The sequence below is a fragment of the Notothenia rossii genome, assembly GCF_949606895.1.
Source record: "Notothenia rossii genome assembly, chromosome: 4".
Classification (NCBI taxonomy): Eukaryota; Metazoa; Chordata; class Actinopteri; order Perciformes; family Nototheniidae; genus Notothenia; species Notothenia rossii.
This window is the reverse complement of record NC_136902.1, coordinates 66,207,379-66,279,467: the sequence shown is the minus strand read 5'-3', so window position 1 is coordinate 66,279,467 and position 72,089 is coordinate 66,207,379. Positions and strand designations below refer to the sequence as shown.

At 39.6% G+C, this 72,089-nt stretch overlaps 3 protein-coding genes across 4 annotated transcripts in view; 2 read left to right on the top strand and 1 right to left on the bottom strand.

The window, feature by feature from the left end:
• The first annotated feature begins 24,123 nt into the window (after positions 1-24,123).
• atf5b (activating transcription factor 5b) lies at positions 24,124-28,848 on the top strand. Its single transcript, XM_079673670.1, has 4 exons — positions 24,124-24,656; positions 25,385-25,606; positions 25,952-27,140; positions 27,566-28,848. The coding sequence occupies exons 2-4, from the start codon at positions 25,468-25,470 to the stop codon at positions 27,750-27,752; spliced, it is 1,515 nt and encodes a 504-aa protein (XP_079529796.1). The 5' UTR covers positions 24,124-24,656; positions 25,385-25,467; the 3' UTR covers positions 27,753-28,848.
• A 16,199-nt stretch (positions 28,849-45,047) lies between these two features.
• On the top strand, positions 45,048-59,953 carry LOC307034782 (zinc finger protein 862-like). The gene is made up of 16 exons (XM_079673669.1): positions 45,048-45,185; positions 48,062-52,173; positions 52,338-52,500; positions 52,589-52,672; positions 52,753-52,923; positions 53,014-53,189; positions 53,267-53,442; positions 53,548-53,717; positions 53,828-54,066; positions 54,154-54,411; positions 54,495-54,704; positions 54,781-55,011; positions 55,128-55,280; positions 55,348-58,750; positions 58,826-58,935; positions 59,042-59,953. The coding sequence occupies exons 2-14, from the start codon at positions 52,096-52,098 to the stop codon at positions 55,522-55,524; spliced, it is 2,286 nt and encodes a 761-aa protein (XP_079529795.1). The 5' UTR covers positions 45,048-45,185; positions 48,062-52,095; the 3' UTR covers positions 55,525-58,750; positions 58,826-58,935; positions 59,042-59,953.
• A 5,351-nt stretch (positions 59,954-65,304) lies between these two features.
• Positions 65,305-72,089, bottom strand: part of LOC307036613 (uncharacterized protein) — a 15,738-nt gene continuing 8,953 nt past the window's right edge. For both annotated transcript variants that reach the window (XM_079677084.1, XM_079677085.1), the window contains exons 11-12: positions 71,679-71,842; positions 65,305-67,257 (exon numbers count right to left, since the gene is read on the bottom strand). In XM_079677084.1, coding sequence (XP_079533210.1) covers positions 67,225-67,257; positions 71,679-71,842 — 197 coding nt within the window. In that variant the 3' untranslated portion in view covers positions 65,305-67,224. The remainder of the gene's footprint in view (positions 67,258-71,678; positions 71,843-72,089) is intronic.

The window sequence follows — 72,089 nt, the reverse complement described above, 5'->3', positions numbered from 1 at the left end:
ACCGGACTGGAATTACTCAAAGAGGCCGTTTAGGTGGAGATGGTTCTGAAGCTGGGCGGCAACTACATGTCTAACTGTCTACCAGCATGTCATGCACTCACTGGCTGTGGCACAACAAGTAGTTTGTACAGAATAGGAAAGACAACAGCATTCACCAAACCCAAGACCCATCTCGGCGAGCTCAAAGATCTGGCCCATTGTGGACTCTCTGCCAGCTTGGAAGAGTCTTTGCCAGTCGCAAGAGAATTGGCGCTTCTGCTATACGGTATGGAAAAAAGGAAATTGGACTGATGTGCACAAACTTGGCTGAACTGAGGTTCATAATTGCATCAACAACAGATGCAGCCTCGGAAAATCTGCCGACAACAGAGAATGCATTTCAATAAAGAGCAATGTTTCAGACAGCGATGGTGTCACAGCCCGAACCCTTGTTATGGAGTCCTGTTGGCAAGGGGTGGACTGTCAGAGATGGGGCCATTAAACCAGTGCTATTTACAAAACCCACAGCACCTACAGAAGTGAGAGACATTACTCACTTGTATTGCAAAGATGCAAAGTGTGGAGAGAGTGGAAAGTGCCAGTGCCTCTCTGTTGACCTTCCCTGTACGGAGTTCTGCACCTGCTGTGCAGAATGTCAACATGTGTCCCCTAACGTTTCTGAGGAACCTGACATTTAACATTATATTCTAGTATCTATATACTTGACCTCTCACTGAATTATTTGATGAATTGTATACTTTACTTTGAATTAAGGTTCCAGTTTCAATAAAACCAGTACTATGTATACCTATGTTTTAGAGGCTTGCAATTTAGAACTAATACACTATATTGTATTGGGTTACTCTTATTCTGACTATTTGGTGATGTAGTTCAGCCACCTGGTATTTCCCTCTCCAAATATAATGACCATCAGAGTGAGCATTATTAACTTATAGGCTATTGTGCCACTTATCCCCCATTCGGAATGTGACTGTATCAGAGAAGAGGTAGGCCTATGTCTAAAGAAATCTCATTTGCAATAGAACTGTACCAGATATTTCCATACAACTACTGGTTAGTTTTCAATAGCACCCTAGACAATTCAGTAATGGCATATGTTTGAGGGATTTCTGTTTTTCTGATAATTGAGAGAAAAGTGATTGAGTCCTATATGTTCCTATCACCAAAAAGTACAATTTCCGTCTAAACTAAAGCTAAATTTACAGGACTATAATTCAGTATTTATTTAGTTAAATAATTGTCTGACTATTTAGTGATGTAGGACAGCCACCTGGTTCATACCTCAGCAAATCTGAAGAGGAAAAGAGTGATCATTCTCAAGTTATGGGCTTTTTAGTCACCATTCCCACATTCGGCCTGGTCTAATTTGGCTCTTTTTCAGGGATTGGGGTCGTTCTAAAGAACAACCCAAAACACATTTTTTCCCCCAAAATAAAATTTTACAACAATCAATTTCATTAATGGGAGACCCTAAAGATAAGAAAAATCATTGTTGTCATTCGTTCTACATCGGGTAGGGGCATCTCGAAAACTAAAGCCTTTTTTGAGGACTTGCTGTCCCTTGCTGCTGTCCCTTAAAAAAAAAAACGTATTTGTCAACCAGGTCGGCAGAGGACAATTGGCCAGCTATTTGTTCTCCTCCTGCAGGAGTAGGTTGCAACAACCTATCAAAAACATAAAACAAGACAATTTGAATAAATGATTCCAAGCATTTTCTCTCATGATGCAAATATTATTTATTTTATAGGAAAATGCTCATTTGAAGTAACTAATGGCACCTACCTTATCAAGGTTGTCGACACCTCCTTTGCATCGGTTGTAGTCTTTGATTATGGCTTTCTCTTCATTTTGTCGCTTATGTCTGGACTGCAGTGTTTTGTGCTTAGAAGCAGCACATTCCTGACCCGTCGAGGGATGTAAGAGACCAGTGTGTGGGTCTTCATAAAGGCAAAGGTGGAGGAGAGGACCGCTCTCGCTCTTGCCTGGAGCAAATTAGGGGGAAGCTCAGGCTTGTTTCGGCGAATTGTGCAAACCAGGGCCAGTTTTCTCCTGAGCAGCACCTCAGCCAGTGCGAAGGACGTGAACAAATTGTCACAGGTAATGATGTGACCCTGGAGCCCCTCTGTCATCTCCAGGATCACCCTCATCCCCTGGTTGACTACAGAAGGTCTGCCAGCTGCTTTGCCTGTATACACCTGCAGTCTCCAGGGCTAGGGCGACTTTACATCACAGTTTGCCCAAATCTTTATACTTTTCTGGCATGTACTGCTTGAAGCTGCACCTGCCTCTGAATGGGACGAGCTGTTCATCCATGCACGCAGACGTCGCTGAATGGGCTGAACAGCATCGGCAGGCGGTGCGTCCACATATCCCAGACTTTGCGGAAGGCAGCAGTGTTTCCTACAAATAGTCGCGGCGCCCCCGCTGCTAGGGGGCGCCAGCCAGGTACCCAAAAAAAAAAACTACTACTACTTTTTTTGTTTTTATTAAAATAATAATAAGTGGAGACCCTTTTTCATTTTTGATTGTTTGTTATGTGGATTTATAGTATTTGTGTTACTGTATGTTCAATAAAGGTGTATTTTTGCTAAATCTTGAGACATCGCCACTGTATGTACTAGGCAGGGCCGATTTTTGGCATAGGCGGTCGCCTAGGGCGCCAGATCTGGGGGTCGCTGCGCTGGTAGCTCTAGGAGGGGAAAAAACATTTTTGACCGTTGGCGCTCATTCTAATTTTCGGCCTTGATGTAACAACATTCATAATTAAGTAAATGTAACACCCTTTTCACCCCGGTTACACTTTGCATTTGCCCTGTACGATGTGCGCTGTAAGTGATGAAATTGGGGGATGTTGGCTTATCAGGCGCCCGCAGCTCACAGCCAAAGTGCGAGCGTGGGAGCGAGAGAGCGAGAGAGAGGGTGCACCGGTACCCGCGCTGTTGTTATTAGAATCTGGTGCTAGCTGCGCTAAAGGATATAAGAAGTAGATGTTTCTACAACCAGGGTGGAGGAGAGCTCTCCTGTCAGACTGAGAGGCTCAGTCAGGTAAAGGACTCTCTGAGTGTTTAGATAAGTTAATTTTAGTCTAAGTTATCTCAGTGGGTCTCAAACAAATATGTGTTTACAAATTATGTAAACACATATTTCCAAGGCACTCCTTTATAATTATTAGGATACATAAAAACAGGTTTGAAATCATTCCAATGTATACTATGGGACAGTAAACCAAAAATATTGTTTAAAGTTGGAGAGATACAAAAATATGCATAAATAAATAAATGTCAACTAGGTCAAATAAGATATGAATGAACAACAAAAATAAAATTAGTTACATTAATTTGTTATTGGCTATGGTAGGTTATTGGTTATGTTCATATACTTATTTGATTACATCCAGTTGTCTATGATGACAACAGAGACTTTCGACCCAAAACCAGCTATTGACTTGTGGATTTGATTATTAAAATGTAAACCGATCTTTTTCATATGTGTGTTTTACAGTTGTACCCCCTAGATCAGGGGCCTCATGTATAACGCCGTGCGTAGGATTGACGTGGGAAGGTTGCTTACGTAGTAGAAATCCGAAAAATAGGTCCATACATTTTCCGCAACTTTACGATTCACCAAACATTGCGTACCGGCGAGGAAAGTGCGTATGGCACTTCCTACGCCTGTTTCCCTTTATAAATCACAACCGACTCGAAATGCGGTGCAGCTTTTGCGGGCTTCACGTAACGCCCATGTTTGCCTATAAATAGTCAAAGAAACACCCTTTCATTCATTCATTTTGACTGACTGCATGGAGAAGATCGCAGGAAATGACGACAGAAGAGCTAAAAAAAACATCTCACACCTTGTCAGATTTTGGTTATTTTGGGGAGGTCGAGATAAATCATATTGTTTGGTGGATGCAGTTTGAACCAGAGTAGCAGCATGGAGGTCGGATCGCCACCAAAATAAATAAATAAGTGGTCCGAAAAAGGTTAATGACAAAAAATATATAGCCTTCCTCAGGCAGTGTGTTGTACCGGGGACAGGAGACCCCCCCCTGATGAGAAACTGTAAGAAATAATCGGGGAATCCCTCCGGAGTGGAGTCATGCCGACTGGATCTGAATTATGTTTTTGTATTTGGCGGTTTGTGTCCCAGCTGTCGATCAGCTGTGCGCAGCGTCTCCACTGCAGCCTGTGCATCTCATCTCATCTGCAGTTCGGTGGACTAAGGATTGCACCACTGCTTTTTGCAGATGATGTGGTTCTAATAGCTTCATCGGTCTGCGAGCTTCAGCACTCACTGGATCGGTTCGCAACCGAGTGTGAAGTGGCTAGGATGAGGATACCCCAAGTGAAGGAGTTCAAGTATCTCGGGGTCTTGTTCTCGAGTGAGGGAACAATGGAGCGTGAGATGGGCCGGAGAATCCGAGCAACGGGAGCGGTACTGCAGTCGCTTTACCACACCGTTGTGACGGAAGGCAAAGCTCTCTGTCTACCGGGCCATTTTCGTTCCTACCCTCACCTATGGTCATGAAGGATGGGTCATGACCGAAAGAACGAGATTGCGGATACAAGCGGCCGAGATGGGTTTTCTCCGCAGGGTGGCTGGTGTCTACCTTAGGGATAAGGTGAGAAGTTCGGTCATCCGGGAGGGACTCAGAGTTGAACTGCTCCTCCTTCGCGTCGAAAGGAGCCAGTTGAGGTGGTTCAGGCACGTCCAGCTGGGGAGAGACCGAGGGGCAGACCTAGGACCAGGGGGAGGGATTATATCTCTTCGCTGGCCTGGGAGCGCCTTGGGATCCCCCATTCAGAGCTGGATGATGTGGCCAGGGAAAGGAAAGTTTGGGGCTCTCTGCTTGAACTGCTACCTCCGCGAACCGACCACGGATAAGCGGGAGAAGATGGATGGATGGATGGCTCGAAATAAGGTCTGTGGTTGACACAAATTTAAGAAACGGATCACGTTGCTCTGTCTCGTCAAATGTGTTAGTTGTGTTTATGTATTTTATCTGTCATTCCCTGTTTTATTTTGTATTTACCTCTTGTCTTTCATTTCAGGCCCTGTTTCTTCCTCCCCTTGTGTGTTTTTCCCGCCATCATCAGTGTCAGCCACGCCCCGATTGTTTCCACCTGTTCCCACTCACCTCATGTTTAAATAGTCCTGTCTCTCCCCTGTCCTTTGTCAGTTCGTCTTGTTTATTTCTCCAAATTGTTGTGCCAAGCCTCAGCTCGGAAAGGATCGCTTTCACTCATGTCAGGTTTTGTTTCTTTCGTTAATTTTGTAGGCTTAAGTTTTTCTTAAATTCTCTTTTTGTTATGCCTAGTTTTGTTCCTCCTTGTGAGCGCCTTTTGTTATTTCCAGTACCTACTCTGTTAAGAGGGATTACCTGATCTGTGAAATCAAAATACATTTTTTTAACATTCAAGACTCTGTCTCTGGGTCGTGCATTTGGGTTCATCAGTTTGTGTCGAGATTCTGACACACGTTTTGTGTGTCAGACATTAAATACATCAGCAGTGACTGACCCCACTGGGGATTTTTGAAAAGTTTACAGTACGTCTGAAAAACGATGGTTGTTAACAAGTGGCTGAATAGGACTACAGAAGTTGTCGAGGACGTTGTACGTCATTACGCCGAACACGTAACATGATGATGTTGAAATTGTGCGACCATGCTGTACTCGGCTGTAGTTAGTTTATAGCATAACGTTAGGCTTTTGTTTCTGGCGATTAGATTTATGATTCGAAAATTATAAAAGTAGGGTAGACAATGTTCTTTTTTGGACGGAAACTACAATTCATTTTTTTTTACTATGTTCAATCTGAATTTACTTTAAAATAAAAACATCTATATTGATTCTGACTTTTCTACAACCAATTCACATGCTTATCATTGCTTTGAGGAAAAAGATTATTAATTTACCCCTTTTAAAAGTGAAGAGTCATTTGTTCTGGGAATGTCATTTTCAAGCCTGAGACCTGAAAAATAGGCTTGGGGTTTAACAGATTAAGCGAGCTGCCACAGCAATTACAGTTTAACATGCTAACCTTTGGTAGAGTGAGCTACAGTTAGCTAAACACAAAACCTCTAACGTGCATTACATTGACGATTTTAAACAAAACTTAACTCTCTCAACTTTTAAGAAAACATTAAGTTAACTTAAATAACTACATCACGTTTTTCAGGGGAAACACAAACTGCAGAAAACGTTAGCTGCTAACTGTTGTTAGCTAAGACAGCTAGCTCTTGTTAAAGGGCCCATTTCATTGCAATTTCTACTGATCATAATTCTATTGTTGAGGTCTACTAGAATAGATTTACATTGTTCAATGTTCCAAAATCACGTTGGTTTTCTCATACAGCATCTCTGTATTAGTAGACTATGTATTCACTCTCTGTCCTACACGCCTTGTTGGAGCTCCTGCCCCCCCCCCCCCCCCCCCCCTTCCTATGAGCCCACTTTGCTCTGATGTGTGTTTATGTGTTACAATGAAGTGTGTTAGCAACCAGAAAAGGACACCAGTACTGACAAACAGATGAGAATGCTGCGTGGGGTCTGGGTGCCGCGTTGGCGGGACGTTGCAGGGCTTGCTGCTCCGCCCTTTGAGGCTCAAGGAGCGGACAGTGTGAGCTGGATTACTGGTGTCGTTTCCTGGTTGCTGCGTGGGGTCTGCGAGACAGCGAGGCACCGCGGAACTCAGCCTGAGCATACACACGTGAGTTTGTGGCAAACTTTGAGTGGAGATCCACAGAGCCGCGGCTGAGAAAAGATAAGGCTGAGTGAGAGTATGTGCCGGCGAAACTCCGTGGAGTACCGCGGCTGAGAAAAGATAAGGCTGAGTGAGTTTGTGTGTGAGGAGTTCCACGGATTGGTCCATTTGGACATTGGTATGGTTACGTCACTATACTCAGGAAGAAAAAAATGGAAAAAGAAAAATCTTCAACGAGGTGTTCTGGGGCAGCATAGACAGGTCTTTTCTGTGTTAGAGTTTTACTCGCTACAGGGTGTACTTTGAGGGTTTGTGACTTTGCAGACCGTTTACATGCAGAAAAAGATACATAACACACAAGGGGACAAAAGCCTGACATGGAAGGGAAGTACCAATGTAGCCTCCTAGCAAACTTAAGTTTAAGTTAACATTAATGTAACGTTGTAAGAAAGCAAAACGAACCTTCGAGAAAGCTTTTACTCTCAGACTGGGTGAAATTGTGTAGCGTTGCTTACCTCCAGAAGGACTTTTAGCGCGCTGTCAGAGCGGTTCCTCTCAGAAGAGCAGCTGCTGGGCGGAGTCACAGAAACGCTCAACAGAGTCAGTCAAAACCATGTTTTATACTGCTTTGTTTCAACCACTGCCGTTCTCCTGTGTCCCGCCCTCTCTGTCTGTCTGTGTCTGTTTCAGTTTCACCAGCCAGACTGCTGGTAGACCAGCATAAATACCAGCTTTCATCCTGCAAGATTGTCCAGCCTGGTGAACCAACTAAACCAGCCTAACACCAGCTAAAACCAGCTAAAACCAGCAACCATCTTAAGCTGGCGTATGCTGGTTTTTTCAGGGCAGATGTACATTTTATGTTAGTGGGGCCCCCTGGAGCCTGTGTATGTACCCTGCATGGCAAACAATACTGGAGTAGTACCAGGTCACAGTTTTTTTGACAGATAGTTTGCCGTAATGTCATTACATTTATCTGAAATTAAAAAAGTAGGTCATGTACGCGCACAAATATTAGCAGAAAGATAATAAAATAAATTTTGGATTTTGGGAACTGCATTTGTACAGTACCTCCTGGAACTTGGTACTGTTAGCAATTATAACATAATGTTTTAAATGAGTCTGATTTAGCTTTTGTGGATTATATCGTGTTTTTATTCAAATGAATGTGTGTGAATGTGTGACTGTGTGTGTGTGTGTACGTGTGTGTTCACAGCAGCAGGCAGGAGAGGGCAGCAGACATTCAGGCTGAGAGCACACTGTTTGTTTCATGTCTCTCGTCTCCAATCCAGGGAGGGGCTTATTAAATCTGGCTTCCCATCTCTGGCTGATGAATTCTTTATTAATACAATTTGTTCATCCTGCGCCCCTACAAAGATATCATATTAAAGTTCAATTAACTGGGGCTTGATGATCTCAATGAGATGATCTTTTACAGTTAAAAGCTCCCTCTACACAGTCTGCTGGAGCCTTTCCATAGCGATAGTACACACGGAAAAACAGTGAAGGAACATCCACCAGCGAATAACAAAGGGAAGTCAGACGCTGCATGGGGATTTAGATGTTCAAAGGAGCAGCTTACGCCTCTGGGCCATGCGAGACCCTCTTGAGTCAGAGAATGAAATCTGTTGTTTAACAAGCCTTTATTGGAATCCACACTTCTACCAAAATGTTGAAGATCAGGGACAAACAGAAGTGCACAGCGGTGGTACATGAGCCAGCGATGAGCACAATCCCAGAGAATTTTTGTCAGTGAGGCCATCTCGAGCCATATGATTCCCATATTGGCATAACAAAATCCACGGGTTGTGTCTGTTTGTCTGTGTGTGTACAGAGCTTGAACAGGGATATGTTTTGAGCCTCAGGTGGTGGATTTAGCAGAGAGCTGGCTACCTTTGGTTCCCTCAGTTATTTTAGCCGTATAGTTTCTAGAGGTGTATTAAGCGCAGTCGGTTGGTTGGATTCCCATGAGTGTTCAAGAGACCTGGACACTGCCTTAAAGCTTATGCTTTGTGTGGCTTACAATTAAAAGGAATCGTCCCACTCTGATAAGGTTGGTAGAAATGTCCATTTTGTAAAATCCAAAAGACTCACTAAGTTTTTGATAAGTTATTTGTTAAATGTGAAATGTTTTTGAAATGTGAAATGATCTACCACCATCTTATCTATTACAGATTCTTTTTTTTCTGTGTTTTTACAAAGCACTGTATCAATTCTTACAATAATTAATTCTTAAAGAAACTAATTTAGATATCTTTGTTACAATTCACTGTAGTAGCCATATAGGCTAGCTAGCCAGCATATCGTTCGCAGTATTGAGTCATTACAGAGCATTAATTAAGCTAATACTGATGGCTTCAATTTAACAGCAATTGTTTGGTCAAAAACAGCCCATATGTATAACTTATATTTGTAAACTGCGGTGTTCACCATGGGCGAAGTTTGAACTTTAAGGTTGGGGGTGCCAAAAATAACTACAAATGTAATGTATAGCTATAGGCTGCAACACAAGGATTCATACATGAAAATTGATCAGGATAGCCTACAGGCTACTGCAGGTATGTTTTCATAACTAATATGCCCAATAGATGAAATTACTATGGCAGCGGAACTCGCCGCAAAATAAAACGGCTGCTGCGGCACATACTGCTGCTATAATTAGGCTATAACACAGAGGTCTGTAGGATCAATGTTCCCCAATGCTCACACACTTTTTAATGAACTCCTGTATAGGCATACTAACTAATAACTGTAGGATATAAGCACAGCAGTTTTATCACATTTTGACCTAATTTCAGCGATGAAAACAAAGCCAACCAACAAAGTAATGACTTTTGTTCACCGTCATCTAGTGATTATGATCTCCATGCATTCAGCGTCTCTGCCCCACAACTGTCAGCAGCGGCCGCTAGCAGGACCGAAGCATGTGAGCACAACGCAAACGGGAGGATTTGGAGGATTTTGGTTTGAGCGTGGAGCGTCTGCTGCTTACTGCAGCTGGCTATCCCCGGATGCAGATGCTGCGCAATTACGCATTTAAGCTCAACAAAACGAAATAATTTGAATGAATGGCTTACCTAGTGCAGCATCAGGCGCCTCTTTTTCCGGCTGGCATAGATGTCCACTATCTTCTCAACTGACAGTTTTGCAGTCAAATCTCCCTCAATGTGCAGCAGGGCCAGATCAGAAAATCTCTCCTGGATCATTGTAGTTCTCAGCCAGTTTCTGATCCTCCTCATTGCTGAGAAACTTCTCTCTGATGTCGCTGATCCAATGGGCAGTGTCAGTGCAAGCTGGAGTAATGGGAAGAAGTTTGGATAGCTCTCCTTGCTCACTTCGTTTTGCAGGTCCTTCAGGTTAATGGGAGATTGGACAGCACATTTTATCAGGTCCATTTCTGCTGTCACCAGCTGTGGATGGACGATCTTTCAGTTTCCTTGTAGCCCTCCCACAGTCTCATGCAGGCCTTGTGTTTTTCACAAGAGCTATGCTTTATCAGCCTCTCAGTTAGCTTACTCCAATATCGCCCGCCTTGTTTAGCTAGTGTGTCTTCCTCCTCTCCAATCTCCTTGGAAAAGTGGCGGCAACAAAAACAAAACACTGCGTCCCTTGAAACCGAGTACTCCAGCCACGGATGCTTGTTATAAAAGAATGCAGAAAAGCAACGATTTCTATCTCCAATTTTGTGTCTTGGGAAAACGGGAAGCACTGGCTGTTTGGGGCCCACACTTTTATCTCCTAGGTCACTGGGAAGTTGACCGCCATCAGAGGCTGTCTCACAGGGATTGCAAGCGGCGGGAGCTGCGGTGCCGACCGGCGCCAAGATGTGGTGGCTGGTCGACGGGCGAGGCGGGACTGGCGGGTCCGGAGCAGGTGCAGCTTGGGTGGCAGCAACGGTGGCGCTGGAACTTGAATCCGAAACTGGAGTTGTTTTGGTTGCGAAGAACCTGCGTATATCCATTTTTTTAGTCTTCTCCTGTCAGGTTTTGGCGGCTGGCAGACTCGACTTGTCTGAATTTGAGTGCTCAAAGTGCGCATGTGCGTGCAGCGTGTGAGGGCGCAGCAGCTGCACAGATCGTCTGTGTAGACTCATTTTTGAGTAATGTTCTGTCTCTGACAGCAGTACACACTGAGACAATATGTTTGTGGATTTAAATGTATTATGTTTATTGAGTTTGCATTTATTGATATAGCGTTCCAGAGTTATATTTATCTAGGCCACCTACTATCTGTACATCATAACTAAAAAAAAAGACTCCGGCCACCAGGGGGTGCCGGGCACCCCGGGAACCCCCCCAAACTTCGCCTATGGTGTTCACTGTAGGAGCCACACATTTGCTACCCCCTCTCCCTCTGCTACGAAGCCAATGTGGTGACAATTGAGTGTCCACTGTTCCACTTTTAACTTCTTTACAGTTATGAGTACACTAAGTGGGTAAATGGAATTGCACTTCATTTTGCCATATTTATCACTGCTAAGCGACACCTAAAATACTAAACAAAAGTAATTAAAAACGCACACTAAGACACAGCATCAGTCTATTAAAGCTCTGTGATGCTGCACTATCGAGCAATATGCTAATGTCAGCAATCTGGCATTTCTGATAATGAAGTGAGTATGCTAACGTGCCGTTTTAGCAGCTTACACAACCCAGTCTCACGGCATTTCGTGTTATAGTCACAACATTTAATCTATTGATTCGTGCTCACCAACACGATTTCCCCCTTTTTTTCGTGTCGCACAGAACGATTTTAAAAGCAATGTATTTCTATTGGTAGTATGTTTCGTGCCTGCAACATGTCTTTTTGTCCGCTCGGGTCTTGGAAGACCGGAAGCTGTGGGGTTCATAACCCCCCCCCCCCCCCCCCCCCCCCCAGAACTACACATGCTGGCTATTGTGTTTCGCAAAACGTTCCATGGGACGTCTCTACTGAACGTTTTAGTTTTTCCCACAATTAGAAGTTGCCAGTATTAAACACATTGGTGTTATCAAATGTAAAACATATAATTAATAAATGGGTGAAAATAGCTTGTGTCCATAATGGGCAGCATTAATATATACCCACATGACAGCTCATTGTTACTTTGTAATTCTACTCCACTACAATTCAGAGGTTAACCTGGTATTTTTACTCCACTACATTTACTTTAGTTACTTTGCAGATTCTGATTAATGATGTGAAATATAAACAACCCTTTAAGCAGACTTTAGTTACACCTGAGTAAAATTCAGGGAAGGTGATTGTCAAGTGCCAACAATCAGGAGAGATATTTGATAGTTGGTGCTTGAGAAGACTAAACATTTATCTGCAGATCTCTATAAAGTATATTAATTACTCGTTATTCTCTACTAATAGTTAATTAAAGACTGCATATAATTGCTATTTTGCACATCCCTTTCAAGATTTTAAGATTTTCCAAGGTTTATTGACATATCATACACAACTATGGTGTGCAATGAATGAAAAACTTGGGTCACAGGTTCCTCAATAGTGCATTACAAGACATCTATCAATACGTGTGTATACCTCCACCATCAAACTGTTATATTCTGCACATTTCTTATTCTATCTACATACATAAGAGCATAATTAATATGTATAATATCAGTTAAAATAAGTGCTTCAACATAGTTAACATTGCAGGAAAGCAATATATTAGGCGTTAAGTACTTTGTCAGGCTTAATATTTATCTGTTGATACCCCCAAAGCTTTTTTCTTATTTAAAAGAAGACCTTAACCTAAAGTATTCTTTAATGTTTAAATGAAGGTTAGTTCATGTTTCTGTTTTGCACCTCCTCATATTAATATCTTTGTACATCCTGCACTAAACTGTTTTATTGTAGAGATCACTTACAATATCTTCTTGATTTTTTATATTCTATATTTCTATCATTGACCTTCTACTTTCCCCCTATTTCTGGCTATTTTATTTTGAAATTCAGTTCCTGACGGACGCCAAATAAGCCCGATATTATAGAATCAAACAAATAAATAAAAACAAGGATAATTGTGTGTTATTGTTGAGTAAATACAAGTGTGTTATTTAGAAAAGAATAGCAAATTAGAAGGAAAAAATATAACAAAAATACAGATTTCAGTATTCTGAGGCTCTGAGCCCCATTTCTTATTTTTGCCGTCCGCGAACGGCAAAAAAAGTCCGACATTATATGATTTAAAATAAAAAACAATAATCGTGGCTTGATATTGATTAAGAACATGTTTTTATGAATCACACAGCTTCTGGTCTTCCAAGACCCGACCGGACAAAAAGACGTGTTACAGGCACGAAACACACTACCAATAGAAATACATTGCTTTTAAAATCGTTTTGTGTATTGAAAAAATCAATAGATTAAACGTTGTGACTATAACACGAAATGCGGTGAGACTGGGTTGGCTTACAAGCTCACAAAGAAGTGGTGCCTTATGAAAGCTAATGTCTTCATGCTAACATTCTCACTATGAAAAGCTTAACATGTTTAACCTGTTTCTAAGCAGGTAAGATCGTTTTAGATGTGCACTTAGCACAACAAAGCTTAAGAATGAGCAACAGACAGAAAATAAATTAATCTGAAAATTAATCTATCTTGAAATAACAATGTATAAGTCATTGCAAGTGACTCAAGGAAAATAAAAAAAATAAAAATATAACGAGTTTAGTGTTAGATGTAAATGACGTAACAAAGTTGCCTTAATCAAAAAAAACAACACAATTGGTTTCATAGTTGAATTAAATAAATGGGTACTTTATTTCATGTAATATTATAATCGTTAAATATGGCATGATTTAATACAGTTTGTTTTATATGTTAAACCAATAAGCATAAGTGTTTGTTGTTTCTTGTGCCTAGGAACTAATGTTTGTTCATGTACTGATACTGCGTGTTTTGTTGATACACTGGACAACTCAACGTGGGTTGACGTCTTTATTTGAAGCTCTGCTGAAGTCTGTGACAAAGTTATAATTTTGACAAGGTTATTCGGAAAAGGAACTTTTAAGATTAATATATCCTTTCACGACAAGCGGCCAACGAGGTATTTGTTTTATGTTTTCATGTGTCCTATTTTCCTTTATATATTTTCATTCATATAGCACACTATGCCAGAGGTGGGGACTCGAGTCACATGACTTGACTCGAGTCAGACTCGACTCGCATATTTTTGGACTTGAGACTTGCTTGACTAACATTGATAAAAGACTTGACTTGACTTTGACTTGGTATTCATGACTTGAGACTTGACTTAAGCTTGAGACAGATGACTTGAAAGGACTTGACTGTTTAAAATTAAATATTTGCGTTTGTTTTTGTAGTGGGATATTACGTTTAGTTCTTTCGAAAAACGTGATTATAACGCCATGCGCGCAAACCTGGCAACCCACTAGACGGCAGGACTGTCGGTTAACATGGAAGCGGCTAGCTTTACTCCAAAAATAGTTAAGTTTGGATTCAAGGATTATTTTGTCGATGACGCTAATAAGAAGAGAACAGCGGTATGCAGGGTCTGCAGCATAAAGATCAGTGACAGGACCACCACAACATCCCACTTCATTCGTCACTACAAAAAAAACCCACAGAGAAAGTTAGGCTACGTGACTGTGTTGTGTTAACTAGAAAGCTAACGTTAAGTTTAAGCTACATTAGACTTGGTTTCAAATCGATTAAGCAAAGAGAAGACAAAACGGGGTAAATGAACACTAGAACCGCCAAGGGATTCATTTTGACTAACCCTGATACTGACGGGCTGTCAGGAGAGAGAGAGAGGAAAAGAGATGCCTCGTTTATTTCCCCTGTGTTATTATCAGAAGTTACTGTAAACTTTTGAATAATGTAGTTCATCTACTTTTAGTAGTTTGTTTAAATGTTTTAAATTATGTTGTTTTTGTTTGTAGAAGTGCATCATTCCTTGATTTATTGTAAAATGAATCTGAACTTGTTGATGTGTTATGATGATAAACTGAAGCCATTTCTAAATTAACCCGAATAAGAGAGTTTTAAATCGTCATGCTTAGTTTATAAGGAAATTATGAAGAGGAACAAATTAAATGATTTGAAAATTATATTTATGTAGGTGCTGACGCTGTTGGCGGTTCTAGTGTTAACAGAAATTTGAATTAAATATGTGTAATGGCAAATGCCATATACGATTTTCTTACCTGGAATTCTGCCTTTTTGAACAGACTTTTTGAGTCCTAGCTATTCTCTACAGTTCTGGGGTTAATATGAATCTAATATGATTGTCATCGGTCTAAATTAGATTTCAAATGATTAACTGTGTATGTAATGAAGATCATAGTGTGGGTTGAATCCATTTTCATAACCACTGTCTTTTAACTGATTTAAATGCGGAAACTGGGCTTATTCATCAGAATTTCGTATGACTTGACTTGACTTGCTTGACCTGAGCAAAGACTTGACTTGCTTGACTCTCACCACAGTGACTTGGGACTTGCTTGATACTTGTAGGTCAAGACTTGAGACTTGCTCATGACTTGCACATGTAGGACTTACTCCCACCTCTGCACTATGCTAATGTGTTTGGCTATGTACTGTATATGTGTAATTTGTTGTTGTAGTTCTCACGGCGTAACTGAAGAGGGGAGGCTACAAGATTAAAACTCCAATAAATAAATGCCCGTTTCCCGACCTGTGTCTGTGTCGTGAACAGAGCTACACTAGGTAAAATAGGAAATAAAAACTATTGTCATTCAATGCAGAAATATTACAATTCGTGCAACAAGAAAAACAATGTAACATTCATGTTGCAATTGTTGTTTATCGTTGCAACTGCTATTTCCTGATTGGTTGTTTTCTCTGGGATGATGACATAAGCATCCATGGGGAAAGCCCAGTGGAGCAATGAAGAATAGAAACACCCCAATGCCTCAAAGAGCTCTTTAGGGAATTGATGCGCAGTTTTTTTTCCAACTCACTTCATAAAGTTATAAAAATTAGGTTCAGGAATAAACCATGAAGCCACTGGTTGCTTTAATCCCTGTAGAAACACAAATACCATGTTCTGCATGTAATACAGTGTATGCTGCGAGGTGGATTTTTTTAACCTTTGGGGAAAAGCCAGGCTAGCGGTTTCCCCCTGTTTCCTGGCTTTATATTAACTTTGAACTTCTATTTTCTCAAAGAACATGATCTGATAAAAAAAAAGATAAAAGGGCCACAGTTTGTTTTAAAGATGATATTTTTTACCTTTACTGTACCTGATCATGTTTTAAGCCTCTAGCCCCATCTGTCACTCAGAGAACATGCTCAGCAGCTGCATTGCATTATGGTCAAATAAGGCTACTATAAACTATGAAATATCTGCCTGATCTGTGATGGATTCCTCCCAGTGTGTAGTTTTGACTCTTTGGATGCCTTCAAATGCTATCAATAAGGCCAACAAACAGCAAAATACTTTGTGATGGGATTTCCTGCATAGTTTCAGAATTCAAAGATGATGTCAGTGTGATGTGATTGTCTTTTGGTGTAGGCAAAAAACATTTGGGGACTTTTTTATTGAAAGTATGATCACCTTTCCACTTTTGATAGTTTGCATCCCTTACAGTGATCGTAGAACTGAATGTTATTTAATAGCGGCCTCTTTAAAAAGAAAAAAATGTTTGTTGTTTTTTTTTCAGCCATCCTTCAAAATATTCCTGAGTCTTTTACGCAAAAATAGCAATACAAGAAGAAAGACATATTTTACTCTAGGAGCAACCCATGTGTCCTAAAAACTACTTCATCACACAACCATCTGCATTATCAATTACATTTCGAGAGAGACTTGTTGTCTTCCAGACTACGTTTAACTTAAATTGAAAAACAACTTCTTCTTTAGGTTTAGTATAATATCATAACTTGCGTTTGAAGTGGCACTATTTCTGGGGTTTCCCTTTCCCTGTAGTGTGTTGTATAGGTTTTAGTGCATGTAAATGGTCTGCAAAGTCTAAAATCCCGAAGTTCCCCCCAGAGGGAGTTTCTCTCCCACACACTCCCCCCCTGTCTGAAATGCTTCGACTGGACTCCTGTGTTTACTTTCGTAACATAGTGACATCACTTTGTAACACTCAAGCCTGTATTGGCTAGCGCTTCAACACATTGTACATGATAGGCTTTGAGGCAGTATTTCACTAAAACGTTGACCAATCACAACAGAGCTGGCCAGCAAACCAATCAGAGAAGACTGGGCTCTGGTTTCAGACAGAGCTTGAAAAGAGGTGCTGCAGCACAGGCAGTATGAGAACAATACAGAGCTTTTTGAACATTAAAACATGTAAACATGTTATAGTAGAAGGACGAAATACAAATATGAAACGTGAAAATTAGCGTAAGAGGGCCCCTTTAATTAGTTGCGTTGCGTATGAAGTAAAAATATGTTACGTATATGACATTGGTTAAGTACATAAGTAAGTAAATAGGTCATCTACGTTTTAAGAACACTGGTTGCATTGGGTGATCAGGAACATCATTTAAAAAAGACCTTATAAATAAACGTTAAATTCAAACCAGATATATAAACAAATAAATGCACTTTTTGTGATTATAAAGCTGTTGTTCCATCTCTTGTTTTCTTCATGGGTTCTTGTGTATGAATGATAATCTGTGCTCTTGTTATTTGTGGCCCGCCTGTCTTGAATCCTCCCTTAAGGCATAAATAAAGTATTCTGAATTGAATATATTGAAAGCAGGCTTCATCTGAGCCCATTGTTTTGCCGCCCCCCCAACGGAATGATTCTCCTTCTGGTTAATCTCAGATTCGCCCCCAACAATGCTCCATCTGTGTAAATGTCTCACCTTTATTTAGCTGAAAAACAAACCCCCCCCCCCACAATTTGCTCATATTGTGGGGCTGTGGCTGCTCCGCCACCACAGGGCTCCTGGTGGAGGTGCTGAGGGAGCAGGCAGAACATTGTTTAAACTACAGTAAAACACAGCTCCCTTCAGCTCCCACATCAAAGGCAGAGGATTACCAACAGCCTGCTGTAATGAGACCACGATGACTTGAAATCGCTGGGATGGCTCGGTACACCCCCCCCCCCCCCCCCCCCAAACCACAGCATCGTTACAGCGGTGGAACACCCTGCAAGACAACAGTAATCTAGTAATGTGGGTTTCTCTGGATGTAAACTGCTCTGCTCTGCTGGATTCTCCATGTGTGTGTGTCGGTGTGTGTGATCCTGCTTGTAGAGCGGTTTAATATCTGAGCTTTAATAAATACCCAGCGTTTTGAGGATATAATCAGTTTTCCTGAAAGAATAGATCACAGAAATAATTATATTTAGCACTCACTCCTTTTTTTCTCTCAGTTCACTGACACTGAACTAATAAACCTCCAATAATGTAAATACACCTTTTGTGTGTGTGTTCATGTTTCCATCATCAATTCAGGTCTATGTAAGTAGGTCTTGCAAAGAGATTAGTTTAGATATGTCTTTCTTAACAGTGTGTTTTAGGCATTTTGCCTTTTTTTTGTAGATAGTTACAGTATAGAGGTGCATAAAGAAAATGCAGTGAGACAGAGCAAATGGTACGACATGCAAGAAAAGCAATCTGATGGAATGAAACCACTAAGCTACAGGATGACTTCAAGTACTGATAATTATTAAACGCTATGATTTACAAATGGTTTACTTCACTCTCAGTAAAGTGCTCCTTTAGGTGGAATATTATTAAAATCTTGCCTCGGAATATTATTGTTTTGGGATTTGGTAAACAACAGCAAACCCCTGATCCGTTCCACCCTCATCTGTAAAATAAATTCCTAATAAAACCAAATATTAGTCATAGGGGAAAAAGATCCCATTGCATCATTAAAACAGTGTTTTTTTTGCATTGCTTGTCATCATAGAACAGGGATCCCTGCTCTTTTGCTCTTCAATTTCTATCCGGAAGTAATTTCTTTTTTGCCACATATATAAATCTAATCAATTTCACTGTGCTGTTTGTGAATCTTCTTGCACCCTTTCATTAAAGGCTTCATGTTTCTGAGCGGTGACCAGCTCAAATTGTTTCATTTTTAAGGCACGAGTACATAAACCGTTGCAGTATTTCAAGACAAAAGCTAAGATTCTGAAAAGAGGTAAACAAGAAAAAAAACTGGGGGGAACTGCAAAAGAAAGAATTGACAGAATACAATGGGTTGAATATTATTGTTTTTGTTGTCGAGGCCTTATCCTTTTGTCTGAATATTTACATTTGTTGCCAAATAGCTTGCACTTTCATCTGTGACATTACCTGCAATTTGTCTGTTCATGTTAATAAAAACTTGTTTGCAGTCTAAAAATCTGTAAATTAGGTCGAAACGTAATTTCATAACCATTCCATCATATAAAAGACATTCATGGCCACAATAATGGGTTAATGAACTCATCTTTATTCATGCTGCTTTCATTTGCATTCACTTCTACACAATTAATTAACGCTTCAGCTCCATTGTAAACAAATACAGAAACACACAGTGTATTTGACATTGGTTTTTGTCTCCGAACATACTATTGCAGTAGCTAATAAAACCACAACGAGCATGTGTGTATCAGGGGGATTTAATTAAATTGTCTACATTTGATATTCCTCCTTGCTCCCTGTGCACCAGTATTATCACCATAATCATCTCAGGGACTATAACATGTTCATTTAGCTGCATGTTTTATTCTAAATTTGCATGTGTGTATGTGAGGCATGAATGCTGTAATTACGGCAGTTTTTTTGATGTTCTCTCGGTGCCCCTTTTTTTTGTGTGGAGATGAGAGGAGAAAGTGACACGCTCCCTCACATGCTCTCCTCAGGGAACACTTATCAAAACAATACGCCAGCCATCATTCACACACAGCCCTGCATACTTTGCCACTTTGAAGTCTCCCCCGTCCTCTTGTTTTTTTAATCCCCCATTCTCCTTTTTTCTCTCAATGTAATCCTACTGTAACTGCAGGGATTCTTCACCGCCATTTGTCCGTACAAATACAACAATTAATCAACAAATAACAATACGTCGGGAGCCACTGTTTAAAATCCTAAAATGGGTTCAAGTGCTGGCACTGCCATGCTTCCCTGCGTCTGTGTTGCCAATCCCTGTAAAAAGTTAATGTAAGCGGGATTCACAGGGAGCTGCTGGTGATGAAATTATGGTGTAACTGATACCAACGTGCCATGGTAGAGGAGTGCATGGCCGCCTTTCGTCTTTGAAGGAGGCTCTTCCCATCCCACGATGCACTGTTGGAGAGGGCTCCTGTATGTGCTTGTACAGTACAAACGGACAGATGGAGGGCAATACTGCACGAAAAGCAAGCAATCGTTTTGCCGCAATACAGAAAAACGGCTGCGAGTTCAGGAATTCATTGTGGATTGCACACAACACTGTAATATATGTGGACGCTACTGTAAATATGTATTTACAGTTTGGGGGGTTCATTTCATCAGGATATGTCAGTTTATGCCAAGGTCACTGAGATTTTACATTTGTGAGATGCAGTGATTTCTTTTATTTCTACAAATCAGCATTTTATAATCAGGTTGTTGGCCTTTTGAGTCAATGAAATAGCAATTACATTAAACATAATAACAAATATGTTAATCATTTGAATTTTTTTGCATTCACTAAATACAGTTGGACATTGGTTTTCCTAGCTTTAGGAAAGATATTTATTCAATTGTATTTATATTTATTGTATTTTATGTATTTATTATATTTATTTATTATATTTTATTTAGATGTATTATTTATTGGTCTTGTGAATGCCTGTATATTATTACAGTTATTTATTTATTTTTGTTTCTTGAAAATCTAAGGAATAAAGAGTGTTTTTCTATATCCTAGTGTAATAACTACAACATTTGAATATTAAAAACAAAATGCGTTCACGACTGATTCGAATAGGTGATTTGTTAGAGGTTAGAAACAGATGAAATATTAAATTGTTGCACGGTTATTGCACACATCACCCCAACTTTCTCCTGATCCCTGCGACCTCGCTTAATTACGATTTAATGCGGTGCATGATGCATAATAAAAAATGCACCGTCTGCAAAAATAGCAAGAGGAAGAGTGTAAACAATGGGGGTGTAAGAGCTTCCGAGGGGGAGGCCATATTAAACCCACGGCTACAGGGGTGCCAAAAAACATGTTTTGATTTGGAGAGGGGTGAGCCAGTGTTGCCTATTACTATAGCAACAAGAAGACCTGGCTGCTTCAATCAGCTCTGGTATGTCGGAGGCAGAGGATAGGCAGAGCAGCTCCAGCCGGGCAGACATGCAGAGTCCTCCTGGTTTTACTAATGAGGCCTCCACACATCCCATAGTGCGCCTGTCACCGGCCGACACGCTGCCTGTCTGCAGAGGTCAGCGAGCAGCGGCTAAAAAAGAGCGACAGCAAAACTTGGACTAACATCTGGCATCACATTACAGAGGGATTTTCAGAAGAACACACACATTTTATTTTGTTTAAATCGCTGTCACCAGAGTGTTGTGTTTCCACTGTCTGTAAACTTCTCTTCCTCTGTCAATAACTTCTACGTCTTTTGCATTAACTTACATGTCTTTACTTGTTTTATTCTTGCAATCATTGCAGCTCTAGCATATCTTTTTCTATGGTTTATTAGAAATGTGTATTTTGTATTTCTTTATTTAAGAAGGGACAATGCACATTAATGAACTTGAGTGCCTAGTCCATCATGTAAATGTGCCAGATCTAGCCATAGAGGCTCATTTGGATTTTGAAAGTGCAGTTTGATGGCGTTAAAATAAAACATACAAGAGCACATAAGCACAGGTAAATGCACATGAACAGGATAAAACACAAAAGCACATACATAAGCAAAGATACAAGCAGAATGGATGAAAAACAATGATATAAACCTCACTCCAGTTTGTGACAGCGAGTTGGATTGTCCAGTAACCACTGTTTTATACATTTGGAAAAAGATTTGAGAGGTAATTTTCCTTAGTTCTGTGGGTACAGTGTTCCGGGTATGTGCTGCCCGAGAAGAAGAGGCTAAAAAAGGTCAAATCAGAATCAGAAATCCTTCACTCGTCCTACATGGACATTGTAACCGCAACGGGGCACAGTATAGATCGAAAACCGAAATAAAACAGTATTAAATAAAGAGGCAAGCACATGTCATAAAATAAATCATATGAGAACACGTTACACACATTAAACATTAATAAAGATCATGTTTTGTGAAGCCTGTTGAATGATAATGAAGTGACGGAGACGAGGATTTCATCACCATAGAAGAGTAGAGAGCCGGGTGATGGTGTACCAAAAGCATGTTTTATATGACACACATACAATTTGAACTATTGGCAGACCACTTGAAGCAATTTGATTGATATGTATATATTTTTTTAAACACGGACAGTGCACATTAATCAACATTACAGTTTCCATCTTCAATATAAATAGGCCAGAGGTAACTTAAGAGCTGTTTTGATAAATATATATATTTCTTCTTATTTTTCCAATTTTTGAATTATGATAATACACTTTAATGTAGTTGTTATTAAATATAATTATATGTATTAAGAGTTTATAAGAAAACAGTATTTGTTGTTGTACTTAATTGTTATTATTACAAGTGTTTTTTTTTCATTTATTTTCATATATTACCTATTACTTAGGCACCTCCACTTATGGTTGTCCATAGCAGCAAAAAAGAAAAAGTATTATTACTATATTTCACATCTATATCTTACTGACTGTGCCTACCATTTTGTAATACAATTAGAATAAACAGTGGTGAGGTGAACACAGTGTACTGTAGTGCAGTGTTGACATCTTCACACATTCCACTTTTATTTTTAATTAAAGATGGTATTTTTCTTGAAAGCTGTGTGTTTCAACATGTGTGTGTGTGTGTGTGTGTGTGTGTGTGTGTGTGTGTGTGTGTGTGTGTGTGTGTGTGTGTGTGTGTGTGTGTGTGTGTGTGTGTGTGTGTGTGTGTGTGTGTGTGTGTGTGTGTGTGTGTGTGTGTGTGTGTGTGACCCCAGTGATTTGTTACGTGTAAAGAACGATGTGTTAATGCATTTTTACTCAGATACACCTTTCAGTATACATGCACAGTGGGAAGGGATATACAGGGTTTTGTACTGCACTAATATTGTCAAATGAGGAGCTGTATTACTCCTATGTATACTCTAAATATAAACTGATCAGTCTTTCTCTTTAAATATCAACGAGCTGGCTGACTCTTATGAGTGGCAGAGTGACCTGTGAGCATCTATCTTGTTTTGGATTCAGATCATAGAAGTTACTTTTGAATCTAACCTCACTGCTCTTTTGAGTCCTTGCGGATTCAAATAAAGCATTTGAATCGGTGTCTGTAAGGACTACTTTATGTGTGGAGGTTGCTTGAGTTTCTTCTACGAGCTTCTTCTACTGTACATCTACCAAAAAGGAATATAAGTTAGATACAACTAGGTTAAAAAAAAATGAGGATGGGTGAACACTGTGGGGGATTAACAATAAAGTATATCCTTAACTTCAATTGAACTTAATGTCCTTCAATACGTATATCAGGAAGAAATATATTGTGTTAGTCATTACACTTAATAAAACCATTTAAAAAAACAGTCCAACCATCAACACAGTGACATAATATCTATTTTTCTTGCAATTTCACACAATGTTTTTTTTTAATTTCCCACAAGATACAACAAAGTAAAGTGTTTAATATGATAAAACATTTAAATAGAAGCCGTAGAAATAGCCGGTAACTTAATTACTAAAATAAAAAGTTTAATAAAGTGACTTTACTTGGGATTGTACTCAGTGTTTATGTTAGCAGGCTAAATGTTTTAATTCAATTGAGAATCTTTTAAAGTTAATCGAGCAATAAAGCAATGTAGCATACACTGAGATTAAAGTGGGAACCATTCAGAAAAGCAACATATCTGGAGTTGTTATAGATTTTAAGTAGCTGTCTGTCAGGTTATGATCCTAGTTGTAGCTTATGCTTTATTAACTGGTGATAATTTACAACAAAGCAGTCCCAGGCTGGTGTTAATGTGTAATGATTAGCAATCAGTGGAAGACCGATGGCAGGCCAATAGAAATAAAAAAGTTCCCCTACATAAACCAATGGTGAGGCCACATTGTTACAGCGCTTAGCGAATCCCCTGCGGATCTGATGCAACAGGGCTGCAACTAAAGTTACACCTTCGAACTGCAACATGATGTCCTTCCGCTGTGGCGCTATGAAAACTAGTACCGGTTTCACCGTCTGCTTAATTCTCCCTGAATGCTCTCCACACTGTCTCTGGTCAACTCTTTAAGGATGTTTTGGGTTTTAATAATATATTCTACGTGTTTTTATTATGTTTTTTTTTGTTGCGTGACAGGACTTTTAGGTAAGATAGAGTTCATGCCCATGTTTTTCGGTCAAAAACCTTTTACCGGCAGGCAACCTGCTATGTTTTAGTTACGATATACATTTTTTTTGCAATGCTTTCAGCATCTAGATACATCCTTAATAATGTTAAAGTGAAATTGTAGTCAGTATGTCATTTTAAATGCATCTTATTTGTACTTTATGTCAATAATACCATGAAAAGGCAACTTGAATAACATACAACTAGTCAAATGAAAGGAGAAAATTCAGATGAGATACAATAACAGTGTGTTTATACAGTGAGGGAATGAGGAGATGTTATTTGAGCTTGTCTCTGGGTAATGGGAAAGTCCCCAGGTTCATGACGTAACGGCCAGCTGAACTCTGTAAACTGCGGATGAATCTCGTCTGCTGTGATCCGGTCCGGAGCAATAGGAGTTTGCAGAAGTAGCGGATTTAAAAACTTTCTGTCTGCATTTCTGTTCGTCGAAATAGCACTTGATGAAGACTCCCTGACTATGAAAATGGATAATATGGCTTTTTAAACCTCGACCGTCTTCCTCCTCACCATAAAGCTCCGCGTGCTTTGCTCTCGCGACGCACTCCAAGACTATTCTGAAACTATGGGGTGAGTAAGAAGTGCTTTCTGGCTTTGGGGGAAAGTTAGGTGAATAAAGTCTTACTAAAGCTAACAAACCACTTTAGACACTCTTTAAAATAACATTTAATTTAATCCTGAATTTCTTTTTGTATATTTCTTTTTGTATTAACATCTTTTACAGGACTTTATTAGCCTTTATTAGTATTTTAAAAATAACTATGTTAAAGTAATTGTGACGTTTTAAAATGTGAATTTATTTATTTTTTGTTACTTAATACTGTTTTTAAGTTGACAACTACTACTTACATTCTGAAAAATAACTTTCTATCTATGTATGTTTTAGTCTATAATTAGGTTATGAAGGTAGTGCTTAAGACTATATCATGTTTACAAAAATTGCAATGTTTTTTTATTATCTTTTCATGTTTATTGTTTGTTCAAAGTATTTCAACTTTCAACTGTATTTAGTTTTTTGGGGAAATTGTTATGTTTTGACATTAATCAGTAATGGCTTCACAGCATGAGGTTACAGGTGCTCACAAATGTTAAGGGTTAAGTTGAACAGAATACACTTTTATAATTATTTTTATTTTGTTGTTTTAGGTTTCAAATATTTATATACATTTACTTTTTAACTTTTTGGGGAAATATTTAACGCTTTATTAGATGGAATTTGAAATGTACCTTAATATATATATATATATATATATATTTTTTTTTGACATTTGTTTATTTCCCTAATTTCTTTCCCACAGGTCTTCAGGTGTTTCCACAATTATTTCATCCACCCATTGCATGGTTTTCGCTTTTGAACAATTTAATCGAGGCAGAAGACACAATGGCGGCATCGATCCTTCGCAGGAATATTCCTCCCATTTCCACAAGCGAGCTTGGCGCTCCCCCTCTCCGACAGGCTAGCCATAGCCAATCACGGCCAAGGAAGGGGGCGGAGCCAGCGGAGAGGCAGAACTTAATTGGTGAGTTTTGCCAAGATGCTTTTTTATTTTTCCACATCCCGAGGTCGGAGCCGCAGTGCAGCACGGGGCTAATGTCGTACAGTGAGTACAGCTAAATGGATATTTATCGAACGCAGACGATGCTGTTCAATCATTTTCAGATGATCGGTTAGTTGTTCACTTGGATTTCTCGGATGTATTCTTTCATTTTGGGCTTATTTTTAATTTGATTTATCCTCTTTACGTGATTTAAGATTTTTTTCCTAAATTTGTAGTTTTTATTTCAGCTATTTTACACAATCAGCTGAAATAAAATAAATTGATTGCTTTACTGATTCTATGATTCTTTTTTGATTTTTTTCATAGGTGATGGCCACTCAGATTGGATGACGGAAAAAGTTGATTTGTCTTCATTTGTGTCGACGACCGAGTCTTCTCCCAGCTCATCCCTTCCACCCTCGCCGTTAGAACAAGATGTCAAGGTGCCCTCGGATCTGGAGGTCATGACCTCTCTACTGCAGGAGGAGCTGGCTCAGCTGGAGGACTACTTCCGCTCCGAGACCACAACCACAACAAACAAGTTGGAGAAATCCTCAAAATGTGACAAGGGTGCTCAAGCCATGGGCTCCCAGTCTTATTATCAGTTACCCTACAGCTCTTATGGGACCAGCCAATCAGAAACCAGCCCTGTGGTTGTTACCTTGGCAACAGGGGAACTGGACCTGGCCAGCTTCTGTGGCGGTCCAATCGCCAGAACCAAAATTGCACGACCTGCTCCGTACAACTACCACCACCGCTACCACCACAATAACGGGCGGAGGATCATCAGCGAGGCAGTGAAGGTCGGGGAGGAAGTAGGACTCGATACGTGGGGCTCAAGGGGAAGTTACTCAGGAAGCGCGGAGTTGTCTGTGAACCACTACTCCACGCTGAAGACAGTGAGCAAGAACAGCTTCAGCAGCGTCAAGAAGGTGAGAGAATGTGCTTTATCGTTGAAGGAAGAGGAAAGTTATTGTTTTTCCGAGGGAATGTTTTGCAGCGAGGAGATCGCTCGAGGGTTTTGTCTGGGCGGCTCGTACGACAGCCACCACAAGCGCGAAGGACAGTTGATGCACAATGTGAAGGTCAATGTAAGTTACGACAGCACGGGGCTGGAGGTCTTGCACTGCGGTAAAGATGGAGGACTTTCCGGGGGGATTCCCCAAGAGACAATGGTGGCTGGAGACGGATACTTCCACCAGTCCATGGCCAGCACGGAGCCTTACCATAGCTTTATAGGGGACCTCGACCAGCCGTCACAGCCTCAGGCTGTGGAGCCCCAACATGGCCACTACCTCTATCCAGAATGCCTTGCAGACCAAAGCTACGAATGTCTGTCCAGAGGGGAGGGCGAGGGGACGCTGATGGGTGCCCCCATCCACCGCCCCACCCAGAGGCTAAAGGATGAGCACTGCTCCATGAAGCCGGCTCTGGTGATGGGCAGCGTTCCTGTGGAAGGCGTCCCCGGAGAGAGGAAGCAGAAGAAGAGAGACCAGAACAAAACTGCTGCTCACAGGTAAGCTTTTCTTTTCTTCTCCTCCTCGTTTTGAAAGCATGCCTCAAAAACATATACAAATTAGACTTGTGGTCAGAAGTGAAAGTTTGTCAATAGAAACTGAACATGGCAGGAGTGTTACATAAAGCTTTAAATGTCCTGCAGTGTGTAGGAGGGGAATGGAAAGTCCCTCACTGCCTGCCAAATTCAGCCCCACCTAACCATTTATTTAAGTCTGCTCTGTCTGTGTATAAGATGTGAAAAGCTAAATATACAGGAAAAGTCTTAAAAATGATAGTAAAAAGTTGGAAGAAAAAGAAACTGATCAGAGTTTTCTCAGAGGAGAGATGTCTGTGTGATGTAGCTCTGGGGGCACGCTCACAAGGATCATTAACAAAGATGCAAGGCAGCAGAAATGTGGAACTAAGCGGTCCCTTGTGTTGCAGGTACAGGCTGCGTAAGAGGGCGGAGCTGGACTGTCTGGAGGAGGAGCTGCACGGCCTCGAGGGGCAGAATCGGGAGCTTCGTGACAAGGCGGAGTCGGTGGAGAGAGAAATCCAGTACGTCAAAGATTTACTCATCGAGGTCTACAAGGCTCGCAGTCAGCGGCTCAAAACAGACGGCAGTGCCTGAAAAAAATGAATAAAATAAATGCCCACACTGACCTCCGCTTCCAGAACTCCCCAAGAACCAGCACCAAGAGAAAAATCAAGTCAAGACTGGCTTTTTCGTCTCACAGGAATGAAATGGTAGTTGCATGATTTTGATAGATCTTTTCTAAACAACAACATAAAAAATATGTTTGAAGAGGATGACCCAAAAAAAAAAGGAGAAAGAAATGGGGAAGTTTCCAAACGAGTGACTATTTCTAAGAAGCCTTAGTGAGGTGGAGGAGATGCTGGACTTGTCCGTGACCACTGTGATCCGAACTGCACTCACAGCCTTGCGATGACTGACTCTGTGCTTGCGATGATTTTACAAACTGAATTAGTTAGTAGTGACGGAATATGCTTGTGTTTTTTTTGTGACACACACATCGAGGCAGATCCACGCTAAATATATATTTTATTTTATATTTTTACTTAATAATGTTCATTTATCATTTGCTTTCAACAATCAAATGACTGAAATAAAAGGGATTGCTGGAAATGAAAAAGAGTGTGCTCAACAAATCGGAAACATTTATAGAATTTGCATTGCTAAAATGTTGAGTATTTACAGTCTTTTTACCCATCCCGCCCCCTCCACACCCAACACCCTCCGCCCCCACTGAAATACCCAATGCATGTTGGATTTTGGAAAAAAAAGCATGTGCGAGTGTTATTTGAAGGCAATATTCTGTTAACTGCATGGCTTCAAGATCTCCAATTTCAACTGATTTCTCATCAGCTGGCAACTTTCCCCTGAGCCCCCCGCCCGCAGCCCCCCGCCAGTGTGATTCATGCTCAGGCCTTTTTTTTTTCTTTCTTTCCCCGCTATGTGAAACATTCACTGGCTTTATTTCCTTTTTTTTCTTCTTCTCTTGTCTCTTTCGGCTGTATTTCGCGGACAAACAATCACCTGTTGACGCAACAATAAATCGTTGTTGGGTAACTTCATGGAAATGTTCCTTTCAATCGATCAATTTGTCTGAAATTCAGGTCCTTTTACTAATAACCGATGTCAATGTCAGGATATTATACATCAGGAAAATGACAGCCAAATAAACCAAGTTATGTAGTATCATTGATCTCTGCCTTTTGGACTGTTTTTCACTGCATGCTGCTCATTCATTCCGCAGACATTACAACACAACTGTCCATACACTGAAACAACTGAAACGTTGACTTTAATCAAATGTATTATGTCAGATTCCATATAACTGTATTAGGTAAATTGACAGCCAGAGTATAAAGTTTAAATAGGTTCAACTTAATAGTATTGCTTTCAACTAACCTAATACTGTTATGTTGAATCTGTTGACATAATAACTGAAATTGAAGTCAACGTTTGAGTTTTTTCAGTGTATCTCACACCCAAAACAGCACACACAGAATAAGAGGGGTGGGATTAAGAGATAGAGAGGGGCACTCCCATTACCCTGCCCATAATAACTGCTGCCCTCTTTCTGGGCTGCAATGCAGTTAAAGTTATTTCCCAGGATTCACCGCTGGACGGCAGCACAGCAAGACAGCACTGAAAAAACTCAAATGTTCACTTTACCTAAACTGTATGAAAAGAATTTCCCAATTTGGGAATAATAAAGTATATATCTATCTATCATCTATCTATTAGGTTAGTTGAAAGCAATCATATTAAGTTGAACCTATTTAGACTTAATAGTATTGCTTTCAACTAACATTATACAGTTATGTGAAATCTGTTGACATAATTCATTCAAGTCAACGTTTCAGTTTCTTCCGTGAGGTTTTGATTGACATCTGAGCATCAAAACAACATGTTCCCTCTAGACGCAGGAGCTTGGATCGAGGCAACTTCTCCAAACAGAGGGAAATGTTCAAATGAAAACACTAATAAGTATCTTTAATGTTTTTGTTACCAATATTTCAGCATTATGATTGAGCCTAAGGGCAGGAGTGATATCAAAACTCCGGCAGTCAACAGACAACATAATTTGCCTATCTCATCTCCCAGCTCGTTGAGTGTGTGTGTGTGTGTGTGTGTGTGTGTGTGTGTGTGTGTGTGTGTGTGTGTGTGTGTGTGTGTGTGTGTGTGTGTGTGTGTGTGTGTGTGTGTGTGTGTGTGTGTGTGTGTGTGTGTGTGTGTGTGTGTGTGTGTGTGTGTGTGTGTGAAATCTCTTGGTATCTCTCCTAGCAGTCGTAGGCCTTTCAAGTGCATGAGGCAATATCACACAATACTTGCAGGAGGAGGAGAGATGCGAGTGAACTATCAGAATAAGAAAGTAGAGGGTTGACAGAGAATTCCGTTAAATCTATTGATTCTCTCTGTTTGTTTGTTTGATAAAGATGCAATGTGAAAACGGATTGTAATGCCGACACACGATTTATAATGGGATGTTGCAGCCCGTTCAATAATGATCTCCGCCATTGCATATTACTCATGTCAGATGAGTTCCATTGATTTGTTAAATAGATGATACAATAACATGAATATAAGGCAGAGAAGTGGGCTAAATGAAAATCTAAAAAAGCATATAAATATAGTGAATACACTTAAAATACATGTTGAGGGAAAATGTATCATTTAAAGTTGGATTTATTTAACATTTTAATCCACTAACATTAATACGGAGCCTACTTAATAATATTTACGTCTTGTTGAAACACTAATAACGAGTTATATATTGTTTAAATCATCATAGCTCGTAATATCTAAGATGATAAGCTTAATCGAAGGATAAAAGCACATGTAAAAACAAGAGAATATGTGGGGAAATACATTTTAATGAACAATTTACTATATATACATTATTTAAATAACATATTTTCTGCCAATTCTTTCTGTCATACGTAAAGATACCTTAAACCAGAGCATAAAATAACTATACAAAATGATAAAATAACAATTTACCCATCCTGGTCTTTTTTCCCCAAGCTTTAAAAAAAAAGGCCTACATTGAAATAAGCATACCATTTTGTCATTGACAGATCACTAACACATTACTGGATTTTTAACAGACAGTTATTAAAGAATCAGAATTAAGTTTATTGTCAAGTATGGTGCAAAGTTAAATAACTATTTATATATACAAATATATAAAAAAAGATGTATCATTTAAAAATAAAGAGAAATACTTAAATGGAATATATAAATACGAAAAAGTGAAAATATGACAAAGTACAGTATATTAAAAGTGGAGGGCTGTGTAGATTTTAAAAGAGGTTGTGTTAAACCGAAATGTGCAAAATATTCGCTGGGATGTGCAGGGTTCGCAGTATTAAACAAAAAAAGATGTTGCTCACATGATGTGCATTCATGGGGTGAGTCAGTGTCAATAGATATTGTTAACTCATTATAACAAGGACAAAACTGAAGAAAATGTGACCTGCTGTCTTCCTGTTGATGTTTTTAAAGTCTTGCTACTTCAAGGGTCAGGGGAAGGGTTCCTTTACAAATAAACACAATTGATATCCCTTGATGCATTTGCTTTAAGATTGATTCAGAGCCATAATTTTGCTTCATTACAAATGTTTTCATTTTGAATTGAGCAATATATGTTCAATCTATCAGTAGAATGAAGCTGTGTAGCCTGTATGTATTCTGACATACTAAGCAAACAATATAGTATTGCCAAGAATCAAATCCATATCACCCAACACATACGAGTAGGATACAATACAAATAATCATATAAAATATTGTTTAAAACTGACTGGATATGCACATTTGAACACATTTCAAATGGATGGTTCTAGTGAGAGTGGTGGAAATACCGTGTCTACAGGGAGAAGTGAATCCAGTTTTAGTGAGCGCACATCTTTCCATTCAGATTTACTGTACAGAGATCTCTCTCACCACCAGGTGTCCCTCTAAACTCAGAAAAAGCCAAGCACAGCTGTTTCTACAGTAGTCTTGCAACAAGAAATAGTGTGAAAATACCACATTCCAGTACAGATGTTTAGCTTTGTACAGTTTTCTTTCTAAAAAGGTCCAATTCAATCAAAACTAATTAGAGAAGAAGAGGCATAGAAGCAAACAAGGAAGAAAAAGTAGTAGAACACCAGTAATGGAAGAATATAAAAAGCTGTTGAAATGTTACAAATACTCCATTAACTTTTTGTAGGAGGGATGTCCAATAAAGTGTTTCCACTAAAAGATAACGCATGCAAGAATATAGTTTCATCTATAATATGTATTCCATAAACCAAGACATTTGTTTTATATCTAAGATCTTATACAACAGGGCAACTACACTAAGCAACTAATAAAAGGAACTGCATTAAAATGGTTTAAATACTATTTATCTGAACGGTCTCAGTTTGTTAATGTTAAGGACAATTTCTCAATGAAATCCCAGTTAGTTACCACAGGTTTCTGTACTACTGTATGACCTATTCTGTTCACCTTATATATGCTTACATAAGCCAAAATCTTAATGAATCACTTTCATTGTTATGCAACTGAAACCCAATTATATACCGATCAAGCCAGAGGAAACCAATCACATAAAAACAATTAAATATGCCTCAACTCAGATGACCTAAAGCTTTTTCAATGTTAAAAACTGAAATATTGACTCTAAATAAGAAGTGGACGTAGTGCGTTGATGTCTCCACATTGATTTGTGGACTCCGGTTTTGAAACCGTAAATTGGCATTTTGGCTAAGGTCATACAGAACATCTTTCTTCAAACACTCTCACACCAGGCAGGTACATGTATGTGTCAAGCTGTGAGGTCAGGAATCTAAAAGTTATTATTAATTATCCTAAGTAAACCACCAGTTATTTTAGTTATATCAAGGAAAACCTAAATTGTCAATTGGATCGTGATGCACAGGTGAAAGACAATTCCTTACAATACATAATCTTGGCACGTTTCATTTCTGTCCCAAACTTGGTGACAATTTATTCTTAATATAGAGGTTTTTTTTTACTGAGGAACTTAAACCTTTGACATACTGGTGGCATTTGAGAAAATACCACTAAAATCACTGGAAAACATCCTTAAGGGACGTGGAAATCCTCAGACATCTCACAAAAAACACAAATGTCAACCTTATTGTGGCACCACTGGAAATGTTAAAGGATCACCAAAGTGTGTAGAATTTAATATCTGGGGACCATATTTTAGTCTTGACCACAATTGTTGACCATCATTTCAACCCCTAGAATAATATAAAAAACATGTAATCATTTGGATCAAACCGTCTCACTTTGCCAATGTTTATTGTTTTGTCCTTAAGTCATTGAGTGTTCAAAACAACCCTGTCTCCTAAAAAATACGTTCCCACAGAACTAAACTGCATTCTGAATTACGTTTAGCAAGAAACGCATTTTCTCCCACGTTACGTTTGTTATGAACGTATCTCAAATACGTTTATTTTCTACATGCCTTCTAGAAATGTTCTCCCACGTTAAGTTAGTTATTAACGCTCTAATTATTTAATTATCTTAAATAAGTTTATTTTCTACATATCTTTGCCATTTATTGTCTTGCTTATAATAATGATGATAGTCATTTATAAATATCATTTTAGAGCACACCTTTGAAATCGACAATCGGGCTCGATAAATGGTTAAATTAAAATCAGTAGGCGAGGCTGTAATTTCGCCAGCTGTTACTCTCATGAGCGAGGCAGAAAATAATAGTTTTAACATGCCAAAAAGCTGCTGTGTCGTTTATTGCTTTATCCTCAAACATTAAAACAAATCCAGAGTTACGTGTTTCTGTACTTCCTCTAAGAACAAAGGACAGTAAAAGAAGATCTTTGTGGCTTCAGGCTTGATCGCCATTCAAATGACAGCGTTGGTTTCCCCAAAAGTGGGCGGGGCTGTAAAGTGACGTAGATTTTACTCTCATATATTATTCAAAACCATTATATTTATTCTAACGTAAATTACATGCCTGTGTTTTATCTTTTTTTTTTTTTTTTTTAATTTTAATTCGTATAGTGTCAGAATTTTTTTCCCGTCTGTGAGGGAAATAAATGGGGCTTAGAGCCTCAAAATACTGAAATCTGTATTTTTTAAAATCTTTTTTTCCATCTAATTTATTATTCTTTTCTAAATAACACAGTGTTATTTACTCAACAATAACACACAATTATCCTTGTTTTTATTTATTCGTTTAATTCTATAATCTTGGGCTTTTTAGCATGATTTTTAGCCGTAAATAAAGTCACCGGAAACAGACGGGACATTTCGAGCGATACACACCACAAACCCACCGAACTGATTACCCAAGATCCTCAGCTTGAAGCTCGTTGATTGGATGTTTTAGCCGCAATGCACGCTGGGATATGGTGTTAATAAGATATGATATACGAAAACATTTAAAAAAAGTAAAAATAATACTTTATCCGAGTGTTCTTGCTTTTCTCTTTGGAGATCATCACATAATGGCATTGTAATACACGGTTCGGCTACATTAAATATTGATCAGAAGACTTCTGGACAAACTTGAAGAACTGCCGCCGAAACTGAATATGTGACATGGATCATAAATATATCAACAATTAAACAACATCTTACATTTCTTTTCACAAAATACATCTCCTCGCAGTATCAATACTAATTCGGCTGACTTTTATATTTGATCCAATTGGTAGATAGGTTATATTTACACCATAAAGGTGCACAGCTGATAGAAAAGGACTTGTAGTTTTTAAAGATATACTGATTGTCTTTGAATATAAGAATGTAAATACTGAGTTGAGAGAATAGTCAGGGGTTTTGGGTGATGGGAGACACATCTTTGGAATCACAATTTCAATAGCTTACCATTAAATGACGGATATACCTTTCTGTCTGTGATGTTTTACAAATCAGATATTAATGTGTAGAAGTAAAACATGAGAAATAGTATAGCAATATCCTGTAAAATTATATAAAAACATGAATAAAACTAAATATCTTCAGATGTTATACATACATAAGTGTCCTACACTAATAATACAAAGTTATTATTAGGATGCTGTGTGTACCTTGTGTGCACATCCTAGTGGTTAAAGCACGTTATTGAATTATTTTTGTTGAATAATGTTATTTTTGTTGAATAATGTTATTTGATGAAAAAGATATTAAGAGTACATACTTTCATAGGGGGAAAGTAGAAGGTCAATGATAGAAATACAGAATATAAAAAATCAAGAAGATACTGTAAGTGATCTCTAAAATAAAACAGTTTAGTGCACGATGTACAAAGATATTAATATGAGGATGTGCAAAACAGAAAAACTAATTAACCTTTATTAACACATTAAAGAATACTTTAGGTTAAGGTCTTCTTTCAAATAAGAAAAAAGCTTTGGGGGTATCTATCTACAGATAAATATTAAGCCTGACAAAGTACTTAACATCTAATATATTGCTTATATTTCACATCATTAATCAGCATCTACAAAGTAACTAAAATAAATGTAGTGGAGTAAAAATATCAGGTTAACCTCTGAATTGTAGTGGAGTAGAATTACAAAGTAACAATGAGCTGTCATGTGGGTATATATTAATGCTGCCCATTATGGATACAAGCGATTTTCACCCATTTAGTAATTACATGTTTTAAATGTGTACACACCAATGTGTTTCCTATCGCCTCAACCTCCAGGGCTGTAAACAGTTTAATACTGTCAACTTCTAATTTGGGGGAAAACGCCTTTCAAAACTACAATTCCCAGTAGAGACGTGCCATAGAGAACATGTTGCGAAACACAATAGCCAGCATGTGTAGTTCTTGGGGGGCGTTCGAGTCCAGCTTTGAATAGTCTGCCGTGGTTTCGTTCCATTTCAAAGAGCTTGATGCTCGGCGTAACCTTGGCGCACTGCCACTCCAACATCACGGGGTTTGTCAACGGGACTGTAGTCCCAAACGATAGCTGGGGATTATGGGTAGTGTAGTGTCTTCCAATATGGTTTAGCTGCGGCCGCGGACACTACATGACACTACACGACACGCCCACCTGACACAACACTACGGTGGCTGAGAGGCACAACCGTTAAAAGCGAATTGACGACACTACACGACAGGAGGAGAGGTTTTGGGGTTTAGGTTTGGGAGGGAGGAAGGAAGATTAGGATTAGGTAAAAAGGTAGGGAGTGGTTAGGGTTAGGATGGGGGGAAGGGAAGGGTTGGATTGAAGGGAGGGAAGAGAACTGTTACCCGGGAAACAGGATGCAACGCGTCACCTGTGAATCTCCGCCCACGTTGAGCTCCCGCCCACATCGAGCTCATTGAGGCACTACGCACTGCAGGGAGGGGCTTTTCGTCCGCGGCCGCAGCTAGACCCTTCTCAGCTACCGTAGTGTTGTGTCAGGTGGGCGTGTCATGTAGTGTCGTGTAGTGTACTGTACTGTCCGCGGCCGCAGCTAGACCCTTCTCGTGTCTTCGGCCATCCTAAATCTCGAAATGTCCCGTCTGTTTTCGGTGACTTTATTTACGGCTAAAAAGCATGCTAAAAAGCCCAAGATTATATAATTAAACGAATAAATATAAAAAAAGGATAATTGTGTGTTATAGATGAGAGTAACAAATGCGTCACTTCCGGGCAAAAAATAACGGCTCCGCCCACTTTTGGGGGAAAACAATGCTGTCAGTTGAACGGCAGTCAATACAAATTCTGAAGTTTTTGCCAATCCGATCAAAAATGTAAGAAAACCAGAGATTTTTGGATCTTCAAAGAGCCCGATTCCAATGGCCAGACAGGCAAAAAATTGCATTAAGCCATTAGAAATAGACGATCAGGCTCGATATATGGTTTAATATAGCAGTAGGCTATCGATTTTCATAGATGAGAGTAACATCTACGTCACTTCACGGCCCCGCCCACTTTCGGGAGAAACAACGGCTTTCATTTGAATGGCGATCGAGCCTGAAGCCACAGAGATCTTCTGTTACTCTCCTTTCTTCTTAGAGGAAGTACAGAAACACGTAACTCTGGATTTGTTTTAATGTTTGAGGTGCAATAAATGACACAGCTGCTTTTTGGCATGATAAAACTATTATGTTTTCCGCCTCACTCATGAGAGTAACAGCTGGAGAAATTACAGCCTCGCCTACTGATTTTAATTTAACCATATATCAAGATCGATTGTCAATTACCAATGATCGAATGTAATTGTTTGCCTGACTGGCCATCGTAATCGAGCTCTTTGAAGATCCAAAAATCCACGGTTTTCAAAAAGAATTGATCGGATGGGCAAAAACTTCAGAATTCGTATTGACCGCCATTCAAATGACAGCGTTGTTTTCCCCCAAAAGTAGGTGTTACTCTCAAAAGAATACTAAATTAGAAGGAAAATATTTTTTTAAAAATACAGATTTCAGTATTTTGAGGCTCAAAGCCCCATTTCGGCAAAAAAAAGTCAGACATTATACGATTTAAAATAAAAACAAATAAATAAAAAGATAAAACACTGGCAAGTAATTTACGTTGAATAAATAGGATGGTTTTGAATAATAGATGATAGTAAAATCTACATCACTTTACAGCCCCGCCCTCAGAATAGTCTCATAATACACACATGCACACAGAAGGATTCACACTTGTATTTCATGATGTGCAAAAGGATTCACACTTGTATTTCCGGATCCACACTTGTGTTTTTCAATGCACACACAAATGTGTTCCGTTTCATATACATGTAAATAAAATCCAAACACAGAAAAAAGTTTTACATTACACGCAATAAATCTACCCTCGTGGGGGCGCGCTCATGTGATTGGCTTATAATTGAGGAGACATCTGATTGGCTATAGAAAGAAACAATTACAAGTATGAATCGGCTGACCGTCAGGGGAGTCTCAAAAAACCCACACACGAATGCACAGCGATCCATGCACAGAAAGCGGTTTGTGTTTGCAGGTTCAGAGGTTTTAAATGGAAAACAAATATGTGTGGATCAAAAATACATATGTAAAACGTTTTTCCGTGTTTGGATTTTATTTACATGTATATGAAACGGAACACATTTGTGTGTGCATTGAAAAACACAAGTGGATCCGGAAATACAAGTGTGAATCATTTTGCGGATCATGAAATACAAGTTTGAATCCTTTTTGCGCATCATGAAATACAAGTTTGAATCCTTCTGTATGCATGTGTGTATTATGAGACTGTTCTGAGCCCATACACTTTTGGGGAAACCAACGCTGTCATTTGAACGGCGGTCAAGCCTGAAGCCACAGAGATCTTCTGTTACTGTCCTTTCTAGAGGAAGTACAGAAACACGTAACTCTGGATTTGTTTTAATGTTTGAGGTGCAATAAACGACACAGCAGCATGATAAAACTATTATTTTCTGCCTCGCTCATGAGCTGGCGAAATTACAGCCTCGCCTACTGATTTTAATTTAACCATAATAATAATAATAATAAATGGGATTTATATAGCGCTTTTCTAGACCCAAAGACGCTTTACATTACGAGTAAGGTCGACAAACAAAACAAGAACAAAAACACAAACAAAAAAAAACAAAAAACAGAAAAGCAGTCAGCAGGATGTTGGTTCAGAGGGGGGAGGGGCGGGTTTAAGGATAAGCAGAGTTGAAGAGGTGGGTTTTGAGACGGGACTGGAACAGGGTGAGGGAATCAGACTCACGGAGGTCTTGGGGGAGGGGAGTTCCATATATCGAGCCCGATTCTCGATTTCAAAGGTGTGCTCTAAAATGATATTTATAAATGACTATTATCATTATTATAATCAAGACAATAAATGGCAAAGATATGTAGAAAATAAACGTATTTAAGATACGTTAATAACTAACGTAAAGTGGGAGAAAATATGTTTCTAGAAGATATGTAGAAAATAAACGTATTTGAGATACGTTCATAACAAACGTAACGTGGGAGAAAATAAGTCTCTTGCTAAACGTAATTCAGAACCCAGATAGCAAAAGATGTTAAATCAACGTTGAATTATGGCCAAAAATGTTGATTTTTGGTTAAGGTTGAAGATTGATGGTGGATCAACCTTAAATGTTGAAAAGATGTCATTGAATCAACGTTGTATTGTGGTCGAATGTAATGATTGAAATGCCAACATTGAATCAATGTTGAATCTATGCTGTTTGCCTTTTCTTTTTTCTTGATGGGGGAGGGAGGGGGGTACTCTGTAGGGGGGGGGGGGGTGTATTCTGTGTGTGTTGGTGGGGGGTGTGAGGGGGGGGAGAAATATCCCACATAAATCCGAAAAATTGTGTTGAGGCCAAAATTGGGAGCACGTTTCAGGCAATTTGGATTCGATTGGTAGTACTTTGTAGTGGCACTATTTTGGGTCCCTAACATTACAAACTAACGACAGGGAGGAAAAACACAGAGAGAGGGACCAGACAATACACAAGGAGGAAAACATGACAGGGAGAACCGAACAGCAAAATACACCCAAACCTAGACATACAAAACTAAAAACGTGACATTCGGATCTCCGCAAATCTCCTCCGAATCTCGCATGTCATGTGTTAGCCCTGGAAAATAACTAATGAAGTGGGTTTATCACATTCTCTAGCTGTATGGGGGAGACCGGTGAATCATGTTCCTATATATATATACACGTCATAAAAATGCCTGGGAATAACTTGTGGAATGATGTGCATCTAGAAACAGATGTTTGAAATGTTACCTAAGACTGCATCAGTTATTAATATTCCTAATATTTGCAACATATACAATATCTCTGTCACCCCTCTTTTTTTTAAGAAATGGTACCTTCCAATGGGAACCGCGAAAAGGCGCCGTTAAGGCCGTGTGTTAGGTCAGCTTCAGGGTTACTGGCTAGCTTTCCTTCAGGCAGAAGACTGAACCTCCGTGATTTCACATTTAACTACGCCATGCATGAAAATGGAAGAGATATCACATATCCGGGCATGGATGCTATAGCAACTGCAGCATTAAAAGGTAATGTAATTGTGTATTTTATGCTGCACCTCTCCAGCAAGCTTTACATTATTTGAATCGGTTGGACAACAAGTTAACATGCAAAGTAAGCTAGCTAGCTGGCTACATATCTAGTGTTAACATAGCTAATATGTACTGTAAGCTGTTAATAACTGCACAAATGACAAATCGTGGTTAACATTTTAATTTATACTGTATTATTGCCAGAAATAATGTCAAGAAGCAAATGAGCCTTTCACAACTGACAGTAAAGTATTTAGCATAGCCATCTTTGGCGCCCTTTTTTGTTGTAGACAGCATTTCACAATGCGTTGTTGTTTGATAGTGCGGGCTATTGTAACAGCAATTTTTTAAATTTAAATTATAAGTAAGTGCAATACATGTTTTAATGTTAAATAAAATCTTCTGAAGCCAGCCAGAAATGTACATTACTCTTTCATTTTATGTATTTAGATAAATATGTTATTAGTTGCTTTTTACCTTATTATTAACTGTGTGGTTAAATCTGTTTTCAGCTGCTAATATAAGCAGAGACATGCTGCCCAGCCTATCTAAGGAGGACTTGCGTGATCTCCTTCCCGGGCCTGAGCCAGGGCTCTCGACTAACTTTTTTCACCATCCTCCCAGAACCGTCCCGAAATACAATCTAAGCCGTCCCGAAATTAATGTGGACCGTCCAGAATTAAAAATATTAGTTTTTCTATTACTTATCATTAGTTAAAATCATTAAAAGTGACCTTTAACATAAATAAAACATCATACAAATCATTAGATGATAATTCATCAACCTTTTTATTTGAGTAAATCAGTCAATCACATGACAAAGGCCAAATATATTTAAACAAACACACAAACGAGAAAATTACTAATATTGAATCAAATCAAGTCCCATCCAATTAACAAAAAAAATCCAACACTCTGTCCTGAAGACAGAACCCAGAGTAACCACTAACCAGGAGGACAGTCTGTAACACAGTCAGGAGACCTTTACAAACTGCCCCGCCCCCTCGCACACAGACGGGAGAGAGAGATCTCGTCTGGATTGGAAAGCTCGAAAATACATCATAGACGCATGTTGTAGTCTTATTGCATATTAGAAACGGAGTTGGATAAACTAAAACTGCGATATAATGTTTATGTAGCAATACTACATATGACATATATTTTTTAAATGTCTCCAGTACCGATAAAAAGTCAGATAACGTCGGAGCTTAACGTTACCACTGTCTTTAATAATTCCGGCCCGGGCGGAGCCCGTTTAATACCGGGGCTCGGTACCCATCCATACATGGGGAGAGGCGCAGCATATTGCTAAGGACTAAATACGATGGAGGGTTCTCATCTCAGCCTTATTACCCATAGGGGATGAAGAGGAGTAAGTAAATAAAGAGGCCGGCGCTCCAGGGTCTGGTTCTGCTGTGCGTTTTTGTGATGTAACTAGGGCTGCAACAAACGACTAATTTGATAATCGATTAATCTATCGATTAATGAAACGATTAATCGATTATTTGGATCGTTAAGGTTTTAACTGTACTACTACTTTTATCAATACTGCTTATCGATCCGGTCCTTTTAACGATAGTATTAACGGTTCTTTTGACAAGAAATAAGGTAAACTAACTCAACAAATTGTGAACAAAACTAACATTGCTTTTTATTTTAATTAAATGCATAATATTTCACATCAAAAGAAACAACAATGTTTTAACAAATCATATTAAATAATCTGATGACAGAACTGTAAACAGAATAGCTGAAACTTTAACAAAATAACTAATTCAGTTACCTCTAATCATTAACCTATGTTTTTATAACTGAGTTAACTCTGTGTTGCTGCTAGCATACATAACACCTGACGTGGAAAGGTTACTCTTGGAAGGGGCTACAGAGCTACTAGAAAGACAGCCGAACCCGGTGCATTCCTCCGTCTGAATGTGGTGCACTTTTGCTAAATGTTTAGACAAATTGCTCGTTTTACCGCCTTTATATGATAAACTGTTATTGCAATTTTGGTAACGAGCATTGTCCACATCGAGACGGATAAAGTTTAACCACACCTCGGAGCGCGTTCTCTCCGCCATCTCCTGCGTGTGTGTGTAAACTGCCCCGCCCCCTCGCAAGCAGGCGGGGGAGAGATCGCTCGTCTGAATTCGGAAGATCGAAAATACATTATAGACGCATTTTGTAGTCATATTGCATATTAGAAACTGAGTTGGCGACACTAAGACTGCGATATAATGTTTATGTAGCAATAATACATAACATATGTTTTTAAATGTCTCCTGTACCGATAAAAAAGAGCGATAACGTTGGAGCTTAACGGGGTGTAGAACACATGTGATGACGTCACCAACGAATCGACGACTGAATTAGTTGCCAACTAATTTGGTAATCGATTTTAATCGATTAAGTCGATTAGTTGTTGCACCCCTAGATGTAACGGTAAAACATTTCAGAATTCCTCCATGGGATACCATTGTCATTTTACATCACTCAACCCGCGAAATACACACACTCAGTACATAGCCTACTGTAGATAGACCCGCAAATTTGCGGGCCAGGAATTCGTGGGCACAGCCAGCTGTGCGGCTGGCTGACAGCACATGAGCACAGCTTACGTATGTGTGTGTGTGTGTGTGTGTGTGTGTGTGTGTGTGTTTCGCGGGTTGCTAAATGTTTTGTGTGTTTATGTTGACAAGGAGGTCTAATAATTGTGTGCTACCCACAACGTGCAGTCGATTTCATTGTCATCGCCGTTTGTAGTAGAGTTAGCAGGGTATTTTTATTTTAACTCTCGTCCCAAATTCGTCCCAAAATTATTTTTTATCCTCCCTGACACTATTTTTTTCGGCCCCGGGACGACGGGACGTCCTTAAGCTCGAGCCCTGGCCTGAGCACTTCAGAAGAAGAAGAACCATTTGGAGACTCACTCATGATGATAATGAGGTAATTCCAGATTCTAACATTTGAGGGACTTTAAACCTGTAACCAAGTAAGCCTTTCCTAGTCATCATTCAGCTATTTGAAGAAGTAGAGTTTTTTGGTTGTGTTGATTATTTTTTTTGTCACACTCTTTTCATTGTAAATACCATTATTTATATATATATGCATCTTTTATACAGGGCCAGGAGAGAGACCTGTGTAGACCGAGTACCTCTCATGGGACTTGTGATTTCAGCCCTATTCCCACCCCCCAACCTTCCTTGTTTTCCTCCTGCCAAACCCTCTCCATCCCCTGTCTTTTCTCCACCCTCCTTCCCCTCTCAAAGCCCACAACCCCAACATGGTGCCAGCAGAACCGTACAGCTTCCGAGTCCACTGTATGTCTTATACACAGACGCAGAATTGGAGCAATCACAAAGAACCTTTTCTGAAAAGCACCGTGCTGGAGAAGAAGGAGACTATGTCCTTTCCAAAGATCTTCGCTGTCGACTGATCAGGAATACAGTCACAAGTAGGCATGGGCGGTATAATATTTTTCATACCGTCATACCTTGCTGACATCATACCGTGGTATACGGTATATGACGGTATGACTTGGGTCGACTTGAGTGAGGTGGCGTTCGAACGGCGGCAACAATTTTTTTCTAACGGTATATTATATGTTCGGTGTAAAATGCAGCCCGAGCCGGTAGACGCTCGCAAAGTGCCGCGACGTGCACGCAAGTGCAAAACAAGGGCTGTGTACATGACACATTGTGCAAATGGCACATTTTGAGATCGGATACAGGACGCGTTTGTGTAGATGTCCGACGTTTCCATTGTGAGCTAAGTTAACAATATATCATCATACATAAAGAATAAAAAAAAAAGATATTGGATATGCCATATCGTATATGGTAGGCTAATGCACAGTGTACATAATATAGTTCTTAAATCATCCCTGTTGTAATAAATTCGTTTCATTTTAATTTTTTCCCCGTTGTAATAAATTCGTCAAATTTTTCGATCAATTAAAACACAGTTGCAACTTCTATATGTTTCAGATAACTTTATTTACACACATGCAAACACATGTTCAAATGTTCTCAACGGAGAATGAAAATTACTTGCCTATTAATAAGGGCAAAATAGTACAAATGGCACTTTTGGCTGAACAAGCAAGATAGAAAAATAGGGCCCGCCTAATTATACAAATAAAAAGGCTGAATAACTTAAACTTAGGCCCTAATTAAAAATGAAATCCCCTTAGCCTATAAATAGGGCGGTTTGTAGCCTAATCTTAAAAACAATAAATCAATGGCATAAATGTTCTCAACGGAGAATGAAAATAAGGGGAATAAACTAGGCTACAACTGGAAATAATTTAGGTTATGAGGACAGCTTAACTTGGCCCGTCTGCCGCCGCCTGATAAAAAGGCTGAATAACAAAAAATGTAAGCCTACAAGCAGGCATATGGTTTGTAGCCGAATATGAAAAGGCAAATCAAATTCACATTTGGCGCATCTATCTCGCGGACCTCAATCTAGGTTCCTTGCTAAAAAGACAAGCATATTTACTTTGTCTGGCTTTATTTGTGCGCGTTGTGGTGTCACCGTGTTCCCTGCGGTGCTGAAAATACGCTCAGACGCTGCACTTGACGCACATATGCATAGGTATTTGCGGGCCACCATGGAAAGCAACGGTAAGCGTGTCTCATTTACTTTCCACCACTGAAGCGGGGTTTCCCCTGTACCGATTGCGTCCTCCTGTGTTTAGACAACCAGCTCTGCGTGTGCTCGCTCCACTACAGTGAGGACTGGTCTCGCTGCAACCGCTCTCCTTGCCAGCAGACTGGCCAGCGTTGCTTTCTTCTTCTTGGCCGGCTGCTCTTCTCCCGCATCTTGTTGCGCAAACGTGCTCTCTCCTTCCTCCACTCTGATTTTAACTTGACTCGTCTGCCTTCCCAGCACTATCATCTCCGTCTCAATCTCCCTTTTTGTCTCATCCACATTGCTGTAATATTCACGGTAGCGGGGGTCTACAAAGGTGCAGTTTCGCAGCAGTTTTTGCACAGAGTCATTGGCATATTTGGCCTCCAGCTTTGCCAACATCCCCGACTTCAGCTGAGCGGTTAACTCCACATCACTTTCCGATGGAGCAAGAATGTCCTCCTTTAGGAGTTGGAGAATGGGGAGGATGGATGAGCTGGTCACATACGCATCACCCGACAGCGCATCTGTGAATGTGCTCACTGGTTCTAGTCCCTCGTTGACCGCTTTAAGGACATCAACGTCTTGCCATGTCAGGTGGATTGATGCCCGTCTGTCATCTGCCAGCACCTGTCGAATGGCTCGAGCTTGCTCAATGATCTGACTAATCATTTTTTGCTTCGAACCCCAGCGAGTAGGGCAGTCCTGCACATGGAAATATAGTATTAATAATGGCCTAAAATAATAATAATAATAGCCTAATAATATAAGCCAATAACAGAAGCATGCATAGTTACAGCAAGCAAGCAAGCATGTAAGCTATAAATTATAATTATTAATAACTAATAATTAGAGGTGTATCCTGTAGTAATCCAAACTACTGTACTAGGCAGTGACGCCATCACGTCACAGGCAGTAGCCTAGGTCAGTGGTTCTCAAAGTGGGGTCCGCGACCCCCCGGGGGTCCGTGGCACTCTGCCAGGGGGTCCGTGAAAAGTTTTCAGATTCATTCATTTAAATGATCATGATATCATTTTTTTTTTTTTTTTTTTTTTTTACAAAAGGCTTCATAGTTCAACAAATAATATTTTATTTTTTTTATCTAAAATAGTTCATAGATTATGTTCTAATCTAACAAATCTATACATTTAAAAATCGATAACTAGTACGTCAGTCAGAGAGCGCCGCTGCTAGCATCATAGAGATATAACACGGCTATCATAGATGAGAGTAACAAATGCGTCACTTCCGGGCAAAAATAACGGCTCCGCCCACTTTTGGGGGAAAACAATAGTGATGGGAATTCCGGCTCTTCTTGGTGAGCCGGGTCATTTGGCTCGGCTCACCAAGAAGAGCCGGCTCTTTCGGCTCCCAAACGGCTCTTCAGTTTACCACATATTATATCTTTTACAATTAAATCAAATGTAGCCCTATTTTGACTAATGAATTATGTATATGCCTATGTGTACACATATATCACTTAAATTAATCAATACATCCTTTGTACTGAAGTATTCAAAAGTAAAAATGTAAAAGTAAAAAAAAAATGTTTTCATTGCATTTACAGACCCTTGTAACTCTCTGATACCACCCCATGAATGCACTGACTTGCTTGTAGAACCACGCTACACAAAACAGATAGCAACACCTATAAAAACTATTTTAAAAAAGAAGAAGAACCGGCTCGTTCGCGGGCACGAACCGGCTCCCGTCGTTCCCTTAAAAGAGCCGGCTCTTTGAGACTGACACATCACTGACACATCACTAGCTTTCAGTTGAACGGCGGTCAATACAAATTCTGAAGTTTTTGCCAATCCGATCAGAAATGTAAGAAAACCGGTTTTTGGATCTTCAAAGAGCCCGATTCCAATGGCCAGACAGGCAAACAATCACATTAAGCCATTACAAATCGAAGATCGGGCTCGATATATGGTTAAATATAGCAGTAGGCTATTTATTTTCATAGATGAGAGTAACATCTACGTGACTTTACGGCCCCGCCCACTTTTGGGGGAAACAACGGCTGTCATTTGAATGGCGATCGAGCATGAAGCCACAGGGATCTTCTGTTACTGTCCTTTCTTCTTAAAGGAAGTACAGAAACACGTAACTCTGGATTTGTTTTAATGTTTGAGGTGCAATAAACGAGACAGCAGCTTTTTGGCATGATAAAACTATTATGTTCTGCCTCACTCATGAGAGTAACAGCTGGATAAATTACAGCCTTGCCTACTGATTTTCAAAAAAAATTGATCGGATGGGCAAAAACTTCAGAACTTGTATTGACCGCCATTCAAATGACAACGTTGTCTTCCCCCAAAAGTGGGCGGGGCCGTAATTTTTGCCCGGAAGTGACGTAGGTGTTACTCTCATCTATACTACGAAGATGGACAGATATTTAAAACGACCGGTTACGGCTACAAATGAAGTTAATGAAAAACAAAAAACAAAAGATAGGAAATACGATGAGGAGTATCTCCAATATGGATTTATTGAAGTGGAAGGGAAACCAAAATGTCTGATATGCCTGCGGTGTCTTGCCAATGAGGCGATGAAGCCTGCCAAATTGAAGAGGCACCTCAAGACCAAGCATCCAGATTATGTAAAAAAAAGACCGGGCTTTTTTTGAGAGGAAAGGCGAGGACTACCGCAAGCAACAACAACGGATGGTTAATGTTACGTCTGTTTCTGCTAAAGAACAGACGACGAATTTAGGACATGTCTGCTGATATCAAATCACAACTGCTGGAAAGACTGAGAGGGTCTAAATTCGCGGTTCAATTGGATGAGTCCACTGATGTGTCCGGCTCTGCGGAGCTCATCGCACTGGCGCGAGAGGAGAGGGAGAGACGCAGAAGTGAGACTGACTGAGATTACTTTGAGCAACATGCATGGGAATAAGTTACAATATAATACATTTCTCGCTATTCAGATGGTCTGCTGCCTGGTGCTGCTGTTGCGCAATGTGCAGTAGTGTCCTCTTTTCGTACCATGAAATTATCAGTTATGAATTTGTTTTTCACTGCTTGAGAAAATTGACTTGTGGCTGAGAGCGTGTGAAAAATGTCAATTGTGTGAGAGTTGGCAGCCCTGTGAACTCGCTTGACATTATTACGTATGAAACTGCCAATCAGATTTATTTACTTATTAATCGAAGGTGCCGGAACGCTGTTCTGAATCGTTCCGGCCCACCTTAACCCCTGTGTGTGTGTGTGTGTGTGTGTGTGTGTGTGTGTGTGTGTGTGTGTGTGTGTGTGTGTGTGTGTGTGTGTGTGTGTGTGTGTGTGTGTGTGTGTGTGTGTGTGTGTGTGTGTGTGTGTGTGTGTGTGTGTGTGTGTGTGTGTGTGTGTGTGTGTGTGTGTGTGTGTGTGTGTGTGTGTGTGTGTGTGTGTGTGTGTGTGTGTGTGTGTGTGTGTGTGTGTGTGTGTGTGTGTTCTGAAATGCACTTCAAATTATCACTTTTCTCTTGATTTCCCTTTGATATTTTGTTTAGGTACAGTGTTACGTGCAGCTAATTGATTGATTGTTTTATGGGTATTCTGTGTTGAGATGGTGCAAATATTTTTTAATACATATCTAATATCTTTCTAATACATTGCTCTAGTTCTTTCAGATAACTAAGACTATAGAAGTGTAAAAAATAGGCTACGTCAGATTATTCCAAGGGACATACATGTCAAGTCAAGTCAATTTTTATTTTTATAGCCCAAAATCACAAATCAGAATGAGGGGGTCCTTGGTATATTCTCTATCTTGTAAGGGGTCCTTGGCTGAAAAACAATTGAGAACCTCTGGCCTAGGTTACGAGCAGGTTTGACAGTTGACAGTTGTGTTGTGTAATGTGACCTTGAACTACACTCAGTAAATGCTCTGATATAAAACCACCATCTCTTCATTATTGTGCACCACAAACATTACATATCCTTATTAACCTAACCTAAGCAAAGGACAGGATAGCCTATAATTTGGATAGAATAATGATTTGCCAAGCTTAGTTTACCGTTATGAGACTATGCTCAGGTAATCCCAACTCTTGCTGCTTTTTTTTTAGTTCCCTCTTTCGTGGCCAGCTGTGGGAGAAGGCGGCTATGATGGTTCGGCATACTCCAAATGCCCTCTCAGTCTTATGTTTCTGGTCTGCCAGTGCATTTGTTACGGCCAGGTTAAGGTTGTGCCCAAAACAATTAAGCCACGGCCACTTAAGGTTTTTCGTTATTGCAGCTGCGATATTTGCTGCGTTGTCGGTGGTTATTGCCGACAGTTTATTGGCATCTAAACCCCAATCTGTGAGTGCATCGCGGAGGGCTTCACTGATGTTATCGGCTGTATGGTTTTCTGGGAAAAAGCTGGTTTGAAGGCATTTTGATCCCAGTTCCCAGTCAGATGTTATGAAGTGCGCTGTCAAAGACATGTAGGGTACCATGTTTTGTGATGACCACATATCGGTTGTTAAAGCATAGTTGCCGGCCTCCATCACAAGCGATTTAACTTCTTCCCGAACTTTATTGTGCAGGCTGGGTATGGCTTTTTGAGAGAAATATTTTCTTCCGGGCAATTCATATTGAGGATCCAACGTTTTGACCATATCACGGAAAGCACTTTTCTCTACGGTACGAAAGGATACCATATCTTTTGCTATATATCTTGTTACTGCCTCCGTGCACGTTTTCAATTTTTGGCTATCTTTTTTGTACTTTGTTGATTTAGCAAAAACACCCGATATGGTTGGTTGACTCGTGGACTTGGCTGCGGTAACGTTGCTCTCTGAGGATGTCTTCAGTTTCCCAGCAGTTATTGGGTGATGCACTTTGAGGTGTGAATGGAGGTTTGACGTGTTACTCTCTTTTGCTGCAACTGTCTTATGGCAAATAGTACACACAACTTCGTCGGGGTTGACTGGCTCACCTTTTTCATTGGGAGTAAAAGCAAAATAGTCCCAAACAGGCGCAGAGGCATTTTTCTTTTTCACCATGTCTCCGAGTTCGGGGCCGGCAAATGCTGCCGCCATCTTGCTCAGCTCAGCTCTGTGCAGAGCTCTGAGAGCGGGAAAGACGGACTGCCCTCCCCTGCCCTCTGCTGGCGCGTGCTGTGCATTACAACCAATGTCGTCCCTATCAAAACTCCGTGTCAGTGTAATAGAATGAAACACATCTGTGATTTGGCGCACAGTCTGTGACGTCACGGTATTGAAAATCATACCGACGGTATTTCGAAATACCCTGGTATACCGTCATACCGCCCAGGCCTAGTCACAAGCATGATTTCCATTAAAAGAGCAGCTGGGGATGACTTTAACTATCCATGCAGCCGTGAACTCACTGTAATGGTGAAGCGTCTAATTGAGTACTACCCAATGCTTCGGGACAGATCTCAAACCAGTAGAGCTGAGTGGGTACAGGGCTCAACATTAAGGGCTGCCCGATGGCCCGGGGCCATCTAGTATTTAACTCAGGCAATGAAGCCTCACCTGCTGGTTGCCCGATCGGGCAATCTATTATGCCAGCAGCTCGCGGATCCAGTAATGAGTGGCCCGACAGTAAAGCTAAACATATCTATAACTAGTTTAGGTAGTTTGAGAGGTAATTAAAATAGCTACGTGTGATATTCTAACCTAACTCTAAAGTGTGTGTTTTGTCCGCTCACCGCTGCATGTGATCATGCAGTGCTGCGTGTCGACTCGTCAGCAGCAGCTGATCTCTCTCCCGTCAGATTAGACTGGTGTTTATGTCCATATTGATCAGATCCAGCTAGTTCTAGCTAATGATAGGACTACCTGCTTATTAAAAGACACCTAAACAATAAGTGTCGCTATGCAAAAAAGTATAGCGCAGCATTATGCATTTGTTTACATTAGAGATGTCCCGATCCGATCACGTGATCGGGGATCGGAGCCGATCACGTGATTTTCAAAAGATCGGAATCGGGAGGAAAAAAATCGGGGATCGGGATTTCTTTTTTTTCTTTTTTTCTTTTTTTTTTTGTTTTGTTCAATTTCACAAAACAAAAATGACCATGTTCAAGTCTTAAAGTCATCCTGAGGCCTTAGTTTTGATTTCAAATGACAGAACATCATGTATGTGTTGCTTCTTTGGGGCTTGTTTTCATAGACCTGGTTGCTTATTTCTCTCAAATCTGGCAACAGAGTGGGCAGGGCGCAGTGTCTAATAGTAGCAGTAAGCTAACGAGCACTGATAAGCTTTATTTTGTTTTGATCCAATGCTGCACAACTGAACTGATCCAATGCTGCTGTGAAAGAAAGAAGCTATATCCATGTTGGATAGAATATCCAATTTAAATAAAAAAAATAACCTTAAGGGACAACTTGAATGCTTTTTTTTCTCTTAATGCATTGCATAAAGATCGGATCGGGAAAAATCGGTATCGGCAAATTGTCAAAATCAAATGATCGGAATCGGATCGGGAGCAAAAAAAGGTGATCGGGACATCCCTAGTTTACATGCCCACCGGAACCCCGAGGCATTACCAACAGATCAACGCACAATCAACCCATACAGGACATCTCTTTCTCCACATTAAGTGTTAGACATTAGAATTGACTATTCTTGTCTGTCACATACTCTTCTTGTCTGTCACATAAGTGGCGCAACTGAAGCGGTATTGTGCTAAAGGGAAATTATTGTGACCGAAGAGATTTAGATTTGCCGGCCAACGGGAACTCTGACGTCGCCATTTTGTATGCTTCGCGGATGCGCTCGGCTCCTCTCGACTGCTGCTAGGCTCTGCTCGGTCAGCTTCCGGATGAGGAAGCATTCGTTCGACCAACTTACAGTAGATAACATTACAAACATTTTTAACAGGGGCCATAATAGTGTAAATAATGTTTGTTTTGGCAGTTACAACTGAATGTAATGTTTTCTACTTTTTTACATCTGGGAAGGCATTTGCCTTCATCAGATGGAAAGTGTCTTGACCAACAACTTAAGTATTTCTTATAGCTATGCAGGGCATGCAAGCGAGCAAACACAAACAAGAACAAACAAACAAGTGAAATGAAGAATAAAATTGAAATTGTACAATATAATATTGTGCTGGTTCATCTTATAATTCAGTCTAAAGAATGCACCAGACAGCTAAGACCTGCAAAAATCTAAATGTTTTAGGGGGAGGCCCCCCAAACCCTTTGTGGCATTTCGTCCGCACGCATTTTTCAGGGCAATCTCTATTGGGCTCAGGGCCATCTGTAAATTAGCAAGCTAATTTATTCTGAATAGATATACAGTGTTTCCCACACAATGTTAATACTTGGGCGGGCCGCCCAGGTATATTAAGGCCCGCCCAAGTATATTTCGGACCTTTTTTAATTTTTTGTATCCGTCCGCGAGCGACGCCATCTGCGAGTGATTAACTAATGGACAATGAGCCCACGCTCTACGTCTCCTGTGCCTGTTCGCTCTGCGGTTGATGAACTATGGGACAATAATCCCCCCCCTGTTTGCTCTGCGATCGATTAACTAGTGTATGATCCCTCGCTCGACACTTCCTGTTCGTGCTGCCATCGCGTGGAGGGAAACGAGAAACGGAGAAGACGACGTTAATTTAGAAGACGCGGACACTAATGTAAAGTAATTATTTTCTCCTTATTGTGTTGTTGTTTTCTGACTTTGGTAGGAGATTCGAATTATTTGAAGTTAGTGGCAACTAAGAGTGTATTTAACGTAACCAGGCCAACTTTGCTGCGTGCAAGTTACGTGTGCCAAATTAAATATAAAAAATATTATAATTCGTTTTCTCTTCGGGCTATGCCAGTTAGAAGGACACAGATTAACTTAAGCTAAGGTTAGACTGTTAATTTCCCCTGCATTACTCCTCAGATATGAGTATTCAAAAATATTTTAAGAGAATACGGCGTGAGGATGAGGAGGAGAGACGAGGAGAGGAGGAGAGACCACAGGTAACTTAGCCAATGTTAGCATTTTGCTTGCAATGGCAATAATAAATGCATAAGTCTCAATAATGATATATGTCGGTTCATTTGACCTGAAATTATACAATTGCAGTCAACAGTGAGTTGCAATGCAGAGACCAAACTAGATTCAAGCTTGTTTTCAATTCTAGCCGGTGGTCAGTGAAGATGCTGGCACAACTAGTCAGAGTACTGAGGGAGAGGCAGCAGGTCCCAGTGTGGTAGAAGCAGCAGCAGGTCCCAGTGTAGAAGCAGGTGCAGGTCCCAGTGTGATACAAGCAGCAGCAGGTCCCAGTGTGGTACAAGCAGTTGCAGGTGAACAAGCAGCACAGACACAGACATAGTATAATAGCAAGGAGAACTCTACCATTTAAATGCAGCAATAACAATGCATTATTTTCAGATTCCAAGCATCGCCACTCAGGATGGAACCCTGATTGGCTCAAAATGCCACAGTTCAAGAATTGGCTCTACCTCACCCAGCATGGTATGAATGGCATTTGCAAGTTCATATTTGTAATAAAACTTATTTTTTGTAAGAATTAACACGTTTTTCTTTTTAAAAAGGAATGTTTTGCCGAATCTGCAGGCAACACAAGCCTCCAATAAAGAAAGGCCCCTTAAAACGGGCTTTCATAGAAGTTGGGATTCTTGTTTTCCGCAAGGATTATATCGAGCGCCACATCTTCTCAGAGCCTCATCAATATAGTGTAAAGCATCAGGTCTCACTTGCATCAGGTATATCATTTTTTTATGTAAAGCTAATTTCTGCAACCTATCAACCATGTTTGGCTCATATAATGAATGATGTCTTTGCCCTTGGTCTAGGCTACTCAGTGATGCAGGCTTTTGAGCCCACATTTATTATGGAGCATGAGGCCGTCATAGGTGGATTCAAATGCCTTTACTGGCTAGTAAAGAACGAGATTGCTCACCACACCAACTACCCTAAGCTCTTAAGTTTAGCTCAGCTTTTGGGTTGTGATTACTTTGAAAAGCTGAAGGTAAACCTAGTACAAAATGATGCTTGTGAAACTAAGAACTTTAACCAGCTAAATGTTAAATGATCTCTTTTTCTCAGGTGGATCAAAGAAACAAGTATCAATCACACAGAATAGTGGATGAAATGCTGGAGATCCTTGCAGAGATAGTAGATTCGCCTATTTTGGAAGAGATAAGGTCATCTCAAGCAATCAGCCTAGAGGTTGATGAAACCACAGATGTATCTGTAAACCGCCAGCTGGATTTACATGTTAGGTGGGGTATTTTTTAAAGGAATGATGTGCATTTAAATAAAGATGTAGGCCTAGTTAAACTTAATATTTATTAATATGTGTGAAAACCTATACATTTTTATTTTAGACACCTGGATAAAGAGGGTTATGTTTTCAACCACTTCCTTGACCTGGTAACTCTGGAAGATGGGAAAGCTGACAGCGTTGTTGCTGCCATCAAGAGTGTACTACAGAAGAAGGATCTCCCGGTAGACAGGCTCTACGGACTCGGGACAGACGGTGCAGCAGTGATGATGGGTATGGAGTTTATTGTTAAATCCAATGGATTGTGTGAAATGTGTATTGTCAGCTGTTATTAAAGGAAACAAAATGACGCCCTCAACACTGCATTTAATTCTTAAACTTAGGCCGTCTGAATGGAGTGGCAAAGCAGCTCACAGACAGTTTTCCAAAGCTGGTTTCTGTAGCGTGTGCTGCTCACAGACTAGCACTGGCATGCAAAGATGCCTCAAATGCTGTCAGGTATATGGCAAACTTCAGGAACCACCTGCAGGAACTGCACCTATTCTTCCGAAATAGTGCAAATAGGTCAGCCACACTGAGTGCTGCCGCTACCACTCTTGGTCTGAACGACTTGAAAGTCAAGGTGTGTTTTCACCTATTTTCATAATACTATTGTGGTGTCATATTATTTACATATATTTTACTTACCAGTGTTTCTACTTGTTGTTAGGAGGTGAAAGATACAAGGTGGCTATCGCAGCACCTAGCCGTTCAAAACCTCCAGAGGAACCTTCCAGCTGTGCTGGCTGCTCTGGCGGAAGAAGCGAGCACAAGGAAGTGCCCATTGGCCAAAGGTCTATACACCTTCTGTGCCACATACCGCTTTGTGGCTGCCCTCTACCTTCAGGCAGATGTTCTGCCCCACATTGCAATGCTGTCCAAGGTGTTTCAGAGAGCTGATGTGAACTTTCTCCACATAAAAGAGCAGGTAGATTACAAAGAAATGCATTTGATGCTCCCAGTTATTTGCATTATCCATCCTATTATATTGTTGTCTTTTTCCACATTTAGGTGCCAGTCACACTTGTTACTCTGAGGAGAATTCTGGAGGCAGGCGAGCCCCCACTCCCCGGAACGTTCCTTGCTCGCCTACACCAAGACTTGGACAACCCAGGTGGACTTGGGGCGTTTAGCATTGCCGGAGAGGAGGAGAGGATCAGGAGGGGACACGGAATTCTGGAGCGCCCCCGGGAAGATATGTGGGCCAGATTTGTCAGAGATGTAAATACATCCCTTCTTACTTTTACATTCCAATATTTATTTTCCTTGAACTGAAAAATGTATAATATCATTCCAGGTCCTCAAACCTTACATCTGCAGCCTGGAGAGCAACATCGAGAGCAGGTTCCAGCATATTGAAGTGCTGGGGGCCTTCAGTGTCCTGGGTCCAAAGGCAGTTACCTCCAATGATGTAACCAACATTTCAATGTTGTTGACCCTTGCCAACAAATTCATCCCAGGGCAGGATGCCACAGTTATCCAAGAGTGGACCTCCTACAAGCAGCATGTTCTTGAAGGAACATTTAAGGTTGGTAAATACCTAAATTAATATGAACTTGACGCTTAGAATTGCTTGTTTTTACATCTGTAAATGTTTCAATTATACTGTATACTCATTTGCCCTGCCTTGGCTAATCTCTGAAGGACAAGACACAAGCTGAGATCATGCAGCTCCTGGCCAGTGAGAAGGACGAATGGGCAGAAATATACCCAAACCTCAGCCTTCTCTCTTCAGCGGGGTTGGTCATCCCTGTCTCCAGTGTAAACTGCGAGAAGGATTTTTCTACGATGAACAGGGTAAGTGTCATTACCTGTTACATGTCATTCTGTATAGTTCATTTAAAACAAACTGTCTGTTTTACAGGTGAAAACTGACATGAGAAACCGACTGAAAGGGGAGCACCTGGCTGCATGTATGCGGATAGCAGTCAGTGGACCAGCCCCAGAGGCATTCCCATACACACAGGCGTTGGAGCTGTTCTTCAACAAACCCAGACGGATTAAGTGCTCTGACAAACAGTGCCATCTTTGTACAAAATGAATATTGCCATACAGTAATGTAAAGTTAATGAATAAACATGTTGTTAAAACTTGTTGTTTGTCACATGTGTTGCACGTCACAAAGCCCGCCCCGCGGTCCACTCGCACCGCGCTCCGCTCGCAGCCCCCCCCCCCGGCACCTTCCCCCCCAAGTATATTTCAGATCTGTGGGAAACACTGATATATAAAAACTAGGGATGCACCGAATATTCGGCCGCCGAAAATTATCGGCCGAAAATGGTTAAAAAGGCGCTTTCGGCCGAAAGGGTTCTAGCACCGAAAAAATATCACCGAATGTCAGAGAACAGGGTTACGTTGGTAAGCTAACGTGTTGTTGTGATGACGTAATCAAAACGCGGCGACAAGCACGGCGCGCGACCATGCTCGCGGCTGGCTCACAGCCAACATGTCTGCCGCTTGGAGATATTTAAAAATATTAGAAACAGGCGCGGATTGCGATTTGTAAAACGTGTTCAGCTGACATTTCTCGAGGGGGTGTAACTGCAAAGAATTTCACCACTTCGGGATTACTCCACCACTTGAAATCAAAACACCCCGACAAATATGCGGAGTAAGATCAAATCACAAGCACTGACAGCGAGAGACTGTTCAGCGCTGCCTCTCATGTGCTTGATGAGAAGAGGAACAGACTTATGGCTGATAAAGCAGAGAAGCTACTGTTCATTAAAAAGAACCTCCCACTTTTCCTTAATAAGTAAACAAGGCTGGTTTATCATAAGCTTATCTAGTTCTACATTTCTACTCTATACCCACTTTCCTGAACAATTTTCATTGTGAGTTATAATTCACCATCAGGTTATCATTAGGGGGAAATGACAGCAGCACAGTGTTCAATAATTGTACTTTCGGTATCTAAATTACACAATGTTGTTTACATTGTTCATGAGGACAGACCACCTTATTTGCAGATTCTTGAAATTGTAATTTAATTTGTAATTGATTGTGGATTTTGTATCCAGTTTTCACTTTATGTATCTTTATACAATGTTTATTACTTTGCTTATGAGGACAGACAGCCTTATTTACAGATTCTTGAAATTGAATTGTAATTTCATTTGTAAATAGTTACATTCATGTGGATTTATCCAGTTTGCACATTTGTATGCATGCACTTATAGGTGCATTTGTTGTTGTTGAAGGCCTGGCTGTTACAGTCTTTATTTACACTATTTTGTTGTAGGCCTACTGGCCTAGATGTTTATGTAGTTTTAAAGCACCTTGGCTTTGTTCTGAATGCACTTAGTTGTAGTTATCCTACAGAGAAAAGAAAATGCACTTGACTTGGAATTAATGTACTGTATGCATTCAAAAGTGCTGAATAAATGTTTTATGGACCCATAATAGTGATTATTATTTAAATTAAGTTTTGCCATAATCATTTATTTTTCCATAATCAGGCAGCTGAACAACATTGGTAAAAAATGTATACATTATATATATATATATATATATATATATATATATATTTCTATTAATCATTTTCGGCATTCGGTTTTCGGCCAACCGTTTCCTATTTTCGGTATCGGTTTCGGCCAAGAATTTCCCATTCGGTGCACCCCTAATAAAAACCCTCCACTTATTTAAAAAGAACAAATTTCACAAATGTGCTTCTGATACACACAACATTATTTTGTTAGTAGTATTGGTCCACAATACGTATTTAAAAATAGTGTGTGCACAGGGCTCGACATTAAGGGCTGCCCGATGGCCCGGGGCCATCTAGTATTTAGCTCGGGCAATGAAGCCTCACCTGCTGGTTGCCCGATCGGGCAATCTATTATGCCAGCAGCTCGCGGATCCAGTAATGAGTGACCCGACAGTAAAATTAAACATAACTATAACTAGTTTAGGTAGTTTGAGAGGTAATTAAAATAGCTACGAGTGATATTCTAACCGCTCACCGCCGCATGTGATCATGCAGTGCTGCGTGTCGACTCAGCAGCAGCTGATCTCTCTCTCCCGTAAGATTAGACTTCACTCGCGTTTATGTCCATATCGATCAGATCCAGCTAGTTCTAGCTAATGATAGGACTACCTGCTTATTAAAAGACACCTAAACAATAAGTGTCGCTATGCAACTGGGTGAGGCTACAAAGTCTAGCGCAGCATTATGCATTTGTTTACATGCCCACCGGAACCCCAAGGCATTACCAACAGATCAACGCACAATCAACCCATACAGGACATCTCTTTCTCCACATTAAGTGTTAGACATTAGAATTGACTATTCTTGTCTGTCACATACTCTTCTTGTCTGTCACATAAGTGGCGCAACTGAAGCGGTATTGTGCTAAAGGGAAATTATTGTGACCGAAGAGATTTAGATTTGCCGGTTAACGGGAACTCTGACGTCGCCATTTTGTATGCTTCGCGGATGCGCTCGGGTCTCCTCGGTCAGCTTCCGGATGAGGAGGCATTCGTTCGACCAACTTACAGTAGATAACATTACAAACATTTTTAACAGGGGCCATAATAGTGTAAATAATGTTTGTTTTGGCAGTTACAACTGAATGTAATGTTTTCTAATTTTTTACATCTGATGAAGGCATTTGCCTTCATCAGATGGAAAGTGTCTTGACCAACAACTTAAGTATTTCTTATAGCTATGCAAGGCATGCAAGTGAGCAAACACAAACAAGAACAATCAAACAAGTGAAATGAAGAATAAAATTGAAATTGTACAATATAATATTGTGCTGGTTCATCTTATAATTCAGTCTAGAGAATGCACCAGACAGCATCTAAGACCTGCAAAAATCTAAATGTTTTAGGGGGAGGCCCCCCAAACCCTTTGTGGCATTTCGTCCGCACGCATTTTTCAGGGCAATCTCTATTGGGCTCAGGGCCATCTATAAATTAGCTTAGATGGCCCACAGGGCACTGCACTGGTGCATCAGACATACGTATTTCTATGTGCACTGTAATATTTTTGTTAAGTGACCATTTCAATCACATTATACACATATGAATCTTTTTTTGGAAATTCAATTATGAGACGAATTACTAACCCTTGGAATGTAGATTTGAAAGTTTCTCCTATATATTTTCTCTCTCGTTGTCTTAGCTAATGGATGAACTACGGCGGGTCCTCAATCAAGGCAACTCCCACTTAATAGAACTTAAGACCCGGTGGGGGACCTTTTGTGAGAGTGCACAGTTTTATGGAGTTTTCAAAAAGCTCATGAGGCCTCCGCAGCTTGACAAAGGTGATTATTATCTCTGACCAAGTCTGTTTATTAACTGACTGCAGGAAACGGAATGAAACTTTTTTTTTTCAACAGTAAAGCACTCAATTGCCATGATGAAGGCTTTACCAGAGATGTTCCCATCACCTATGGCCCCACCCAAGAAGTTAAGGCATGCAAGTGAGGCTGTGCTCCACGTCCTTGAGGTAAGAACATTTATAAGAATTTTCTCATGTCGACACAAAGAGTGAAATGTTGTGATCATATTTGTTAGGCTTTTTGTGATGATTTCTTTGTCTGTTTTTGTGTCAGTCTGCAGAAGACCCCAACACCTTTCTTCAGACACGACCACTCTCCAGCCCAGTTGTCATCATCTGCGAAACCAACTGTATACTGGCCATTGAAACCATGCCCATGCTCACCTTCCCAAAAAAGGACATTCATGAAAGCGTGATGTATCTCATGGCATGTTATTACACCTTACACCTCACCTATCCTAAGTGCATTGCAACACTTCTGTCTGTGGTGCAGATTAGGGCACTTATATATGAGGGGCCGCTAGGGACATTATTCAGAAATACCGTTCACATACACATGTGAAACACTCACACACACAACTAAAACCAAAATAATTTACAAACATATGTAAAAATCTCTCATATACACATATGAAACGCTCACACACACATGAAATCCAAAGTCATTCACATATACATGTCAAACGCACTCATATACACATGTGATACGTACTCACACACACACGTGAAACGCTCTCACACACATATAAAACACACTATCCCATATCTGTGGGAGAGCGTTTCAGGTGTGTGTGTGAGTGCGTATCACATGTGTATATGAGTGCGTTTGACATGTACTGTATATGTGAATAACTTTGGATTTCATGTGTGTGTGAGAGTGTTTCAGATGTGTATATGAGAGATTTTTACATATGTTTGTAAATTATGTTGGTTTTAGTTGTGTGTGTGAGAGTGTCTCACATGTGTATGTGAACGGTATTTCTGAATAATGTCCATAGCGGCCCCTCATACTTGTAGTCCTATTCAAAATTGGTCGCTGAGTCAAAAGTGTCATGAGAATTTCACTTGCGTTGCATTTTACAGTGAAATAATGTTCTTTTTTTTCTCTAAAGACATATCTGATGACTGACCTTTACTACGCTGTTTGAAAACAAAAAAAACATTAAAAGAAATCATTTGAGACTCATTTTTTTCTTTATGCAAGCAGTCAAAGTTTATATTGATAGGATTAAAGATTTTTGAAGGTTTTGTCTCTACGTTTCTTGGTATTTAGCCTTATTTTAAGAATACTTTAATAGCACCAAATGCTGAATTTAAGTAGATTTTTCTACATATAAAGAAAATAATTCTTAAATCTTATCTTTATCTAGACAAATGTACCTGTTTAAAGTGAAGCTGCACTGGATTTAAGATATGTTGCCTAACATAAAATAGAATTTTGGGACAAAAGCAGTAGAATATGCTGAATTCAAGCACATTTTCCTTATAAGATTAATTCTTAAAGATATTCCTTGCTTCAATTCAAATGTACTTAATTTTGGTTTAAAAACACTTGTTTTAAGATATCTGTAGATCTTTTTAGGCTAGATTTATTTACTTGTTTTAAGAAGGTCTTGGCAAGTGAATTTTTCTTGTTCTGTTGGCAGATCATTTTTCGTATTTTAAGTAATATTACTAATTTTACTATTTATTTTTCTTGTTTTTTGAGACTTACTTGTTGCAGTGTAGTGTGTGTTTACAAGTTTGGACCACTTCATTCAGTACAGTATTGATGTTGCACTTGTTAATGGTCTGTTAAGATGTAGACCTATACACAGAAAACTCATTGGTGAAAAACATTCACTTTTTTAATATGTTACAGTATGCTTAGAAAAGTTGAATATTTTAATGTAAGTTTTACATTTAGATTCCCATTTAGATGATGGTTGAATCAATATTGATTCCTAACACTGATTCAATATAAAATCAACTAAAATGTATATGTAGATTCCCATTTGGATGATGGTTGAATCAATATTGATTCCTAACACTGATTTAATATAAAATCAACTAAAATGTATATGTAGATTCCTATTTAGATGATGGTTGAATCAACATTGATAGTGTCAGTTATGGTTGAAAGTCCAACGTTTATTCAACATTAAAACAATTTACGCTTTCTGTTTAATTTCAATGTCCGGGTTTCAACATGGATTCAATATTTCTGCCTAACCAGATTTCAACATTGATTAAATCATATTTTGCTATCTGGGAATGTGGCTTAGTTCTGTGGGAACGTAATTTTTAGGAGACAGGGTTGGTTCAAAATGAAAAGGGCGCATCCTCTGGGGGCTTGAAAACATTTAGTCAATTCCAAGCAAAACCGAGAATGGATTTGGATATGTCTTGTATGGGAACAAAAACAGGAAGATTCATTCTGAAATAAAAAGAAGCATAAAACAGCTAATTTCATTGTAGTCTAGCTATTACTTTGTGGTATACTCTGCCTTGACTCAAAGTGATGGTCAAATGGTGACTACAACACATGATAGGAAATCGCTAAATTAATTTCAAAGACAAAAGTCATCAGTTGGCTTGTGAAAATCCATGCAAAAAGTCATGGCAATCTGAACATTATTTGACCAACATATTGATGGGCTTTGCTGGAAAATCAGGAGCTTTATGATTTGCGTGAGCTCATTAGACATGTAGCTGATTTTAATGAGTCTTATTGAGAGAACATCGAAATGAAAGCAACTTCATTCTTTTTCCTAGAAGTCTGACCTCAACAGAAGTCATACTCACATTGCCATTGTATACTGTTTTTGCAGTCAGTACACAAACAAATATATTACTGGAAATGATGCAATACATGCACAGATGGATGTAAACCTAATGGTAACCTTGGAACACTGCTGCTAATTAAACTGAGAAGAAAAAGTGAAATAAAGCTTCACAGTTCATTCCTGACCTTGTAAACAAAAGTTGATACACCAATCTAATTTCATGGTCAAGGTTTTGTCTATAACCATCCACATTTTTGTAATTTTTTCCTGCCGTGAACAGCTCCTCAATTTCCTTTATGCGTTGCATTGTGGTCCATCAAAAACACTCTGAAAAACAAGTCGTTGACTGGACTGGGTTGTCATTTTCAAGTGAGAATGCAGCTAAAAAAACTGCATGAAATTAGTTTTGTGTTCAGAACTGTGGCTTAAAACCCAGTTAATAACCAAAAACATGAGGCGTTCCAAATTCCATATGACAACTTCCATCACCAGCAGCATCTTCTAAACCAGTGGTTCCCAAACTTTTTTTTACCAACGCACCCCTGAAAATATTTCTCGACCCAAAGGCACCCCAACTTTTTGTAGATTTAAAAACCACTTCAGAGCTTAAACTAAAAAACATAAATACACCATAAATTGGTTTTCAAATGTGTATTTAATTGAATAGAACATTTTATAGAACAAATAATGTATTCACACATAATAACAAGAACCAGACTAAAAATGTCAACACCATTTCTATGATGAATTCAATATTATAAACAGGCCTACTAAGTAGGCTCTTTTGTTTTGGCTGAAAATAGTAGGCCTACCAGTGTAAAAACACGAATACATATCAATACAGTTATTATTTTACATTTGGATTTCAAAAGAGGCAGGCCTATGATCACTTAGATTAAATAATAACTTAATAGAATTGGAGGGATGAAACAATGCCCTCTGACCTGACTGTGGTCATGTGACTCATCAACCACATCCCAAATATGAAACATTCTGCATTTCGCTATCCAGATAATAGCCTACTGATTGACTAAATCATAAATCATAAATTTATAAGAAAGGCACACAAATGAACATCCAAACATAAACATTTCTCAGACCGTTACACGGTGCTAGTGCGACACTTGTGCCTGCTTTTGTGAGCAGAGTCTCTTGATGCGTGGGGGGATAGTGGACAGCGCAACGCGGAGGTCCTGCTCCACTGACAGCCGGGTCCGGGTCTTGTTTTTGACATATGCGAGTGAGGAAAACGCCAGCTCGCACAAGTAGGAGGTTGGAAACTGTAAAAGCACCTTGATGGCACTCTCTGAGAGGGATGGATACTCGTGTCCCACAAGCAGCCAAAAATATATCCAGACGTAGTTCCCCGTGCTTCAGTTTCAGGGAGCGGTCCATAGATAGCTCTGCGAGTTCATCCTGAGCTCTACTGTTTAAACTTGTGGCTGATATTAATGTTATTTTAGACTTCTTTTGCACTGCTGTTCCATCATGTTCTGTCATCCCTGCCTGTGTTGTTGAGGGCTGGGGTGCTTCTTTATTTATTGTCACTACGTAACGGTCCATCTTGAAATTATTTGGCGCGAGGATAAAAAGCTGCTCTGCACACCGTAAACAATGACGGCTGACGTGAATTATGAGAATTTAAGCTGTTTAATATTTCTAAATCTGAGCAATATATGTTTTATTAGCTTATGAACTCCATTTTACATGTAATAAAAATAAAGTGTATATGAAGTGAAGTTTATTAAGTGAGAAAAAAATGAGGAACATAAAAATACGTTTTTTTGCGGCACACTCTCGCGGCACCCCATTGGTTGGGAACCACTGTTCTACAGTATTAACCATGCTCAGTGAAATATTGAAAAGGTTGTGAGTATGGCTTAAGAAAAAAAGAGGTAATACCAAGGCAACACAGGATCACGTTAGAGCCAGTGGGGGGTGGCGGGGTGGGCAATGTGGGAGAGGGTATGTGATGCAAGAACGGGGGGGAAAGAGAGGGAAGGGGGTGGGGGGGCCTACAGTGAGACTTTAGTAATGGTGGAGAGCAGAGGATTAGATGGAGCTCAGTGTTGCAGAATGGCCTGCAGCTCTGTTTGAGGCTGTGTGTACACCAGCAAGAAGGTTTTAAATATGTTATGAGCAGCATGTGCAGCCAGTGGGAGAGGAACAGTAGGGGGTGGGGGGTGAGGTTAATTCTGCTTGGTGAGTAGATGGGGGGTAGAATAAGGCCAGTCTGGGAGAGACCAAACAAGTGGTGCAACTCTGTTTTACCAGTACTTTAAAGGGGCCCTGTTTTCAGGTTTCATAATTGTATTTGTTTGCCTCTAATGAGACATGTTTAAATGCATTAATGTACAAAAAGATTTGATCATACCTCTTTTCACCCTCTGTCTGAAACCAGAGCCCAGTCTGATCGAATTGGTGAGCTGGCCAGTTATATTGTGAGCAAAGACAACATTTCGTATCATGTGAACACAGCTTTATGGAGAGATAGGCCAAATAGCTAGGACATGATCAGCACTGGCGAGTGTTCCTGTTGAAGGCCGTCTGCACACGTCTACAGGAATCAAACCACTGCTACAGCTCTCCGGAATTAAACCCTCAAGCATGTTGCACCCCTGGCCGCACCCATATCATTGATGTCAGAGCGTTTTTTTTCCCTCAGCTGATTGAACGTCACCCAATTTTGATTAAATTGGCTGGGTTCGATGTGTTTATGATTGCTTTTCATTTCTTTTTTCAGCACACAGCGTCACCTGTGTGTCATTTAATGTAAGTTGAGCTATAAAATTGCAAATTACATGGTCAAAAACCAAAAATAAGTGGTTAATTTAGCTCATAGTTGGGGATTCATCTCACTAATGACATGTACAAACTTTAAGATAGAAATATGTGTGAAAGAGGACAAACACAGCCAAATCATAGAAACACTACTTTAAAATGATCACGATTGAAATGTTTCTGTGATAAAGCTTCTGAAATGTGTTGTACAAAAAGGTGTGTAAGGCTGACCTGAGATGATCTCTCTACATCTGGCACAAGATCTTGTTTAGTCATAATATGTTTCATAACTGGGTGTCATGACACAGTTTCTCATGTTATGCCAAAGGCTTGTTCTCCCATCAAACTGTGGTGCGAAGAAACAAACAACTCGCAGCTATTCATCTACCCACGCTGGCCCAGCAAGCACCAACACATCTAGGGAATAGTTGTGTGACACATGAAAGAGGCCGACAGCTTGGGGAGTGTTCTGCTTCAATGCTTTGTAATGGAGGAAGGCTTGACATTTAAAGAACTCACCCATCTCATCTTAAAGGTCACCTATTAGGCAAATCCACTTTTTCATGTATTTTATACATAAACATGTGTCTCGTCTGTGTAAAGGGATTCTGAACGTTTCAGGAAAAAAGATTCACTCTCTTTTTGTCCTGTTCCATTTGTATAAAACCTGTCTGAAAATGAGCTGATCAGATTTTGGCCACTTTGTGATGTCATAAAAATGTTTTGGCTTGTGTAACCAATCACAGAGACAGAGAATCAGCACTTTTTAAACAGGGCTGACACAGAGGGGATTATGGCTTGCTGCAATGGGTGATCGGTTTGGTATTTCAGCCACTTCAGAGACATGTTTTATCTGAGACTTATAATATATTGATGGAAAAGAGTATAATAGGGGACCTTTAAATCAAGTCATGCTTTCTAGGGTTTTTTCAATGTATTTTTCAAAGATTTGCACTTTAACGTCAAGCAAGAAATCATTTAAAAGACAGTGTTTAATAAACCAAAAGTTTATTGAGTTTTTTAATGATGAAAACTCACATGTTGTTAAAACAGCATGCATCGTGCCCACCACCAATCACATGACTTATAAAGTAATGCCAATACAAGATATAATTGGTTATAAACGTTTAAACCAGAATCACATGACTCAAGTTTTCAGTTAACCAACACTCTTCATACAATTTCAACTTTGAAAAGAGAAAAAACATTCTTCCCTTGGTGGATAAATACAAAGGTAAAATAATGAGCATAACTGACAAATTGCACTTTCAGAGAACTATTAATTCCTTATAATATATAACCCCTCACATTATAACCATATAAATGAATATGTAAGAAACTGTCATAAAAAACACCCAGACACTTAATTCAAGGTTAAATAAGTTCACGACTAAAGTTTTGTTCCAAACCAATACATGTCATACAATCTGTGGTCTACCACTTAGTGACCTCTAGCATGGCAAAAATACTCCCATATTTTTTAACAGTAAAAAAAGACTATAGAAGACTAAGATCAGGTCATCGCAGAACCTCTTATAGAGTCTACACAGGGAATTTTGCTTTCATTTCTGGGTTAAGTTTAACCCAGAAAATAACATTTATGATACCCACTTAAAATAATAACAAACTAAACTCATATGTCTTAAATGAATCTGAGGATCAATTTATTACACGTAAAAATTGTAAACATTTATAATATGCTAATATTAATTTATTTAAAAGCTTTGAATGGTCTACATCAGTGTCCCAACACCAAATATATACATTTAAAATGTATCTCTGTAAGGACATAATGGTAGGCCAATCAGATGGACAGAGGGGTGGGTTATGCATTTGTCAGACATGTTTAGCTTAGCGCAAAGACTGAATGCAAGGTACAGACCCAGCTATAAGTCAAGGAATGATATTCATTCTATGAATTCTTAATATTGCCTTATTTACATGTGTATTGTTAGCTAGCTGGCTAACTACCAGTACAGTAATAAATCAACTATGTTTTATTTGGGGAAAGCTGACAACTATAATGACAAGATTTCAAAAAATGCTGCAAGGTTTGTTAGCTCTGATGCTTAAGGTAACCATTTGTCAGGCCACAATGTTTTATTTTATTCTGCCAGTATTGAATACAGATGATACAATAAGTACTTTTTGTCATTTTTGACTTTTCCTTTCATTTCCCCCTGCATCATGTCTTTGAGCTAAGCTAGCTAGGCTAAACACATTTTGAATGCTTCTCTATAGAACACAGAGATTAAATTGCATCATCCCAGTAGAAACAATACATATGACACTCAAATAAAAAGTGGATTTACTACCCATCACCATCAAATACTTATTTAAAAGTCCTCAGTACAAATGTCCTTTATAAGATCTGACATGGAAATTCTATGAGAAATTATCTTGTTCTTCCAAAAGAATAATCCTGTTCATGTAATCACAGGCCTTTTGGAATACTGTATACAGCACTGAACTACAAACTGTGGTTCAGTGCTCCCTTAATCGTATTGTTTTATGGCACTTCTTCTACCCAGCCTTATAAAACAATAGTTGAGTTTAGACGGTCCAAAAAGCCAATTGTTTATCATAATAAAAAATGTTCTCATAGAATTGTGCATTTAAATCTCCACGGACACACTAACTGAGGACAACTTGTTACTCTAATGTAACAAACAATGGAAGTTTCACAGAAACCAAACTTATGGGAATCTAACGTTTCTGTGCGGGTTACAAAAAATACCTGATTGCAAGTCAGGCATTTTTACCACACACAAAACTCCAGATGCTTTACCTAAATGGCCAAAACTCAAGTTTAGAGAGAAATGAAACTCTCCATTTGAATTTAAGCCTGAACCAACTCAGAACATTACTGTCGGGTCTCCGTAAAGCCCTGCCGGGCCGAACTACCAGGGAGTCATCCAATTCGAGATTGAAAACTCAGGCTCCCCTGAGAAAGAGAAGGAAAAATAATGTTAGTCATCAAAAGTCCGTATCAAATGTAAAATGAGTGTCTGCATAAGTGTATCAAGATTATGGTCTCCGACAGGTTCAAGCAAAATGCTGCAAATACCAAACCCTGCAAGAAGCTCGAAACACAATGGAAACGGGGACACTAAAAAGTGATGCACACAGCTGGGACTGGATTTTAAAGTTGGCCAACTTTCAATGTCACTGTTGTATTGGCTTATTTTAACAATGTAATCAAATTATTCATTCTCAATATTATTGCAGATCTGCTTTAAGCTAGCTGCCTAACCTAGTCATTTTGCATATACTGACAAAACGCTTACAGTTATGAAACTGCATTTGTGGTTACAGCAGTTGTGTTTGGTGAATGTTGCCTGAATGTTGCCTAAATGCTGCGCATGTTTTGTCAAGTTGGCATTCGGCACATTTGTGTTGTTATTAGGGCTGTCAAACGATTACAATTTTTAAATCAGATTAATCACAGCTTAAAAATTAATTAATCATGATTAATCACCATTCTAACTATGTCCAAAATATGCAATTTCTTGGAAAAGGAAAGATAAATTAAAGAAGGCGGGTATATCCATTTAACATACAGTATGTATATATGTTTATTATAACTAGGGCTGTCAGTCGATTAAAATAGTGAAATCGCGATTAATCGCACATTTTGTATCTGCTCGAAATGTTCCTAAGAGGGATATTTGTCAAGTTTTTAATACACTTATCAACATATGAGTCATGAATATCATGAATATTAAACATAACAACCTCTGAACATTACAAATATCCACCTCAATTCAACCTGGAACCTCTCTCATACAATACAATACAGTGTGTGTGTGTGTGTGTGTGTGTGTGTGTGTGTGTGTGTGTGTGTGTGTGTGTGTGTTGGATCGTTGGAGCTATGTGCAACTCCAGGCATATGCTCGAACGGGAGCTGCCTGGACGCTGCAATCATGTTGCGCGCAGTATCTGCAATCATGTTGCGCGCACTATCTGCGTCCCACTGTCTGGCTACCTGCATAAAGTCAAGTGCTCGGCGCAGTTGTCAGCAAAATGTCGCTCCTCTGTTTTCATTGAAACAGCTCCTTATATCCATTAGCGCAGCTAGCTAGCACCAGATGCTAACAATCTCTCTCTCACATACATATATACATATACATATATATATATATACATATATATATATATATACATATATACATACATACATACATACATACATACATACATACATACATACATATATATATATATATATATATCTCGATGCGCTCTGAAGACGGGCGGCTGAAAAAAAAATTACACATACGTTAATTGCGTTAAAATAATTTGTGGCGTTAATTTTTTTTTGCGTTAACTTGACAGCCATAGTTTTTAGATTTCTGTTCCGTCTCCTAATGGAAATGTTTTGGGCCGTTGTAGTGTTTATGCACCTGTCGGCCACCGTACTAGATACATAAATAAGCACAATACACATTCATCTAAACCAGGGGTAGCCAACACGGTGCCCGCGGGCACTTAGTCGCCCGCAGAGGCAACGTGAGTCGCCCGCCGAGCATGTTCTAAAAGTAGCTCGCGAAGCAAATCCAAAAAGTATAAAATACACAAAACAAAAAAGGAAATGTAATTAAAAGAACCTACCCTATGCATAAACGAAACCTCAATCATAGCGAACCCTATCTACTTACTACAACTCTATATATATCTAACACCCCTCCCCCCACCCCCACAATGAATATCGACCAATCACATTCTTGCTTGATTTGCGGGACCAGCGCTGCAGTCGGGAAGAAAAGCAATGTGGCACCTCCTCGCTGATTTTCCTTCTGGCAGAATCTACACATCAGCCCAATTGAACAGCCTATCATGCCAGCCTATACAACACATGAGGAGCAGAGTTTTACTGTGTGTGTGTTGCAACTTGCATATATATTTATTGCACTTGATGCACACATACACATGGCGTAATTTCCTTAAAAAAAAACAGTTTAAAAGGGGAGTGATTAGTCAAATATGCATAAATGAAAAGATAGAATGCTAACTAGGTAACATAAGATAAGAATAAACAAGTTTAAATGATTTGTTATTGGTTGTGATCATATCTTAAAGATGTTTGGATTATTGAAAAGTATACAGCTCCCTTTCCTATGAGTGTTGAGAGCTGTATCCATAAATTCATTTTGTGCTCAAAGTGCTCCAGATTGATGCATTTCACTTCAACATTTAAAAGAAAATTCCCCTGGAGGACGTGAGGTCCACCCCCAAATAAAGCAGCTTAAAATAATTAAATTGCATACATGTTATTTTAGTAAACACTGAAAACGGGTCCCACAGACCCAAACAGCACACAAAGGTTGAAGGTAAGCATATAATAATGTTAAAATGTGCTAAATATATACACTGCAAAAAACAAAAAAAAGAGGAGTAAAAGTAAAGTAGCCCCCGACTTGTTTTATTTTTTGAAAGTAGCTCTCATCCTAAAAAAGGTTGGTGACCCCTGATCTAAACAAAATACGAGAGTACATTTTATTGGAACACAAAGTCCAAGTTTAATTGCCATTTAATGCAATATAGGGTTTCACATAAATATATTTGGAAAGTGTTAAATTGTTTGGCGGTCAGTATTGAACAATTTGGAGGTTTTTAGTAATATTATTCATTAAAATGACTTTATGAAAGCCAGCTGATCAAGCATTATAACATTTACTTATTTCAATTTTAGAACAACAAAATGATGTCCATTTCAGTTTTTAAGAAGAATAAAAAGCATAATTTGGTTGAAAAATGCAGATATATCACCTTTAAGTAAGCTAAACCATTGCTGGAGCATTAGCTTCAAATGGGCTAATATCTTCAAGTGCTAATTTCTTTTGGCGTCAATGGCCAAGGTACCAGAGAAACAGGTAGGTTTTCAGTCTACAACAGAAGATGTGTAGCTTTTCTGTTGTCCTGATATTAATAGGCAGCTCCTTCCACCATAATTATCATTCCGCTCAAGGTAAATTGTAGTCTTAGTAAAAAGTCATGAGGCGGTTGACTTGTAGCCTCCCTTTTATCCTCTCCTATTGTTATCAAGAATCTGAACTTAGTGTTCCACTGGAGGAAAGACATTTCAGTCCCTAAAGGCATGCTGCTGGCTCTGCAGTGACAGCAAGTACATTTAAAAATAGACCAGTCAAGCAAACTTAAGTAAAATGGCACCAGCCTTTTTGCCGACTCATCTTCATGAAGCAAATTACTGTTTGACACGCCATAAGCATAACAGAATACTCACTCACAGTACTCTACAACAACATTGGAACAGAGAGGAACAAGGCCTCACGGTGCGAGTTCATCTTTACGAATAAATGAATTTAAAAAAGGCCTATTGCCTATTGGGGTGCGCAGTACTAGTAGAGAGAACCAAATATATAAAGCACTTATTTGTTAATTTATAATTTGCTGCATATAAGGAATACAACAAAATCATCATACCATATTGAATTGTATCATTATTTTGCATCGTATTGAATCGCATCATATCGCCCCGAATTGCATAATGTTGAATCAAATCGTATTGAACTGTATCGCAAAAGGGGTGAATTGTATCGTATCGCATCGCATCGCCTGGTGTTTCAAAGGTATCGTTAATGTATCATATCGTGGCAACGTGTCGAGATGCGCATCGTATCGGCCTCAGTGATGGAGATGCACGTCCCCAGTCTGAACTGCTTCTTAAAAACTTGATTAGTTTTCCCATAGCATGATCACTTTTCATTCACCATCATTTTCTACAAATTGAATTTTAATAGTGCTATTAAGTTGTAACGAGCTGTTCTGAATGTCTTTTTTATTTTTATTCAAAGCTTATTTTGTCTCTTAGACTGCCCTGTTAAATGTGTGCATGTCTTTGTGAGTGGCAAACTGAGAATTGGGATTGATCAAGTTGGCCCACTGTCATTGTTGTTGGCAAGTTTCCTAAAGTGTACGTTTTATCAGCTTATTTTAACTATGTGAGAGCATGTGTTGTCTAGTTTGTGAAGATCTTTCTTAATTTGCATGTGTTTCAGCACATTTTCTTTCTTTATATTTCAATAGTTTTCTGAATCTGCAGCCCTTTTCCCTAATGGAAATGTTTCTGGGCTTTGTAGCCCATTTGTACTTGTCGGCCACCGTACTAAACGGCAACGAAATATGGAGTGAGGCAGAATATCTTGTTAGATAAAACCATGAATGTTTTTCACAACGTTCTTAATTTTTTGGGGGATTTTAGATTTAAAATATAAAACTAATGTTAGTGTGGCCTAGTCTTTATCTGCAGCTGTGTAGAAATCCCAGCTTTAATCACAATTAATATGCATGCAAAAATAGAAGCTAATGAAAGAGACCATGATGGTATCTAACAGAGTGTCCTACCATGGTATGAAGGTAGCTGCACATCTGCAGCAGACACTCCAGCGTCTCCATCATCTGCTCCTGGCGCAGCATTTGGAGTCTGCTTTGACTCGGGGTCATGCTGCTATTTAGCTGACGTACGGTGGCCTTCAGAGCCACAGAAGCGCACTGGATGACGCTCATTTCTGAGAACACACACACACACACACACACACACACACACACACATTACTATATCTTTTAGACTACATCCACTCAAACAGTCTTCAACTTTAACATCTAAACATTCCTAAACCTATCTGTAAAATGGTAACTGACAAGAAGAATTATATGAACTTATTCGCAGGATTTATTTTTATTTTGGTTGAGTCAACTACTTAACTTGACACAGATACTGAATGCCTGATACTACAGCTTTCATGCCATATATTG

Bases quoted from the DNA above. Each gene is read 5' to 3' on its own strand.
- atf5b (XM_079673670.1), top strand. From the start codon at position 25,468: ATGGCGGCATCGATCCTTCGCAGGAATATTCCTCCCATTTCCACAAGC. The intron at 25,607-25,951 runs GTGAGTTTTGCC...TTTTTTTCATAG, and splicing joins GGAGAGGCAGAACTTAATTG to GTGATGGCCACTCAGATTGG. The intron at 27,141-27,565 runs GTAAGCTTTTCT...CTTGTGTTGCAG, and splicing joins AACAAAACTGCTGCTCACAG to GTACAGGCTGCGTAAGAGGG.
- LOC307034782 (XM_079673669.1), top strand. From the start codon at position 52,096: ATGAGTATTCAAAAATATTTTAAGAGAATACGGCGTGAGGATGAGGAG. The intron at 53,190-53,266 runs GTAAACCTAGTA...TCTTTTTCTCAG, and splicing joins ATTACTTTGAAAAGCTGAAG to GTGGATCAAAGAAACAAGTA. The intron at 55,281-55,347 runs GTAAGTGTCATT...TCTGTTTTACAG, and splicing joins ATTTTTCTACGATGAACAGG to GTGAAAACTGACATGAGAAA.